The sequence below is a fragment of the Rhipicephalus sanguineus genome, chromosome 7 (assembly GCF_013339695.2).
Source record: "Rhipicephalus sanguineus isolate Rsan-2018 chromosome 7, BIME_Rsan_1.4, whole genome shotgun sequence".
Taxonomy (NCBI): domain Eukaryota; kingdom Metazoa; phylum Arthropoda; class Arachnida; order Ixodida; family Ixodidae; genus Rhipicephalus; species Rhipicephalus sanguineus.
The window spans coordinates 66241943-66314031 of NC_051182.1; the positions used below are offsets into that span (position 1 = coordinate 66241943).

The following is a 72089-nucleotide window of genomic DNA, read 5'->3' on the forward strand; positions in this document are numbered from 1 at the left end:
AGGGCAGAAAATAAACAGGAAAGAAAACGGCACCATTATAATAAACACACAATTACTTACGTCCGCTTTTATTTTTTCAGTAACATGCAGCATGTAGTGTGAAGTAGGTGCTGACAGCCACCCTTTTATTGGCCTATATTTTCTACGAATAAGGTCGAAAATTACAACGCATTCGCAAATGAAATACCGCATGCAGATTTCCACGTACGTTCGGCTACTGGCGTTATATCCCGAGACATGGCGCACAACTTGAAATTACCCAACACGCGCCACTCCGATTACACATGTCAACCAGCTGAACAGCAAGCAAGGGCGCAAACAAGGTATGCTTGAACTATCAGTCAAAGCGCGCAATCGGGCACTGTTTCCTCAGTGTCCAAGTAAATGCCGTTTTATACACAGTAACTGAGCGCATGCAACTGTTTCTCCAGCTCCGGACCTAGCAAATACATACGACGTCGCACGTAACACGAAACGAAACCGATAAAGCCACGAAGGGAGTTGGCGAGCACATGGCAACGATCGTCGCACATTTCATTCACAGTTACGCCACTTACCACGCAGTCCATTCATAACCACCGATGACTCGAAATCACTTCCAATATCGTCTTGAAGAAACACACGCACATATTCAAATTCCACCGAGACCGGTCTCTCTTCAGCGCGCGCTAGCAATGCGCCGGACGGCCTAGAAGGGAAATGGCCACCGCCGCTCAATATTGCCCGCATGCAGTCTTCCTACACTCTGGAAATTTTCTTGTGATTCTAGGTAAGACATGTTTCCCACGAGTGCTTTAAGCATGAGGGAAGTACAGTACACGCTGGTATCTGTTTGAGTTTCCTTTCATTGAAGCGATGCGCTCGCACATGTGTATGTGCTGGGAGTGGTGGTCCCACTGCCGCTATCTTGCCAGTAGTTCAGACTGAGCCAGCAGCAGTGGCGGAATCAAAAGTTGGGGGGGGGGGGGGGGGGGGAGGGCATGATCGGATGGGCGACTGGGCGATCGCCCAAACCACCAACTCTCCCCCCCCCCCCCTGCATCTTGACAACAGTTTTTCGGCACGTTGAAGTTTTGAGGTCGCTGCTGCGACATTCGCTGTCCGCAGCGAGAAATGCATCCTTCTACCTTTCTGGTGGGTGTGAATCTCGCTAGCTAACCCTGAGGCCCCTTCATGCGTTTTTTGCCGGCTAGGTGAAGTAGCGCCAACTTGTCCTCCCCCTCTCCCTTTATACCGTTTCCCCGCCCAGCGGAAGCCGAAGTGCCGCCATGATGTTTCAGCTGCTTTTCCGGTTGATGCACACGCCCCAATGCCGCCCATGCCTTCGCGACGCAGAAACACCGAGCGAAAACTCACTCGGCGGCAGGCAGTTTAAGACGAACCTCAAAACAACAACACTTGCGAAACGGAGAAAGAAATATGTGTTTCCTCCCGTGTGCACATGCGTGTGCAGAAACAGGATGAAAGGAAAAAGTGGAAGGAAGTGGCTCAAGAACTTCCTTCCGGAAGTTCCAGAACCGAAAATGGGCGGCGGAAACGAAACAATGAATGGCGCTACTTAAAAAAGCGGCAGCAGACGCGATCGAGGGGCTTTAGCTAACCCCTGCCTTTTTGGAAGAGAGCTAATCGATTCCTACGGACATCCCATTCTGCGCCTTCAGACAGAACTGCAAGATGTTTGAACTGCGAAACTGCAAGACAGAACTGCAAATTCAACTAGCCCTAACCCCTACTCTGCTGAGAGGAGGTCGTTGGAATAAGCGTGGCATTACCATGGCAGCAAGGAAGCGGCCTTTCTTTAGCCAGAGACACGTGCTCCCTGCTATATATGTTAGGAGTCTGTACTTCTACGAGAACGATAGATGTGTCACGAGATGGGTTCATTGCCAGTTGATGTGGAAACCATTGAATATTTTTCAAACTCTGGCTTTTCGCCGTAACGTACTCTACAAGAGGGCAACACAGGTCACCACAAGTGGCTATATTAAACAAGGAAATTGGCGGAAGCGTCGCCGAGTAAGCCTCCGAGAGCAAGCGAGGGTCCTGCCACGACCGAACATGTTTCGTTCAGCGCTGGAGCCGAAGACGGAGCGGCCTCAGCTTCGTCCCTTCAGATAATTCGCAGAAAAGAGGATAAGCTTTGTGACTGAAGTGAAGCGAGCCAGGAAAGGGTCTTCACACTGATGGAACGCCCAGCACTTTCTTGGACTACGTCTCGAGGTGCATTGATCGGTCACCATGCGACTGGGAGAAACGTCGGCATTGTTGCATAGTCGCCGCCTTTAGAAAGAAGAAAATGACCGGCGCCATCGAAAAATCCGCCCGGCTGCTTGCGGCAGTGAAGCCTCAGAAAAACGATACTTCTCGGTACGGTGATATACTGGTTGTTTGGAGGACCCGACAGCCCGCCTCGCCCCTTCCCGCGGGTGGGACGGAGGTGGTCCGATACCTTTTTCCCCTCTGAGGCGTCGCGTTGAGACTGTTACTAGGGTGGCTACTGTTACCTTATTAGAGAAACGAGGTGAAGGATATTTTGCCTAGCAAGTGGCCTAGGGACACCGAAATAATAATAATAATAATAATAATAATAATAATAATAATAATAATAATAATAATAATAATAATAATAATAATAATAATAATAATAATGCCTTTTATTTCTTCAATTACAGCAGTACATGTGGCTAGGCCTGCCAAAGCCAATTGGTGGCTTGAGTGGCACAGCCTGGCAGACAGCGAAACAAACCGAACGCGTTACAAGGTTGTAGTACATGGCATAAGAGCGATGATAGGACAAAAAACAACGTGCACATTAAATTAGAAGCAACAGGTCATACATGCGATAGTTATTAGCAATATATAACAATTACAGAAATTGAGTGAACAAAAAAACATGAATACAGCGAAAGTTTCTTAAGCAAAGTTCCACGCTAGATGATTGTTCAGTAGCATGCTTGCAAATGAGTGCACATGAAATAACACCAGACATGACATGCATTAAAATTATCGACAGATACGCCGTAGCAGTTTTTTTAATTTGTATTTTGTTTTTATGCGAAAAATGCTGGGGGGGGGGGGGTAGCACATTGAAATAAGTTGGAATATAATGGGCTCGTATTCTAGTTCCATACCTTGTTGAACACCGCGGTCTCCAGTAACGGACTTTGGGCCTTAAAGAACGGGAAGTGACATATGGAACAAGGAATTCTTTGGACCAGAAATGTTTTATGACAGCCGTTTGAATTAAGAGATCATTGAAGTTCGGCATTAACAGCACTTTGAAAATGTCTCTCTCCGAGTTCATGTTCAAGTCATAAGAAATCTTTTTTAAGATCGAACGTAATATTCTGTTTAATCTATTGTGCCATCGAACAGCACAGTGCCCGTAAATGGTTATTCCATAACGCAGTATACTGTAGCCTAAAGCCTGTGTTATCATTTTACGTACTGAAAACGGCATGTAGTATCTTATATTATATAGTAGACAAGACACAGCGCGAAGTCTTTTGCAAACGTAGGCAAGATGACTATTCCAGGAAAGGTCGCTATCAATGTATAAGCCAAGGTACTTCACAACAAATGAATACTGTAATGGCCTACGAGAGCAGGATGAACAATTCTAACAATGCAAAATGAAAGGATAGTCAAGGGTTCCTTTCTTCAACAGATTGTGGAAGCAGATTAAATTAGTTTTAGACACATTTATATTAATAAGGTTGTCACGAAACCAATCCATGGCTTTAGTGGCAGCTGACTGCAGAAGAGTAATCGCCTCATAGAAGTTGTTAGCAGACGTCAAGATCACCGTGTCGTCGGCGTATTGATATAGAGAAACCGGTATCGCGCTGTGAAGGTCATTTGCAAATACATTGAATAGCAACGGACTAAGAATCGATCCTTGTGGAACGCCGGTATTGATGGCTTGGAACGCGCTACGAGATTGCCCAACGGATACTAGTTGACGCCTGTCTTGGAGGAAATTTGCCAACAAAGGCCAGAAAGCACGCCTAAATCCTAATTGAAAACGTTTATCCGATAACAAGGTATGATAGACACTGTCGAAAGCCTTGCTGCATGCAGTCAAGAAGGAGCGCACAGGCAACCTTGTTGTTATCGAACGCTGCGTTCAACTGATCAGAGAAGTCTTCCAAAAGCATCTGAGTGTTTTTCCCCTCCCGAAAACCATACTGACAGGGCGATAAAATGTTGTGGCGGTCGAGAAAGCTTGTCATCGTTAACAACAAATGTTTTTCTAGTATTTGCGCTATATAAGGCTGAATTGATATCGGACGATAGTTCTCAATTTTATCACGCGTACCGTTTTTGTGTAAAGGTATAACTATTGCTGTTTTCAAGTTTACAGGAATTTCTCCACTAGAATTAATGCGATTAAGTAGTGCTAGCAGAACTTCATGGGTGTATTCAAATGTATGGCGCAAGTCATTAATAGAAATACCCTCGATACCAGCAGATTTGTTACACTTTCAACTGAAAATGAGAGATCGTAAGTCATCTTGTGAGATAGAAGGCAGATAAGCCGATTCTCTAACACTGTGACCTAAAGTGCACGGGCCTACCTGGGAATTTGTGTTTTTAATTGTTCGGGAGAAAAAACTGTTACATTTGTCAGCAATCTCCTGTGCGCTGTTGGCTTGACTCGAAAAAAAGTTATTCAAAATATGGACGCGAGTGTTAACGCCTCTAAAGGTGTTAATTAACGCCCATGTTTTTTTACTGCTGTTACTGGCATTCTTAAATTTAGCTCGGAAATGAGTTCGTTTAGCCCAGCGAATCATAGCATTAACCCTATTTCTGCTTTGCTTAAATTTGGCCCGCAAGTCTGAACAGTTAGGATAACGCTTACATTGTGTCCAAAGCAAGTCCTTTTCTTTTATTGCCGCGAGTAAATGCGTTGACATCCATTTATTATCTAAGTTACGTTGTTTAATATGTATCGTTCGCGTAGCACTTTTAAACTTATGAACGCTTCTACGACTTTATCGTAGAGATCAACAGGAGCCATTATTGACAAAAAGAATTCCAGTCATAATGAGCTACCAGTCTATCAATCTTTTTTTTGATCTAGCCCCGATATTGGCTTATTTGTATTGGTTGGTATCGTCGTCGTATGTGGACAGCTGATTGAGCCGCAAACAAAGTAATGGTTAGCTAGCTTCGTTTGTACTATTGCGGTTTTTGTGAGCAGGTTCTGCGCACGCACGAAAACGTGGTCAATGCACGACCTGACGAGCCTGTTAGCCAAAAATTCCTCACGAGTCGCTTGATTTATTCGGCTCTCTAAGCCCCATTTTGAAAGGCTGTCTAGATAATCAGCAACGAGGCCTGCAGTGGGATGCAAAAGGTCAATGCTGACGTCGCCTATGATGCATACATGCTCTTCTAGCTATAAGTATGATAGCGTGGACTCAAGTTCGGTTAAGAAAAGCCGCGCATTGAAATTGGGAGGCCCATGCACCGATAAGAGAGTCACCGAAAAAGAGGGCGTGTTCAATCGCAGTGCTAACACTTCGGCTTGCGAAAAGGAAAACGATAACTCTGAAGCTGCCCATATGTTGCTTATAAAAACTGCGATGCCTCCTCCTTTTCTTGGTGGGCGTGTGTACGAAAAGGACTGGTGACCCGGCAGAGCAAACTGGGAAAAATGTTCGGATGGAATGTTGATTTCTGTAAGGACGAAAGCATCGAAAGTTGGGCGAGATGAAGAAGTGATGGCACAGAACGATTCCAATGTTTCCGAAGACTACGAATATTGACATGTGCTACTTTAAAGCAGCCAGATGAGGCATCGGAGAGGAATTTAGCTGCATTCGTAAAGTCGGTGCAGGTGATATTTTCCATATCCGCCATGTCTACGCAAGCTTATCCAAGTCAGACAGTTTTTCGATCCGAATGGTGGGTGCCCCTTCAACTTTTCTTGCCAGCACCTTTCCATCTCTCGTCCACACGAAGTTATAACCTTTTTCTTTTCCTTTCGAGCGGACCATTCAGAAAGCTCTCGGTTCATCCATGTCAAGTTTTCGTTAATGAACAAACGAGGAAACTTATCGGATCGGGCAAGATCACGAAGGCCATTACGAGCTCGCAGCCATTTTTCTTTTACTGAAGCGTTCTGTACTTGCACAAGAATGGGCGGGCTGGGACTAGATTTATCGTGGGTTGGCAAACGATGTACCTTGCATATTTCAGCTTCTTGAAAGTTTGCTAGGTTCAAACGTCCAGCTAAGTCACTAATGTAGGACTTCAGGTTTTCCCCTGATTGAAAAGGGAGACCATGAATTTCAAAGTTACAACGGCTACCATATTGTTCTAGTTCATTTATTTGCACCGTCGTTCTATCAAGAACTTCAGCTTGACGGGCAGCTGTAAAGGAAACAGATTCCACCGGAGCTTTTAGATGAGATACTTCAGCTTGATTACAAGTCATAGTAGAGAACATGGAATTATATTTTTCCGACAGGAAGTCAATAGACGTTTGAATTTCTGTCACCGTGCCCGCCATCTTTTCACAGGTTTCCTTGTAAGAGAGCAGTTCCTCAACTTTCGACACAAGCATCTCAACAGTGCTAGTCAGCTGGTCCAATTTGGTATTAACAGTAGAAAACTGTGGAACAAGTGAGCCCTCGCTATCACCCGTACCCATACCAGACTTACACGTCTGACACGCCCACGTTTCACGCTTAACCGTAGACATTTTGATATAAGCACTGTCTGTTATCGCGGAACAGTTTTTCCCTAGGTGAAAGCTTGCTTTACAGCTCGAGCACACCAGGAATTTGCCTTTGACGGGCTTGGTACATGATGAACACAAGGCAGGCATTGCAGTGCAGTCAGCGGCAAGAACCAAATTACTATGTGCAAGGTGAAGTTTAAAGACCCACCTGCCAAGAATGGAGCAAACGTTTCAGTGACACTGGCCGGCTTTGCCGCTGACTGCAATGCAGGGCCAGGAACGCAGGCTTTTTGTACGTTGCTAGTGGCACGCAGCGACCGACACCAAGCGGAACAGGCTGCAGTGATGCGGATCCATGAGCGGGCGTGGCCAGATATTCGGGGGCCGCATGCATCGAAGAGCGTCTATAATGTCAATGATTGACATAAACCACGATAAACACCAAGGCTTGTCGCTGCGTCCTTCTTGTGATATCTGCCAAGAATGAAGCAAACGTTTCAGTGACACTGGCCGGCTTTGCGGCTGACTGGCTTTAATACCCCTGTCACACGGCAATTCTACGAGCGTTGGACAGAAGCCGCAAGGGACCCATTAGGCTCTGCTGCACCTGCGTCTGCATGCAAGGTTTCTCGTGTAATCACGCTAAGAACATCCTCAGTCGTAGGTGTGATTATAAAAAGCACAATTTAATCACGTCGAAACATAACGAAATGTTTCGGGTGTTATCACAAGAACGTTTGCGTGCAAGCACGTTGACAGTAATGTTGACAGGAGTGCTGGCAAAACTGTACGCTTGTTTTGGTACGCGTTTTCTCTACGTGCACCGATTTTCAAACACAGTGCAAGCTATCGTCGAGCTCTTTGAACTTGCACTACCGCATAGATCACGTTGTTCTTACAATTCTCAACTTTCAGCGACTATAGGGGGCTCCACAAGAAATCCAATATGGTGGTCGATCCGGTGATCGCCTGCACGCACGGAGTCATCGGGTCATGTGTTGTCGCTGGTTGCTGCTGCTTGGCGGTTAGGATAATTTTCTACGGCATTGAACTTCCCACGCCGGAAGTAGCTCACGCTTGAGCGCGTAAACTGCGAGACACGCGGCACGATTTTACATCCGATTTGACGTCCTATGCGCTGGTGCAGCAACCAGAATGGTGGTGTTTCGTCGTACTGGGTCGCCGGATCGGGCGTCTGGCGTGCGTCAAACTCGGTAGATTTTTCTCATCCGCCCGGTCAGGCGATGAGAGCAGCACGGGAGACAGGCAACGTCGTGCCGCTGGTCGGTTCCTTACCGCTCCGATCCCCATGTCCGAGGATGCCGAGGTATTTACCGGTATCGCCGCTATTGGCGGCATGAAAAAGATGTGCTACAATTATTTTATTATGCAAACTAATTCATATTTCAATAATGCCGTGCTTCCCGTGTGGCTCGTATCTAAAGCAGCGGCGGTTTCCACGCCACTGGCGAGATCGGGAACCACGATGCGAAGGCATTAGCTGCGATGCGATCGCACGTAAACAGACGCACTGCAAGCCATCTCACCCAAACGGCTTGCTTCGCTTCTAATTTTGCTCTTCATGTTGAGGGTGTCGAGAAAACTGATTGCGCATGTCAACGCCTGACATAAGAGCACAATCTGAATCGTGTTGTCAAAATTTGAGCACTCTACCGCGTGCTCGCGCTCGATCGCCCACGGCAGCGGCGTATGCCCAGCCGTCGTTCACCGGTGTCAGTTGCGGCGAGCTGTCGTGATGTGCTTTTCGCTTGCGAAGGCATAGTTTTATTCACCGACGTCTTGTAAATCAAGGGAAGAAACAATAGCACTCGCCTATTGTCTCCCAGGATTAACTACCGTGCTAGTACAGCACGTAAGGTGTCGCGACGCATGTTCACGCGGGTTCAATTCCCGGCAACGTCGGTCAAACTTTGGTGTGGGCGAAATGCAAAAGAATACCTGTGTGCTTAGATTTACGAGGACATTAAGGAACCCCAGGTGGTCGAAATTAATCTGGAACTCCTCCCCACCGCATGTCTCATAATATTATCGTGGTTTTGGCACCTAAGGTCCGAGCAATTCAGTTACGTCTGAAGTCAGCCTGTTTGAAATGCACAATGCAAACCATCATTACCTGTGTGACAAGCTCCTATATGCGCATGTGGATAGCCCATTATGACCTTTTCTGTCACTTGTCCAAAGAAGCACTAAGCAGGTTTACGACGCCTTTAACGGTATACGGCTTGAGCATTGTCGAACGCAGCACCACGCGATTCCTCCTGTACTGTTTACCCAATATTGGAGCGCAAAGGTTCCACGATGTTGCACCAACAAAATCCATCCTAATTCAGTGGCCACACGCAGAAGAAGTCGCAACACACAACGACAACGAAGCACACTCTAAGAAAAAAGAGAGTCAAAAGAGGGTCATGGAACCGTGACTCTCTTTGGGTGTCCATCTGACCCCTTTTGGAAGGTACAGGCAGAGAAAAAGAGTTCGCATTTGGGAAGGAGTCACTGGACCCTCCTGAAGCGCGTTTCGATTGGCTTCGGTATACAGAAGAGCCGCCGTATACGCCATACATATCGCACGCTCGCCCTTTGGCGCCGTTGTGGCGCCTTGCTCGGCGACGCACACGGGGTTGGTGCCGGGGTGGCGCGCCGCTCTCCTCTCTCAGTCGCCTCAGTCTCAGTCTCCTGGTCTATTGGAATGCGTTGCGTGGTTGCGTCGTTGCGTTGGTTGCGCGTCTTCGGTGGTGTTGGCGCCGGCTCCGTGCACGAAGTGACGCTTGGAGGGCGGAATATTCATGGAGCTGCGGTCACCGACAACGGGCGCAAGTTAACGGTGAATGTACTGCTTTCGCAGGTACTAATTATACAGCTTTCGCTGGGCGTCTGCAGCAGCTCTGCGGAATCTGCCAGCCATTTCCAACAGTAGCCTGTATCGGCGGGGCTGTTGCGGATGCCCAACTAAAGCTGTCAGTTAACGAGTTGCCACCGTTATGCGCGTTGCTGTACAAGCTCCCATAAAGTGAGCGATGCAAACAATAATCGAGGGTCATTTCTTGCTGATCGCACGTCGTGTCTGCACTACTGAAGGTGCAAGGTGTCGTTTTGAGATGCACTTTAGTCTACTTCATAATAACATTTCCATCGACCTTGAGTGTGCAGCGTGCTTCCACACGTGGGAACGTGAAAAAAAAAGCCTATGTACAGAACGCTCAGACGCACTTTATGTAATGGTTTTTGTTGGCTTAAAGACGGTAGTTTGAGGTGCAGATATAGTACGGTGGCTTCCAGAATGTACGCGGTAGTCATTCAAGTTGGACACGCCTCGCCGGTAAAGTGAAAAAGCTCTAGACTTTCGACGGCGCGCGTTGTTGCGGCCGCCGGCGTGCACTCTTTTCCCACGTTTCTGTTTGCTGTTTTCGTGGTTTGCATACACTGCGATGACGTTGGGCGCTATAACAGAATCGAGTGAGTGTACGTGATTGGGGGAGTTATGTGCGCTAATTCTAGCATATGACATGTCTGATCTCGACGTAGACGGCGTACGCACGCGCTGGGTGTCGTTCGGGCCCTAGTACTCGCATCTGTTTATCTGAGTATTTAAGGATGGGTTACGTTTGTAAAACATGCGGTCAATAACCGCTCACGGCATGCCCGTGGCTGCCGGAGGATGTGCTTTGTTGTTTTGTTGTTAGCCTTTATTATGTCTGTGTGAACCACTTATTGTGTAGGTTTTGCAAACCTTTACTGCAATTTCATTTTCTCATCATAATATCACGTTCTGCTTTTCAGATACCGTTTTTCATGGTGCTCACGCTGGACAGGAGCGACAACCTAGCAAGCCACAAGTCTGATGCCTCAAGCCGTCACCACTTTTTGATTTATTCTTAATCACAAGGAATAAATATGGAAACATGATGGCTATTTCTGCTGTTCATTTAGCACATATGACACTGTGCACATCGCAGTTACACATTTTAGTTGGCTATACTCATAGAAGCATGTAAATGAGGAATATCCAAACTTTTTAATTGGAAATCACAGACCATCTTTTCGCGCTTTCTATATAACTTTGCTGGAAAATACGTGTTGTTTCGACGAGTTTTATTAAAATATTGCTAAAACTGAACTATTCTTTTTTACAGTCGCTGGGCAGAACGGCAAGTGTTATTCGACTTGCTTAAAATGAATACTCCACTATTTTCAACAGTAGTCGCGCAAAAGTAGAGCAAGGATCAAATGAGTAGCTTAAAATACTTGTGGAGTCGCTAGATGCTTCGGTGTGGGTCCCTTGACCCCCCTAGGAGCGTTACCGGCAAGAGTCGTCTGACTCCCTATAAGTGGTAACGTGATCCTCCCGATGAGAGCCTTTGCACTCTTCCTAGAGGGTCAGGGGACTCTCCTAGAGCGAGCCGACCCTGACCCACTAAGAGAGGCACCGTGACTATTTAAAGAGAGTCCTATACGTGGCAAGTCAGAACTCTCCGAAAAGAGTCACGCATACTCTTTTTTTTCTTAGAGTGCACAGCTCGCACGTTGTCGCATTGCAGCTTCGGTGTGGCCAGGTTTTTGAGTGCCATTTCATAGACGATGCGAAATGCCGTTTTCCACAAAATGTCCGAAATGACACCAGTACTTCAAATACAGGATAGTCAATGCTAATGCAATACAAAGTGGCAATCTCCCTTATGACGCAGAGTGCCAAGAAATTCTTTTTATGACTCTTTGGTTCCGTGCGTCGCTATTATGTCATAGAGCGGCTGAGTACCCCTGGTGCCTTATCTAATATGACTCAACTATCCCGACAGGCAGCATATTTGCGCTTCTGAATGCTATAAAAATTGAGCAAAAATGTAACAAAAGCGTACTACCTCATGCGGAATGTCCTGCCACAGTGGTCTGGTGGTTATGGCGCTTGACTGCTGACCCGAAGCTCGCGGGATCGAATCCCGCCCGCGGCGGCTGCATTTTCGATGGAGGCGGAAATGTTTAAGGCCCGTGTACTTGGATTCAGTGTTGTAGGCGTTACTGAAAAAAAGTAACTAAATACGTTACTCGTTACACTATAAAAAAGGAACGCGTTACCGCCCTACGTTACCTACAAAAAAATGAAACGCGTTACCATTACCGTTACTGAAAAAAAGTAACGGACGTTACCTCTGCCGTTACTCCGCAATCGTCAATTTTAATCGACGTGTCTTTGCTGCAGAAACCCAAAATAACAATAATTTAAATATGAAATTTATGTTTCACGTAAAACTTCTAATCCAAACAACAAATATACCCAAAATGCTGATTTAACGAATTACTTGCACAAATGTACCAGACGTTAGCAATGGTATAGTGGCTTAAAGTTGCCTTTAGAGTTACGTGTGATGGCTTCTGAGTCTGACACATGGTGAAGTCATTTTTGTGAATGTGACATTATACAGAATATGAGATTCAATCAGCAACGCTATTCGCAAAGAAAGCATCAGTGAAATCTCAAGAAATTTACAATAATTCTGATGGTGTGCTTCTGCTAGCAAAATAGATGCGCGAATTTTGTAGTAGTAAAGAAATGCTTAAATGGGCTAGTCACGTAAAAAAAAATATCTGTGCATAAACATTTTTTGTTCACTTTAACCTGTAAAATTACCGCAAAAATTTCGAGCGTTTATGTGAGGGTGTTCAAGATCAGACTCACTCACTCAGGAGTTCAATAACCAGAAACTTTGCTGCAGTTGCAGATGAAAAAAGCAAAATTTATTTTTAAAAACAAGTTGATAAGCCTTATCCACTTTGTAGCTACTATAAAATGTCGCATATTTAGACATTTTTCAAAAACAGTTTCCTTAGCTCTACAAGTTTCAAACAATGTTACTTTACTCTTTGTTGCGCATACATTTCATACACAAAATATCTTCTTTGTAACGATAACATTTGTGTTTTACAACGTCGTGAACTTTCGAGAACGACAGGTAATGAAATTGGTCCCTCCGGATTGAATATGTTTGATATTTTTTCCCTCGTAAATTATGCAGTCAATAAGGAAATTAAGTTCCTTTTCGAGCTACTGGCATGGGACATGCATAAAATATAAAATACTGAATCAAATCTAAAATATCTATTTTTGGATCCGTGTCGATCTCTCGTGGAATCACCCGTTTGCATAAACCACGATTAGTACACTAACTTCGGTAATGTCTGCCGTGTAGCTACCTGCAAACGTGGTTAGCCGTAACCGTAGTTAGTTAATCGCGGTTAAGGCTGTTCGTGTAACAGCGGTATTAAGGTAGTCAGTAAAAAAAAAGATTTTTTTTTGGCGTTAGCAGAAAAAATTCTACTTTTCCCGTCCCGCTCGCATTCTTTTTCACGGTTTTTCTTCCAGCCGGGGGTCACGCCAATTCTCCACAATAAGGCAGACTCTGGATCGGCAGCGCACCTGTAGAGCGGTTGACATTACCGGCTGTCGCCTGGATGGGCCAGAATTCCACAGAAAGCTGCTTAAGTCGACGACGCGGGAGTTGTCGAATTCGATGCGGTGGTCGTTTACCATGCTATGCTCAGCGAGTGTACTCCTTTGCCACGCGAACTTGCGGACATCGTTTTTATGTGGTCGCAGCCTCTCGGGGGAGTTCTTCGTTTCCCCCACGTAAAACATTTCACGATCAGCACGTGGTATGGAGTAAACCAGCCCTTGCTCTTTCTCTTCGGACGGCCTGTCTTTTGGGCACGAAAAGGCGCAGGTGCCAGCAATCCATCTGCTACATCCACTTCCACGAGAAGCATGTCCGTACCGTTTCTCAAGGCGAATTATGCGGCTTTCATCAAGCTTTGTGTGGCGATGGCCCAAACCTCCACACAAGGAGTCGGCGCGTCTTAAGAAATTGGTCCCCACAATTTCCACAAAAAAAGCGATACCGCTCGCGCCTTCTTCGTCAATGCCTGGCAGGCCGACAGCAGTCCGACGCTGCGACGAAAGAATTTGTCGGGGCGAGCTCTGAGAAAACGGCACCCCCAGGATGAAAAAGTAACGAGTAACGTGACACCACACGTTACCGAAAAATGTTAACGTAAGTACGTTACCCGTTACAGTTTCTAAATTGTAACGAGTACGTTACTAAGTTACCGAAAAAAGAAACGCGTTACCGGTAGCGCCGTTACTTGTAACGCGTTACCGCCAACAATGCTTGGATTTAGGTGCACGTTGAAGAACACCAGGTGGTCGAAATTTCCGGAGCCCTCCACTACGGCGTCTTTCATAATCATATCGTCGTTTTGGGACGTTAAACCCCAGATATTTTTATCATGCAGAATACTCTTCAAATGATGGGAGAAATGACAGGTTGCTTTCTATTTACGCAGATCCATGTAGCCACTTTAAATTATTCGCGTCTTCCTTTGTGACATTGTCAGTGAAATACATACATTGTACTCAATCATCTGTACAAACAGTGTACACATTCATAAAACGAGTTAGAGTCAAGTTCTGTGTGACGAGTTTGTGATCGTTAATAATTTTTGTGTTTCTTTCGACTTGCTGAACTATATGTCCTCTTATTATTTGCAAAGTTCAGTTGTGAATTTTAATTGCTTCTGCAGATTGCCACTTCCACAGTGCATGGAGGTCGTCCTCGTTCCTGTACGAAATGTATCAATAAAAACGCAAACCTTTCAACCTTTTCTTGTGTCGAGTTTTGGCTGAATGAGAAATCAGCCCCCCCAACAAGCCAACAAAGTTAACAAATGATTGCGCCAGGAAGTCTCTTGATAGGCTCTTACATCCATGTGGATTATAGTGCAACGCAGCCACAAGTTAGGAATTTAAAAGCGATTACTTCCACGAAATGAAGAAACGTAACATTTTAATACCGAACACGCAGTTTACGGTCTGCTTTGCTTTGTAATAGTTCTCATTGTGCTTGCTTGCACTGCTATGCACGGGCTATGTCCCAAGATGCCTTAAGAAATGGATAGAGGCTTGTCAGTTAAACGCGGCAGTAAAACAGGGCTTCGAAAACACCCCACGCTTCAGGAAGGTCTGCTCCACAATTTGGCCAATGTTGTCGCGTAGCAAGCGGCCTTGCAAGAGCACACGTTCAAGTTGCATGTGAATTGGGAACGGAGGGCTTCCGCGGCAACGCTCCCCCTCCCAGCTGCGCACCCTCCCCCTCTTACCTTCTGACCTCATCGGTGACGTCATCAAAGCATTTGTTTGGTTTGTGAATTATTTTCAGTAGGATACCCGGCAGCCGCCAGTAGAAGAAGCAGCGCTGCCGCCGCGTATCGGCATGCGACCGAGCATTCTATGGGAGGTATTGGGAGTTTCCGCCCCCTCATTAAACTCTTCCACTTTTGCCCAGAAAAAAATGACACTCAGTGTAATGATATAGGTGGACACAGTCGTAGGTCGTCGAATAATGTAATGAGCGTCAACGCGCGTCGGTACTTACTCATGTGGCATCGAAGATTCTAGCCTTATCTTTGGTGGGCGCGTTAGTTCCAGAATAACCTCTAGCGTTCGCGTTGCGCGCCCAATCTTATCGGAACCATCTAAAGCAATCGGGAATGCTCGACATGCTGGTGCGGCATGGGCAAGGCAGTGGTTACACATTTAAGAGGTCGGTTACATGAAAATAGAAAAAAAGAGCGCGCGTGGCAGTATGGTGGGCCATTGGTTCGAACGTCTCTACTAAGTCAAGCTTCACCTTTCTTAGGTTTAAGTGTCTCATTTTTAAAGTAATTATGGCGCGAAAGAAAGAACATACACACACGAAAACACGAACAGGCGCTCGTGCTCGTCTGTTCGTGCTTTCTTCTTGCATGGGTGTTACAGATTTTTCGCGCTAAATTTAGCTAAACAGTGGTAGAACATGTGGCTCAGCGGACTGTTTTTGTGAAGTGTCCCACTTTTTGCAGGCGAGGTCTTTTAAATAGTAGTATTTAGAAGGGCGAATAATGAAAAAAAAATATTGCATGTCGTATGTTCCCTTTGAAAGCGAGCGGTTAATGAACTTGCATTATTCAATAGTACTCGAGGGCGAAACTTTCTTAATTTTATGTGACCGCTTGTCAGTATTGATATTTGCTTCATACTGTTACGGTCAGAGTGCTGTGAGACTGTGTATGAATTCGCATACTGTCGGTCGAACGACAGTGACAGGACCAATGCCCGTCTTACATATCTACACACACGCGTTGCCATTATAAACAGCAGAGCGGTTTACGCCAGCCATCCGTAGTAATCCGCGAACAGGACACTATCATCATCATTAACCGACACACGCTCTCTCCTTTCTCTTCTTCATCTCCTGCTTTACATCCACAACAGTTCGTCCGGCGCGGTATGGAATAACTCTGATGGGTGAGAGAACTAGTACGGAGAGAGTGAAATATTGAGAGAAAGAGAGAAAGAAAGAAATTCATTGCGGAAAAAAATTCTTGACGAGGTGGGATTCAAACCCGCATACCCACAATCCGAAGGCGAGCGTCGTAACCACTGGGCTATCCATGCATTTTAGCAGAGCATCGCATAGCCTTGTGTAGTATAGTATAGCAAGAGGGTGGGAAAGGGAAGTGACGGAGAGATTAGATATTCGAGGGTGAGGAGGAGGGGAGAGAGTAAAGCATATATAGCATCGAAAGAAAGAAAAATAGAGAGATAGAAAGGGAAGAAAACAAGAAATAGAAAGAAAGACAGAAAGAGAGAGACTCGAGGAAAGAGAGAGAAATATACAAACAAAAAGACAAACAAAGATAGAACGAAGGAGAAATACAAAGAAATTTATAGAGAGACAAAGAAGGAAAGAGAAATACACAGAGGCAAGGACGACACAAAAAAATCAGAGAGAATAGAGAAAAAGAAGAAAGGACATGAAGAAAGAAACAGAAAAATAAAGAGAAACAAAGGAGGCCGCGCCCAGTTCCTGACTCGCTTCTTCCTTGGCACCACTAGTGCGAAGCCGACTTAATATTTTTCGCCTGCTAAACTGCGCGCGCGTGTGCGAGCGTTGCTGAAGTACCTGACACTTAACATCATTTCTAGAAGCATCGCGAAAAGTGTACAGGTGCTATGCAAATTGTGGTTGGGAAAAGGAAGCTGCGTAATAAGCCCTTGGGCAGCACGGTGCTGCTTGTACGTGCAGGCGGTTAGGTAATACACTCGCACGCAATTAGCAAAAGTCGTTTGAAGTTCTTGACGAAACAAGCGGGGAGGACAAATAAGGAAACGATGTCGTCGCAACGCGTAGGTAGGTTGGCAGAGAAATGGAGGATTGAACATAGGCGTGCGCAGGGTTCCCCATAAGGGTGGGGGCAAAGGTTCCTCGCAGCCCCCCGCGCTTATGAAATCAATGTACGAGGCAGATTTTGCGCCCCCCCCCCCCCTCTAAGGTGACTAAGGGGGAAAATGTATGAGGCAGAATTTGCGCCCCCTCTTAAGTGATTAGGGGGGGAGGTGGCCGACCCCCCTGCCCCCCTGTGCGCACGATTATGGGCTTGAATGAAGAAGTAAATATCCGAATGAGGTAGCGAAGTAATAGACTGCACAATCCAGACGTATAAAACCTGATTATAGCAAGCAGGTTGCAGGCGACTATTGTCGCCGCACTGTGTCAGAGAGGATGTAACACTATCATCACCGCATTCTCTGAAATATTGGGAAGCTTTTCTTTGAGAAACGCGGCGAGTGCGCTCGTCGCTCCTATTTTGAAAGTGGCGCGCAGCTTACATTCAGCGCCCGACAAGTGCGCGCCGCATGAGCCAACGTAAGCCGCCGGCGTCCTTCTCTCGCCCCAAAGGCTCAACGTATCGCTTTCACGTCGGTTGGTTGTTTACAGCCCGCTATGGCGCACCACGGTATGGTTGGTTGCGCAATCTTCAAGCGGCCGATCAACAGGCGCTCAAGGTACAAAGCCCTGCGCGTTAAGTGGTCGAGTATCGAAAGAGGTTTTCTTTTGTTTTTACTTTCGTTAAATACGCGTGGCGCAACCATTTCAGGTTCTCACTGGCGGAAGAAACTTTGTATTGACCGCAAGGACACGCGCGCATCACCGAACAGTGGCCGGGTGCCAAAAGAACAAAGCCACCAAGCGGCCGCTCGGGCAGCCGCCGGTGATTTTGCAACAGCTTACACGCACGTGAGCTCATCTCGCCGCCGATGAACAACGCAAGACGTGAAATGTAACATAGTCATTTGCCATAGATCGGCGACGAGACGCGGCTCGAGGTCCGCATGCGCACAAGAACGACAGGTAGGCCCGTATTCTTCTCAAACTTTATTCACACGATGGGTCCAGTCATGGAAGATAATATTTTCCGATCAACTCTCTCTTTCTCGTAGTAAAAGCACAAAAAAAAAAACGGACGACGGAAAGGAAGGACGCCGCAGGCGCCGCCTTCGTTTCCTTCGATCGTGTGTCTCTGAGCACCTGTTTCACCTGTATGAAAACATACCACCTATCCCAAATATCCGTAATCTTGTAGTACGAGTCTCCTTTCTGTCGCGTCTCGTTTCCGCTTCATTTAGTGTGACACACGCTGTGTTCACTACGTTATAAATAGACGACGTCACTGGCCTGTGCTTAATATCATGTCCGTAACGTCCTGTATAAAATAGTGTAAATGATTTTTTACTGCTCTTAGCGTTCAGTATGCAGCGTCAGCTTGTCAATCAAGAAAAGAACTTAGGCATAATTTCCTTTAAAATTTAAACAAAGAAATCTGGCACTTTATGTAACGAAGCCACGATCTGATCACGAGGCACTCTGTAGGCAGTGGGTATCTTCCGGAACAATTTTGACGATCTGAGGTTCTTGGGAGTGTGCTCACGTATCTACGTAATCGCGTGGTTTTTCACTTCGCCTCGTTCGAAATGTCGCCGCCCTGGCCGAAATTCGAGTGCGTGGCCTCGTGCTTACCTGCGTAGGACCACAGAGACTAAGAAACCCGTGTGGCTAGGTGGCATCTAGAGTAGAAAACACGAGGTAAACTGCAACCAGTTACTAGGCCACATTAATTTCATTGCAAATCTTGAAGTAATTATTTTTGATGCGTCGTAATTTATTACTTTAAGAAATTAAGGCAGCTTCGCAATAGCGGTGTCGCAACTGCAAGAAGTGCGGAGCTGGGGGCCTGCCTTCTTTCTCTTAATTTTTCTTTCTTTCTTCCTCTTTTTCTTTCTCTTTGTTTTTCTTCTGTCTTTCTTTTTTGCTTCGTTTATTATAATTTCTGTCTTTTGCTTTCTATTTCTTTCATTTTCTCTCTCTTTCTGTCTTTCTTTTTCTTTCTTCCCTTTCTTTCTCTCCATCTCCCTCTCTCTTTTTCCATCTTTTTTTTTCTTTCTATCTTGCAACCTCTTTTTTCTGTATCTTTTCCGTGTCTTTGGTTGGGAGTTGCTTTTACGAAGGCATATACAACGTTAATCGGAATGACTGACAGCGCGGCATGCGATGTATGCGGCACCGAAGAAAACATCGAACACTTGCTGTGCCACTGCCCTCGTTTTGCCTTGTAGAGAAAGGTACTTTCCAACGCACTGCGGCGACTTAACGATCGGCCAATTTCCGTGCAGGTGCTACAGTAGCACCGTCCACATCTGTCGACGGCCCACAAGACAGTGACAGCACTATTGTGCTTTTTGAGAACGACGGGCTTGTGCGAACGCCTCTGGTTTGTGGTGCAATCCCGCACGCTGCAGTGAATTCACTGCATCTCTTCTCTCTTTCAGAGATGATCGTCTTTTTTGGGGAACTTAAACGCAGAAATTTTGGACTGTCTGTCTGTCTGTCACACGATTCAGCCACCCGGCCAAAGTCTAAGCACTTGCTGAACGCCGAGCCATTTTGAACTGGTAGCTGCGTTCGTATTTGTGAACACGGTCGATCAAAAATCAACCATTACGCATATCTTAGGCGCAACATCAATACGTAAGTATTAGGTGGTGTGTTCCTTTACTTGAAAATACTTAGATACGTAATTCTGAAGACCCTAGTGTTTCTTAGGCTGCGCTGAAACGGCGCAGAAACGGCCGGCAGAAGACTTTCGTCTTTCCACGACATTTGCAGCGTGCACGCAGATACGCAGCCAATTTTTTCTCTCCTCCCTCCTCTCTATTTCGCGTCTTTCTATTGCCCTTCCCTGATCCCCCAGTGCAGGGTAGCTAACCGGAAGTGTTTCTGGTTAACCTCCCTGCCCTCTCTTTTTCTGTTTTCCTTCCTTCCTTCCGTGTCTGCTTCTTCCTATACCTTTATCTCTATTTCATTCTCTATCTTTCTCTCTTTTTCTGTCTTTCTTCTCCTTCTCTCTAATTCTCTCCTTATCTCCCTTTATATCTCTTTATCTCTCTCGCTTGCTCTGTACTGTGTCACTGCGGCGGCACGGAGCAGGCTATCTGAAGCAGCATATGAAAAAGATTAGCTACAAGCTGAACGTTTGGAGTATAAAAGATTTGGATAACGCCTTGTTCATGAGCTTTGTGCCACAAGAAACTCTCTCCCTCTTGGAAATTGCTTCAGCCTCTTCAAACAGGCCGTCGTAAAATGTACAAATGCATCTGCGTCTGTCAAAAAGTTTGTTCTTGAGCAAAATGCTTTTGCGGAGCTAAACTTGGTCATTTACTTAACAGAAATATCTCCTCTAAAAATGGCGGTAAAGGGAAACGTCATCTTCACACGTCCTACACCAGGCTCAAGAAGGCGGAGATCATTGGTACCGTCTCCAGGACACTTCCTGCGCGGACCTAGTCTTCCTTCAATGCTGTCTCGCGTGCTGTGTGCATTAGGGCTGAAGGAAATGTTGCATGCGAAAACCCGACTCGAGTGTGCAACTAGGCGAACTTTTAGGGGCGAAGCTCCTTAAGGCGGCACCCGTTCGTCCCTCGTAGTTGTCGTAGTCGTAGTGCGTAACCAGTCGTAAAGCTAGTACCAGATCTTGACCTCCAAGGTTGTGCTGGTGGGAGATTTTTCTTGTGCGTTGTTGAACAATAAAAAATTCGCAGCGTGCGCGTTAACTAAAAGCCGAATTCTTCTGTCTCTCATTCCCCATTAGCAGCCATTGGCATGTTCCAGTAGGAAACGTTAGTAGAAGTAGAAGTGTAAGTGTTAGGTAAAAGCCGACTTCTTCTGTCTCTCATTCCCATTAGCAGCCATTGTTTACCTCCAAGGTAGTGCCTGGTGAGATTTCTCCTCTGCGTGATTAAGCAATAAAAATTTTGTTCAAAACGCCGTTGATTGATGAAATAAACCAACGAAAGACGCCAGATGTTTTCTAAAAGCAAAACGAAAGAACGCCAGATGTTTCTAAAGCAAAACGAAAAGACGCCTGCTGCTTAACGAAAGACGCCAGATGTTTTCTAAAGCAATGGTTTTCTAAACAATGAAAATTCACAGCGTACATGTAAAATTAAAGTGAGCTGCAAGTCGTCATAACTCGTCGAACCTTTAGTATAAACGCGCCCGATCTCACGTCGGTGATGATGTACTGGGCAGAATTCACGGAAGATTCACGGTTTACCGATGAACCTCCGGAGCTTCGCCCACTCATAATCATTCACTCCGTGGATATGCTGTGATTTTTTTTTCCATAATTGATTTCGCCGTTATTAATACTACGATGACTACAAACAAGCATAAGTGCAAACTCGCACTTTAAAGAAAGCAACACTTCGTCTTTTTTTCTGTCAATTTGATGCTTCGTAAGCACGAGAGAACATATTTAAGACCTAAAAATCATGAGAGTGGCAACAATAGCTACATGCTCGCTCATTTAAGTGGTTGCGCGGGAACGTCAATTTGAGCATTTTGGCGGCTTTGTAACTACGACCTCACAAAAATAATACCACATGTTTTTACTGATTCAGTTAGAGCAGGCACTGGGCTTTATTTCTGGGGAGATTAAAGAAAATCGAAGATGGCTTTTTTTTATTGCATTTCAAGGTATTGCAATTTTATAGACTTACCTCCACTTATGCATTTTCGGTTTGCGTTTGACATCATTCTTGGCAATCTTATATAACACAATTGTTAAACTAATGTGTAGCAACACTCTGGGAAACTTTCGAAATTATTAGTATTATAGACGCGAAGCGAAAAAATCTGAAACTAGGCCTGCGTTGTTGACCAATTCCATATTTGCGGTTTTATTATAAAATACAAGCAACAAAACTGCAAGATAACAATATTTGGTAAACATCATTACTCGTATGCCGAAAAAAATTTGGAGACTCACAGCTACAATATTTATCTTGTAGGACCTCGTCAAAATCCCATTTTCGCGCAATTCGCAAAAAGCAGTTCTGCGGACTGGACACTTCCGGATTTTTTTTACTAAGGCAAATTTTTTTTCGGAAAACGAAGAATGGTTTTGTGGCCCTGGGGATTCGAACCGCAAGATATATTTTTTGCAGCGAAACTGAAGGGGGTCCGCGGACATGCACAGACGTTCTTATCTGAGCACAGCCTGGTGGCAGCGACGACGCATCCCGCATATCGCCTCACACATTTTCTCTGCGTGCGCAGCTATCTCACCCTGCTGCCTATCAACATTCCCACGTGGAAGGCAAGCCTGATTACCCTGGTCAACGGCTTCCTGTAAGCTCTTCAGGTGTCGTCGGCTTCGTCGGCTGGCCGCAAGTCCGCCAGGTGTCGTCAACCTCGCGCAGCACCGCTCATAACAAGCAGGACCACCACCGAGACTTCACTGGTGGCAGTGACGACGCATCCGTCATATCGCCTCACGCATTTTCTCTGTATGTGCAGGTTAGTCTTGTAAAACTTTGCGCACCGTTTTGCTTGTTCGCTGTCGTTGCCGCCAGCTTTTTTTTCTATTGTACAATTGTTCACGTGGTTGTTTGGTTACCATTTTTTGCAATATGCCGTCAAACGCAGAGCTTGCCAAGCGATTAGATGCAGTTGAGGCTAAATTAGAAAATGAAAGCAGCAAACTCACTGACGACATTCTCGGCAAATTTTTCCTAACGCTTCAGTCCTCTGTTCTTGATGCTGTAGAGATGAAGGAACAAGTGTAAAACTTGTAAACAAGTATGAGTGTCTTAATTGACATCATTGAAAAACTGCGCGATGAAAACCTGAAGCTTACAGCTGATAACAAAAAGCTCATGTCAGAGAACAAAGCACTGTCGGGAAGGGTCGCCGAGCTCGAACAATACTCTAGAAAGAACGATGTTGAGGTTAGGGGTGTTTTCTGCACCCAAGGGCAGGATTGGATCGCAGTTATGGAAACCATTGGCACTAAAATTGCGTGCCTGGTAACGGCGGCTGATTTCGATGTCGCTCACTAAGTCCCCACTAAAGTTCAAGACAGGAAAAATATCATAGCTATAGGTTCTGTTCGCGAACAAAAAAGGATGAATTCGTCAGTAAGGCACACAACGCTAAGCTTCACCTGAGTGACATTGGTGTGAAAGCTTCTGTTGACAGCGCGGTCTATGTGAATGAGCACTTGACGCCGCGAAACAAGGCGCACTTCTCGAAGGCACTGGCTTTGAAAAAACAACACAAATGACAGTTTCTGTTGATCCGCAACTGCCAAATCAAGACCAGGAAAGCTGAGAAAACCAGTGTGTATCGCATAGCCGAGGAATGGGACCTAACGGTCATTAGCTGAAATCCACTTTCGATTTGTGCCTGCCTTATTCTCATCCTTCCATGATGGCTTCATAAAACCTACAGAAAGAGCGAGTTAAATGACTTTTTTTTTTCAGAATAGTAATCGTTCTCTTATCCAGTTCAATGCGCGAAGCCTCCGTAAATATTACGATGACTTTCATAACCTGCTTTCTACCCTTTCTTTTACTTTTTCAGTCATTGCTGTCTCAGAAACCTGGCTTAGCGAAGCTGATAAGAACTTGTACTGTTTCCCTTCACACAAATCTGAATATGTCCACCGCGAGTTAAGTAATCATGGGGGAGCTGCTATCTACATCTTGTCTGATATCCCGTATAAACGTAGACACGACCCCACGCTAAATATGCAGAATTGCGAATCACTTTGGTTGGAATTCTATCATAACTTTCTGAAAATAGATAACAGAAATTTCATTTTTGATTGTGTTTACCGATCACTTTCTTCCTCTGGATGTGACATTTGCGTTTCCTTTGAAAAAATGATGAAAAGTTATCTACAGAGAATAAAAATGTTATAATTATGGGGAATATAAACTTAAACTTATTGGATTCATCTAAGGACTCTGTCAGTTATTCATCCTGTTTTCATAGTTTTAATTACCAATGCCTTATTAACGTCCCCACTCGTTCTGTATCCGGTGGTTCCAGCACTCTGATCGATCATGTATTGCCTGTCGGATCTTTTCTGTCCACCTGATGTAGGAGTACTTAAAACAGATATTACCGTCCACTTCCCCGTATTTCTGCGCACTACATCTGCCCACTATTCATATTCCAACTGTTACACCAAACTCGTTTTTGATAAAAAGGCATCTTTAGAAACCGTTTCCAATACTGACTGGTCTTCCGTTCTTGATACTAATGATCCGCACGTAGCTTATTCACGAGTTATAATAAAATTGTCCTCACGTTATCACTCCTGCTCCCAGGTGCACAAACGCAAAATAAACTGGCCTCTCCTCAAAACGCTTGAGTCACTGATAATCTCCTTAAAGTGATGCGTACACGCGAAAACTTAAACAAAAACAAAAAGACAGCCATTCAATATAAACCTACGTGCGGTATAAGAAATTTTCCAACTCACTTTCTGCTCGACTTAAAGAAGCTAAACCCAAGTATTACGTGGAAAATATACTTAAACGTGATCCTTATAAAAGACAAAAATGGGATATAGTGAATTCGTTTTTGAATAGGAAACAAGCAGCCAACACCACAGCAGGAATATCCCACGATGTTAATACTTATCTTACGCCACTTACGATTGCAGGTGCCTTTGGTAATTTTTTCTTTCCTGGTATTCATCCGCATGCCCAGAAAAACTTATACGCCTCAAAACGCTTTTCACAATCATTCTGTATGTTTTCAACTACTCCTGATGAGGTGGCATCACTAACTGACAATTTAAAAGTAACCAGTGCTGACTGGATAGCGTTCATCCTGGCCACGTTAAATTAATTTGTAAACCAGTATTGTTTGTCTTGTGTCACATTATCAACCTCATCTTTAAAACAGGAATCTTCCCTCGTGAACTCAGACGTGGTAGAATGACTCCTGTTTTTAAGAAAGGAGATCGCTCATTAGTATCTAATTATGGACAGGTCTGTGTTTGACCCTTTTTCAGCAAGGTCACCGAGAAAATACTTGAAAAGCGATTGATAAAATAGGTAAACAAATTTATTATACTTTCACCTGACCAAGCTGGATTTAGATCTGGTTACTCTACTGACCTAGCAGGTATATCTCTTACTGACTAACTAAGGAAAGCCATTGATGACGGTAAATTTGCAGATTCCATATTCGTAGACTTTTCCCGGGCATTTGACACCGTTGACCATGGCATTCTTAATAGTAAACTAGACTCAGCTGGTATAACTGTTCCTCCGTTTCTACTACTACTACTACGCGACTACTTACGTGACAGGTATGAGGTTGTTAGTGTATGTAATGCTTATTCTAAACATAAAATGACTAATTTAGGTGTACCACAGGGGTCAGTTTTGCGCCTCTTACTATTTTTACGTTATATAATTGACCTGCCTAATTGTCTTAACATTTATAAGTGCATATTATATGCTGATGACAACATGATCATTCATTCTAACGAACATCTATCAGTAGCAATAACCCAGCTTAACAGTGACCTTCGTAACTTGTTAGGACGGTAAAAATAATAGACTTACTATTAATCCCTCTAGAATTCAATTTCTTCTGTTTTTATCACAAAATAAATCACCACAGTGCATACCGCCCCTTTTCATTGATAACTACTCATTATCAGCAAGTGAAGAATCTGTATACCTGGGCGTAAATAACGACCGCAACTTGAAATTTCAAAACCATGTAACACATTTTTTTAAACAAGTTATCACATGGAATGGCATCCTCATCAGGGCACGCCCATTTTTTTTTTCACGACTGTTACTACCCTCCCTTTATTTCGAGTGTGTACACTCCCACATTAATTACTGCATAACATACTGGAGTAACACGTACCCTTATCACCTAAAACCGCTAAAAATCATTCAGAACCGGGCAATTAAATTAAATCACGTCTAATCCACCCACATACAATGCTAAACAGTTACTTCAAGAAAACAAGATTCGTGATGTTGCCGTCCTTGTAAAATACAATCTCGCCACGCTTCTTTTCAAAATAATTAATGAAGAAATTTCATTGTCATTTTTTTCTTCATCATCTTTATTTAATACTAACCCAACTCTTTTCGCGCTGCATAACAACTTCATTCTGCCCAAAGTACGAACTAATTATGCGAAACAAACAGTTCACTTTGCAGCCATATCATTATGGAACACATTACCATTTGTAATAAAAATCCAAAAAGCCCATAAATTTCGCCATGAATTGAAAAAGTTCTTGTTATGTGACTTTCATTCTTCTGCATGCTTGTTTTTCGACTTGTCATTCCCTCCTCGAACTGTTGTTTTACTTTTTTCTCTTTTTATGTTATTTACACTTGTAGTTCATATTACGGATGACGCATAGTTAATGATAACATCGTCTTTTCGTTGTATCTGTATCTCATTAGTATTTAATTTTGTAATCTTATTATTTTTGCTACTGTCGTTGCCAATCAAATATTTATGCTTATATTGCATGGGAGATCCCATTTCAGTTTACACTACGGGACCTCCTTCTGTATATCCTTATCTTGTACATTGTGCTATTAATGAATAAAGTTTGATTGATTGATTGATTGATTGATTGATTGATTGATTGATTGATTGATTGATTGATTGATTGATTGATTGATTGATTGATTGATTGATTGATCGATCGATCGATCGATTGATTGATATATTTTGCCTTCTCTTCGCCGCGAGGAGCAATGTTAATTCTCCGTGCACTTCTTTTCCTCCTGCAGCAGCTTATCTGCTTTTCCAACTTCGCGTTTTGTTAGTATCCACGTTGCCAATGCTGATCCCATATTTGTAGGTGAATAAAATAGCAAACAACCATGTAACAAATGGACGACTGGTATTTATTATCACATAACACATAATTTAAGAACGAATCTCACAGTCAATGAAAGTGCACGAGCAGGGGGAACATAATTCAAGTGTTATAATCACGCCGACCTAATGCTTAAGCTGCATGGAAGTTGGACCAAGGAAGGATAATCTGACACGTATACCATGACACTGTTATAAAATCTCTGGTCTTCATTGATACTGACAGGATGACCGCATTTTATTAATACTCGCGGTTGAAGCATCATTACTGTAGGGCATGCTAACTCCAAGTCGCCTCGAATATGCGAATGTTTTTTTAGCTCCCTCGTGAAATGAGCGAGATTTGAGAAAAACGCCTATTTTCATTATTTATTTTTGGTAAGAACGCCTACTTCACCAAACTTTCGGGGGAGGGGGCCCCTAGGACCCCCCTCCCCCTCCCCTGGCTACGGGCCTGGCGTAAACGTATATAGCCAAATGTACGAATGGGTTTCGGTGCGGCCATATCGGGATGTTAACCCTGCCGTTTTGTATATTTACCAACTGAACGAAAGGTCACTACGGCAGATGCATGCGCATGAAAACGGGCGGGTTGGTGCATTCGACGTTTCCTGGCCTTATCAATTCACGTCACGAGATACAACAATTAGAAAACGTGCATTGAAAAGCCCCAGGTGGCGGCGTACATGTGTGTTACGAAAGCTCGTCTATATAGTACACAGCCAGTGCACTTGTTTGTAAGCGTGCAAGTATCTAAAGTTTTGTAAGGGAATCAACTCTACAGCACGGGCGGCAGCAAATGGGGCGCCATCTATGTAGCGCTGCACGCGATGTTACCGAGGTTACGCGGGAACGCGTTGCTGCCTTGGCCGCATTTTGGCACAGTGCGAAAGCAGAGGCACGGCGTGTTCGTACAGGGTGCAGCCGGACTGCAGTCAGCGGTAATTATTCGAGCGTGATTTCCTTTTCTCACTTTCACTATATCGCCTTCGTAAATAGTTATACGAGGGGCTGTCGCTAATATATATCCCGCGAGTTGTTTGTGCGTAATTTCAAAAGCGTATACAAGCAAGTGTTTTTTTTTTTCAGTCAAAGCTGTAGATTTCTCGTTAGCGAGAATTTTTTGTGAGCACGTGTTCCCGCGCTAACCTGATATGTTGGCGAGCCCGACTGCGACAACGAAAGTGACAGTCACAAACTATTCTGTGGCTGTTAAACACGCCATATTCGGCTGCTCTCATTCATTAAATATGTGGCAGCGTCGTTCTCTCCAGGCTCGTTGCGCAGATGTTTTACTTATTGGTGTTGCATTTCGTTCCATGCCTGTCCAAATGTGGCCGTTGCAGCTGGAAATGGAACTCGCGACCTCGCTTTGTCACTTAATTGGCGTTTTGTTTTTGTGCGAAATCTCCGCAATTCTCAGTCCCTAAACCAGACAGAATGATTGTTGCGCAGCAGAGTGGTGATGCTCGGTGAAGGCAATATAACTTGTATAACTTGCTTATGTTACGTCGTAAGGTGCCAGATAGAGATAGAAAAATTGTTTTTCACAGAGCGACAATAAATATCGAGTGGTTGATAACTCTAACATCCACTAAAACCTCTGCTGATGTTTTGAGCTGCTTTTTTAGAGCCATCTTGACTTGAGTTCTTTTATATAGTGAATAAAACGCACACAAAGACCATCGATCAAGGGCACATGTCCCGTTCGTCAACCAAAAAATATACTCTTTCACACTTCATCAACACAAGGGTTTCTTCGGTCCCGTGGGCATTTGTATTGCGGCGACTCCAATGGCGTCGGCAGAATGAGGAAATATTCGAATTAATTTATGTCGAATTAACAAAGACAAGTGATTTTTGAACTTGGTCCAGAAATGCCTCAAATAATCGAAGTGATCATATTATACAGGTGATTTCTTCGTTGTATGGAAAAAAACACTCACTTTCATTTATGCGAGCAGCTCTTCCATTCTTTTATTTTTGAATGTTTTTATCCTGTTTTCACGCGCCTAGTAACTTAGAGTCGTCATTGAGGGAACCAACAACGCGCTTTTGATGGAACCCTTAAAAAATATAAGCGAAACAGGGCTATGTTCGTCAATTGTTTGCGTGCTCCATGTTTTTCTTGCCTTCGACGCCAGATTTTTGTTAAGGTTATGAAATTCCTATTGCATGTAGGTTTAGTGTACTTGCCGGAAGCTACGTGCATGAAAAACTAGAACGCAACCTAATATTTTCTTACGTGCCTGGACGATTTCGAACACGTTAACAATTCTCCTTTCTGTCTTGCTCCTCTACTTTGATCCTTCGCTTAAGAGCGTAAAATAATAAATCCACGATTGAAAATTCTTTTTTGGGAGCCACTGAAAAGGCCAATAGTTTATCCTCTCGAGCTCACCCATAGAGAGCTTTAAGGTTTTTTTCCCCTATTCCGAGTCTCGCAGGATTACTTGTCTTTGGGCTCCCGTTGAATTTCTAGGCTTAATCAACAAGCATCCATGCTTGAACATTATTTCTTGAACGATCACACTGATCTCAAACAGGCACGCGCCTCACAGTTTCACCGAAGTTCAGTGTTTCCCAGAAGGTAGACAGAAGCTCATAGGGCCAAACAACGAAACGTTCCTTTCCTTCGACCGCGCCCTCACCTTACGTGAGGCCTCCTTACAGCCAAGTACCGACGGAAAAAGCAAGCGTACTCTGAAAGCTCCCTTCACCCGTCCTCGCGGGAGGAATGGTTGCCGCGCGCCTGCGTTAGAGATTATCGAATATAAGCTTTGCTCACAAGCGTTCACTCTGTAAAAAAAAGTTGGATCACCACATCACTTCCAAATTGAAGTGTTAATGTATAGACGCGTGTACGCTTTCTTCCAGCTGCGATTACTGAATCTGAAAAGCCACCGAAGTCGAGCGCAAAACGTGGTGCTTCTAGCAACACTGAAACGCCCGCCTCTTTAAAGGAGTACTGACATGAATTTTAAAATTTTTCGGATTGTTGCTCTAAATGAAAGCACGGGTGTCGATAACCCTAAAAAGAGTGTCTTGGTGCCTGGGGATGCATTACATATATTTTTAATACCGCTTCTTTCAACCAGCACTTTCGGTTTCGGTTTCGAGAGGGCGGCTTCGTAGTGACGTGTCAAGTCGGCCCGTGACGTCACGGGCAGACAGCAACCCACGAAATATGCACCTGCTGTCCTTTGCTGTCAGGCGAACGTGGTTCATGATGAGTGAACTGTCGTCCAGTGCCTCCGACACCGATTTCTGTGATTTAGGCTGCATGCAGGACCCAGATTTCGCAAACCAAGTGAGCCGACTTGAAACGTCATAGGGCTCTGCATGCGGTGAAGCTGCCTTGCAGATGCTGGGAGATGAAAAACTTTAAAAATCAAACTTAAATATTTATACGTGTTTCCCGGATGCGGTGTGGGGAGAGCGTTAACACTACATGCTAAGGAAACCAAAAACGTCCGTTTTGTTGCACTTCAAAATCGTGTCAGTACTCCTTTAAACGCTGTCAGTCTAAACGCGCTTCCCCGTGCACGCATGCTCGCGTCTCCCCGCAGAGGTGGGGTGGGAGGGTTGCCTCGGAAGCAAGCATCACGTGGGCTCATCACGTGGGCTAGCTGCGAGGTGAAGCGCTCGTTCAGGGCCAGGAGCGGACCTAAGGGCGCACGAAGGTAGCCCCAAAGCAACCTTAAGCTGAGGAAGCGCTAAGGAAGCCTTCACCGAGGGCTCCTCAGTGAGGAAGCTTTCAGAGTGACATAAGGCGGCCTCGCCAAATTGAAGGCTTCCTTACTGAGGAAAGGAACGTTTCGTTGTTTGGCCCATAGTGTACGTCGAGGCGCGCAGAGGAACCCACAGATGCAGCAGCAAACAAAAGCTGTATTCTTTAGCGGATAGTGAAATAGCCAGGAATCCTTCCCTTCCGGAGTTTTAAAATCCGGCGAGTGAAATTTCTCTTGGTCCTCATACTTTCGGTAAGCAGCTTCCATACTTCATCAATTGCCATTCGTTTTTGTTTTCGCTGAATCGCACGGTTCCCATTGCTTTCGTTTACTTGTAGGGACATGTTTACTCAAGCGACATTCTATATTAGAAGTTACTGCTAATTGGTCGTCATGCTGTAAGGGAGAAAGAAATGGAAGGTATCACGATAATTGCTGAGAATGTGATAGCGGTGCAGTAAATTGTCCCTGCCGGTTTTCATTATTTGTTTCTCTTTTTCATAAATTTATATGACAACTATTGTCACGTTACTGAATATGGATGAAAATTATTTTATAAGTATGCCTCTCAATGCAAACAACCTTGGGTCCATGCTCACAAAATTGGTACTTAAATAACATCCGTGTTCGATCGTTTTCGCACCGGACGGCCCGTCATAACGCCTATTCCACTGCATGATGGGTACTCGAAAAAAATTCCTTACCAGAATATTAGAAGTATCACATACTCAATGTATTATATTTATACATTTTCAAAATGTTCTCTTTCTTTTTGCTGTCTACTTGTGGACAACCAAAGCTTATAAAGCAAGCTCTGTTCCCGTAACATACCGGATTGGCCGGAAAAGAATCGACATTAAGGATGACAGGTTAGCTTAATATGGCTTTAGGCAAAGGTGATACATTTACGTAAATGCAAGTGCGACATCTATGAAACCAGCTCCGACCCGTTTGGTCAATTGGTGGCGTAGAATTCGGACAATCAGCTCCGCCACTACTGGCAGTACGAAAAACCAAAGAAGCCATGTCGTTTCAATATTGTCAGGATGGCAAGCAACATTTTTTCTTTACTTTTATTGCCATCTTCTTTATAACAGATGGTTGGTGAACGTGAATTAAGTTATATACGATAATGCTTCGCTGGCTAGAGATACAGCACTCGCTGCTAACGTCTTCGGCTGAAGCAGATAAGGGAAGATATGATGGCCTTCTTCGAGTAATACGACCTACGCTTATAGTAGGAGAGCAAGGAAAGTGTATTTCTCATCGCCCTTTTCCGTCATCGTGTGCGTTTAGTGAGCGAGGAAGCCCACGCAGTGGCGAAACTCTTCCTCACAGCCGCCTTGGCTGTGAGGAAGAGTCGATTAGATTCGACGTCTTTTTTTCTTGTTTATGAAGATATAAATACCACAAGTGTCGGACAAACTGCAAGGTTGCTTCCCTAGCCTTGTATTTTTGTCTGTTTGTGCAGAAACTGGTATGCGAAAAAGAGAGTATTTGCGCGTGCTTTGAGAAAATGAGTAAATGGCATGAACATATAAGCTCTTCTTGGTCAAGGCTGGACGGCGCCTGCTTTAAACAAGGACCAGTGTTTATCAACGGCGCGTTATGCGCGATTTTAGGCTATTCTCATCCTCCACCGCTCCCGGCTACCTGACGCCGTTGATAACGTGGGTGGACTAATGTGCTGACCACCGGCTAAACCCGAAAAGCACAAAGGGTGTCAGTATCGGAAGAGACTGCACATTACCGGAATTTGATCCGGCGACCTTCGGGTGAGCAGGCAGTTGAGCACCTCAACCACTAGACCGCCGTGGCGGGTGCCAAAGAACCTTGTGCTTAGATTTAGGTGTACGTTAAGGAATCCCAATGTAACATGATAGATAGGTGGGCTAGTTGGTATCGCATTATCATATAAAACTTTGAGCTCAAATAAACGACACAGGACGAGGAAAGGAAACACACACCACAAGCGCTCCAGAACCCCAGGTGGAAAAAAAATTTATGTGCCCTCCGCTACGACGTGCCTCAAAATCAAATCATGGTTTTGGCGCATAAAATGCCGCATATAATTATAAGCAGTTGCGGTATACATGGAGCAGCCTTGGTCCTGCTGCTGTTGCACAGGCGACCTGGTTCCCGGGCGAACACCTGAAGAAGATCAGTTACGCAAAACACCTTGCAGCCGTTGAATAGCGCGTCTCATCTTTATACAGCCTAGTAAATCGATGTGTTGATTTGCACAATGCGATTTCTTATTTCATGGATCTCAGAATGTTTCTATTTCTTCAATACATCATGAAACTCAACCAGCACTGCACTCTACACTGAATGCATCTAGGAGGACGTACTGCTCTTCTCTTAAGTGCGGAGCACTTTAGGAGCCCGGCCTGTCGTATGCTGTCGTCGCTTGGCGTAACGGAGGCAAAGCCACGTATAAAGAAAGAAAAAAAGAGGAAGCAAGCGAGAAACAGAAAGAGAGAGAAAGGGAGGTAAAATATAGGAAGAAAAATAGAAAGAGAAACAAATAGATAAAGGCAGAGGAAGAAATACATAGAAATAAAGAGAGAAAAAAAAACACAGAAAAAACGGAAAAACAAGAAAAGAAAGAGAGGATGAAGGAAAGAGAAAACCGTAGAGAAACAAAGAAGGCTGCCCAGCTCCGCACTTCCTTCAGGCTTGGCACCCTGTAGTACGAAGCTGCCTTAATTTTGCTATCATTAATTTCAATGTTATGATGTGCGAGATGCAATCCCATCGTGCCAAATATGGTATCCATGCATCAAATCATGAGAGGGGATGTTTTCTTGCTGGACAGACTGTGCAGAACGTTTTATATCACTTAATTTCAGACAATATTGAACAGGAGTTTTTCTGAAATATTCCATTTCGAATAGGCTCCAAGATATTCTTCTTCGAACGTCCGGTGCGCCACGGTGGTGTAGCGGTTACGGTGATCGGCTAAGGACACGAAGGTCGCGGGTGCGACTTCGACCGCTGGGGTCACATTTTGGTGGAGGCGACATGCCAGAGACCCGTGTACTGTGCGATGTCAGTGCATGTTAAAGAACACCAGGTAATCGAAATATCCGGAGCCCTTGACTACGGCGTCTCTCGTAATCATATCGTGGTTTTGGCACGTAAAACGCCAGGTATTATTATTCTTATTATTCGAACTTCGGGATAAATTTTGACTTTAACTCGTTCCCAGCATGATTTGCAATACAAGGAAACATGGGAAGGAGAGAGCTCGTCGAAGGGACGCAATAATAATTATAATTGTTGAGGTTTCACGTCTCAAAGTCGCGATGTTGTGACGCGCACTTATTTTTTTATTTTCATGTAACGGACCCGTTACACGTGCACCCACTCCCTTGCGCGCGCCGCGCCGGCACGTCAAACATTCCCGATTACTTTACATCGTTCTTATAAGCCTGAACGCGCAACGTGAACTTTTTATTCTGGAACTAACGCGGCCACCAACGGTAAGGCTGGAATCTTCGATGTCACTATATAAATGCCGACGCGCCTTACTCAACGGCCGACGACGATTCTCGGCGCTATCAGTGTGCAGCGTGAATTGCTTGTACCTTGACTTTTTACTTTCGGGGCACAAGGTCGTCCAATAAAGAATCCGTATTTCCCAGTTTTGCTGCAGCCTTCTTCGGCGTCGCAACCACGTGACAATATGATTATGAAGGACACCGTATTGAAGGGTTCCGGAAAATATGGACCACCTGGTCTTTAATGTGCACCTAAATCTAAGTTCACTTGTCTCAAGAATTCCGCCTCCATCGAAATGAGGCCGCCGCGTACGGGATTCGACCACGCGACCTCCGGGTCGTCGAAGGGACGCACACGCTTACCATGAAACACAGCGCTCATAAGATGGCCGTGTTGATAAGTACGCCTACTGTAGGTATATTCACCAATTTCCATTATTATTTAGGCAAGAAAATCGATCTTTGTTTACAATCTGCCAACGGGCACATTTCCTCCACCTACTGACAAAACTTTCCAATGTGTCATACGCTGGGCACGATACATGATCGGAATTTAAGAGGATTTGAGAGCAGTGATGGCTGCAGTTCTTCTCGACACGTTTAAGTAAAAGAGCAGTGTGCAGCGCGTCAAAGATAGACGTTGCTGTGTCCAACCAGTTCGTCATTTGGTTCAGAGTTGCGAACCGGTTCTGGAACCGTTATAAGTTTTTACCACTGCGAACAGAAACTGGGTCGAATTGAAATGGAGCCCGTTCAAACCGAAGTTGTATTTCTTTCGCTTTTAGACCCTTGGTTTCAACCATGTTTAACTAACTGCAGGAAGCTATAGCTTGTATCCACAGTCATGGCTCTGAACTTCACTATTATCACATTATCAAAGTCGGGCAACAATATTGCTAGGTGTGCGCTGCCGCGATGCTTGCAAAAAGCTACGACGCCTGGATTTATGTATTACTCAATGCGTTTATCGATGTGCACTGCTTTCAGGTATTTTTTATTGCCTCTTCATAGATTACAAATCTTTGTTGTTCGTTTTGAAATCGATGTTACAAAAAGATAGAATAAAAGCGAAACGCTCGTTCGCAGGTCATCTTGCGAGCTTTACTGCACGGATCCTTTTGGGTCCAGGTAATTTAAAACAACAGAAGGAAGCTCACTTGCCGTTTGCCGTCGTCGCTGCTAAACTAAAACACGAGGTGCATGTTAGTGTGTGTTGAAATGTACCGATGTTTGTTATGCTTTTTATATTTGTGCTTGTGTTCATATGGAAAAGGTTGTGAAGATAAAATGGAATGTAGGTTGGGAATATTACACTTTTTGAGTTTTTGCATTGTCAGTACCGAGCTGTTTTCTTACGTGGCGCCAGTATGAACATAAATGTGCAGTTATAACTTAGCGTCTGGGCCATGTGCATTTTTTTACTGGAGTGGGGTGGGGAGATGTTCCTAATACTTTATGGCGTCAATCAATCAGGCAGCCTAGTTGGTTGACGTTCATCGTAAATGCTTTTTAAGTGCACCAAAAAATACGGACAAAGAAGAGGGAAAAGGACTGGTCATGCGCAGACTCACAACTTTTATCTTAATGCTGTTTAGCGAACAGCTTTTGTGGATCAGCGCGATATTATGGCCACATTTCCCTGCTTTCAGAGTTCCTCTCTTGTGATTGTCTCTTTTTTTATATGTCGAATGTGGAAGAACTATCAGAAATAAGCTATTCAGCTTAGGGATGCCACCTGAGCTCTCGCATATTACTATTATTATGGAATTTTTTAACTATGGAATCTTTATCTTTCTTTTTTTTTTTACTACAGCATAGTGATACCTTGCCATTTGCGTGAGTCCTTGCTATCTAGTGCTAGCAAAACTGTTTTCCTTAGCTACGCGTTGCAGTTTTCAGTGCAATAATATACTGATTTTATAATTTCGAAGCGATGAATACATAGCATTTATGACGGTTTTATTTTTAGTATATGCACTAGCCGAAAATTGAAGGGTGCCCATCAGTACAGCTCCGATTTATTTTCTTTCTTTCTTTTTTCTTTTTGCTAAAGTACCTCGTATGAAAGGCGGAAAGCACTTCAAACCACTTAAGTTGCTGCGACAAAAAACGACTACGGCAAACACAGTGGACATATGTTTGGGTGTGAGAGAGCTCGAAACACACAAATGATGGATTTCAATGGTTCATGTTTAGAATGGCCAGAGAAAATACACAGGAGGGAAACCCTCTTATTTCTTTAGCATGAAAGGGCCGCATTCAGAAAGATTATGTTTCCTCTGTGTTAATTTACACTAGCTGGCTGCCCACGCTAATGGTATGTCGAGCATTAGGTTTGTCTTGACAAACTCTGGCCTAAAGGTTTTTTTGTGACGCATAATCTTGTTTTAACAGCCTCACATTCTATATTATTATCGCTAAGTTCTTCTTTTTTCCGTAATCCCAAATATATATCTCTGCTTACTATTAGATACTATTTGATAGAAAGCGAAAAGCGTGTTAGCAGCTGGTAGAATGCGGCTATGAAATGCTATCTCCTCAAGTATGCTCATGCAAAGTGAGAATTAACGAATAACACGATACAATAAGAGCTATCTCATTTGTCTGTCGTTGACTGCGATAAAACATTCATTATTGACTATAGGGAGCGTTACACCGATCTTGAATCCACTATGGATTTTCATAATGAGAAATTATGTAGCTCTTCATAACTTACCAATTACACTTGATAGACCTGCAGCCGTTATGCGATACTTATATGTTATTCTCACCAACTTGGCTTGGAGCTGGTAGCTTTGTACGGCATCGTTTGTCGAGTATAGAATGAGACAACCAACAGTATACAGCGCGTCCACGAGAGGCGCGTTCCTCTCCCTCACACTGTTTCACTTTGCAGCTGTTTTCGGGGAAGCCAGTGAGTAGACCGAGAATTATAGATCGTAAATGTCTAGCTTATTTCACTCAGTATAGTTGAAAGTTGAGCGAGTTGGTGACCGTTCATTTAAACGTGTGAAGCAGCGCACGGAGACAAGATACAAAGGGAAAAAACGAATCGACAGGACAACCGCTGTACTCGCAACGAGATTGCAGCGGGTGTCCTGTCGATTCCTTTTTTTTCTTCTTTCGTGTCTTGTCTCCGTGCGCTAATTCACAGGCAAAAATATTTTTAATTGATCGATCGATCGATTGATTGATTGATTGATTGATTGATTGATTGATTGATTGATTGATTGATTGATTGATTGATTGATTGATTGATTGATTGATTGATTGATTGATTGATTGATTTGCGTAAGGCAAAAAACAACAATGCTACTGTTGAAGACGCTAAGCGAAATAATTATAGGATATTCACAATGTGGGTTTCTCTAGTGAGATTTCAAAACTCTGTAACCGAGCTTTTTCTTTTTTTTCTATTCCTAAATAAAATGCGTCCTCCGTTAAAGGCCCCCTCACCAGGTCTGACTATGTTGAGCTGACGAGCGCAATCCATACACTGGGCGTTCACGATCACGTTTGCCATAATTTGCAACACTACGCGTCGTGGTAATAGATCAAATTTCAAGCTGAACGCCGCTTGCCCTTCGTCTCGCGGGCGCGCACCCCAAGAAGGAGGGGATGACGTACGAAAAGGAAGGGCCCTACGTAGTTGTCAGTGCTTTGACGTCGCACCTCTACGTTTACGTCTGTGCTCTGACGTCGCCCACAGTAGCAGGTGACAGCGCGATAATTACTTTACGCGATATGTGTATCTTGTGTAACTTGTTTCTTGAATATATGAATGAAAAATGAGAGAGAGAACAAGGCACTGAAACAGAATGTGTGCGTACTTTTTTTTTTTACTGCGAATCGCAGCGAGATGCGGGACTAATCTGCCTCCGTTTCGCGTGCATTCGTGTTCTCGCGATTTGCGGGTGGAGCAGACGAAAGCCCTCAGAACGAAACTGTGCAATTTTCTGTTCTGTTCTAGCGCTCATTAGGCTCATTCATCCTCCTGCGTCTACCTAAATGTTCATGCGGTACTGACCCTTGATACCGCTAGTCCCGTGCACGTACAGATGTCGCAGCTTCATTACCCGTCCCTCATAAACAGGCAGCACACCAGAGAGAACGCCTGCACAACGCTGAAAGTATAAAGTCAAGAGGACGACGGACACCACAGAGAAGTGGCGCACTTTCTCGTGTAAACTTCTTCAGGTGTTTTTCACCGAAAAAGCTCATAAACTGAACTGCCTGTCGAGGGCTATTTGACAGGGGCGCACACCTGGTAGAAACTTGTGGGCCAGTTTTTACAGCGACAGTTGCGCTCCTTGAATTTGCAGGACCCTTACAGTGTTGCGAACTCATCTGGTGCAGCTGAAGTGCAGTCGTTGTGTGTGCCACTTCTCTCTTGTGTCCGTCGTCTTGATTGGTTTATTCATTCAGCGGTATGTACCAACTGGCCCAAACTTCGACCTTGCCGACACAACGCCGCTCGCGTGCTCGGGCTGGCTCGGGCCCGTGAAGCGCTCGTGACCTTGCATGTGCATGACGTGCTGACGCGTATGCGTTATGTGATCCTCCGGCTCCGATGCCAAAAGAGGGCAGAGAAGGGATTTGGCTTCCGAAGGCTACACGAGGCGAGTGGCAAGTGTTTCAAGCTCGCCTCCTCTCATCGCGGTTTCGCGTCGCTACAAATTATTTTTTTCAGCTCGTAATGAACCGATTTGAAAAATTATTTCGGTAATGCTCTTCATTCGGGTCACAAAAAATTCCAGCGTCTAACAAAAATTTGCTATGTAGCCTGATGAGGGGCCGTTTAAAGCGACAAATATGTTTTCTCGTGCTCAGAATGTTGGCTCAGAACTTTGGCTTATATTACAAGCAGACATGCGTGCGAGCTCTAGACAGTGAACATAACAGGAGGCATAGTCTATTGTGTATCACTAACTCTGGACCCCTGGGGCTTGTGACGCTCTTACAAGCGCTTACAAGGAAGGAAGGAAAGAAGGAAGGATCGAAGGAGGGAAGGAAGGAAGGAAGGAAGGAAGGAAGGAAGGAAGGAAGGAAGGAAGGAAGGAAGGAAGGAAGGGAACAAAGAGGGGGATGGCAGAGACATTAGCCTGAACCATATACGGTTGGCTACCCCACGCTGAGGGAATGGGAAAAGAGGATAGAAAGATGAGAAGGAGAGGACGGATGAAAAGAAGGAATTGAGCAATAAATGCGCTGACGCGTATGTGTCAGATGCACTAAAATAGTCAAAGGCGCACAGGTCCGTCGTCCTAAGGAGGCAAAAAAGTGCCTTCACTGCCATGTGGGCCGACGAGTGATGGAGACGGGGCTCCGGCAGCACCTGCACAGAAAGCGGCCGATCCTCCAAATGTCGCAACGCGTCGGAGAGTGTTATCTTTCAGGTAGAAATCGAGGGCACTGGCATCGCAAATGGCCAATGTTCTGTGAAAGCGCATGTGAGCAGGGTACACACAATATGGCAGATGCATGCGGTGCGATACATCTAGCAAGCGCACCAGATGTTTACCTCAAAATTTCCGCAGCCTTTGAATGGCCCTATTATCTAACTTTAGAAGTGACTCCGCTGCAAAGAATGAGAAGCTAACGACACCAAACTATGTCCTATTTTTCAGTAAATGGACCCAGGAGCTTGGAGTGTTTTGGAATCACTGCTCGCAATATTGGTCGTAGCTGTCGTGTCCTGGGTATTACAAAGGCGTTGGCAGCACGGCCTTTTCAAGCGATATGGAATACCAGGGCCTGAGACGAGTGGTCTGTTCTTTGGACACTGGAAAGACCTCAGAAGGGACACTCTTAAGGTTAGTGGAATGCGAGATTTTAGCCTGCTTATAGACCCTGTGAAATGCGTACAATTGCTTTCGCTCAGCTTTCCAGTGATATTTTATCATAGCGTCGCAAGTCGTTCGAATAACGGCTTTCCTGAACGTTCTTATGCATTGCGGTCTTCGACAGTACTGATATTCTACTCTGAACGTTTTGTTTTCAAGCTATCCATTAATTAACCATCACGCTATGGTCTGCTTGTCTACTGGTTAGATTAGATGATAGAGCGACCGCTCCGCAAGGGCGTTCGTGTCGGCCCGTCCTGGATGACAGCAAATAGTTCAACAGCTAGGGATTTTCCCGAAAAATCAATATGAACTTCATTTATAATTTTGTGTTAGAAAAGGGTGGTTAAATTTTTTTAGCTATGTCATGACATCCCCCTTCTCCCCCTTGCAGGATTCTCCATAACTGATTTGGAACACTCCATGACGACGTCATTGATGACCTAACATGCCCGAGGGCTATCGCTGCGTCGATATCGCAGACGCAAGAAAAAATAATAATAGAAAGACATTCATAAAGTGTTCCATGGGGGTGGTCTACTCGATTCCACTATCCTGCAGTAAAGTGTGCGGAGGGCAAACAGAGAGATACTTCAGTGACAAGTTAAAGGATCATGTGCAAAAAGAAAAACGAAATATAAGAAGAAGAGCACACGTATATGCGCATCTCGTCGCACACGCTGCAACTGCTGGGTGCGGACCACAATTTTTTGATCTGTAGGAACTCGAAGAATGCGCATGATTAACAGCACGGGTAGCATTTCAAGCCTTGTTTATCTAAAGAACAAGGAGCACAGGGTTACCGTAACTTCCATACCCTTGCTAACGGAAATCTCAAGTTACGCAACTTTTTATTCTGTGTTACTTGCTTTTATGTTTTCACCCGCCACGGTGGTCTAGTGGTTATGGTGCTCGACTGCTGACCCGCAGGTCGCTGGATCGAATCCCGGCCGCGGCGGCCGCATTTTCGATGGAGGCGAAAATGCCTGATGCCGGTGTACTTAGATTTAGGTGCACGTTAAAGAACACCAGATGGTCAAAATTGCCGCAGCCCTCCACTACGGCGTCTCTCATAATTAAATCGTGGTTTTTGGACGTTAAACCCCAACAGTTATCATATTATTGTGCTTTTATGTTCGGCGGTCTTGTTGGTGATTGCACATGCGTACCATTGTGTGAATACGCGCTCCATTTCTGCCGAATGAGTAGTCGGTAGTGAGCGCTGCGTGTCTGTGAGGGAGGTGGGTGTGTGTTCACTGTCTTCATGGTCGGCGTGAAACAGCCAGTACAAGTTTGCGTCAAATAACTTTGCTATGCTTGCTACTGTATGCCTGGGATTTGCGTGAATGTCCAGACAGCAATGTGCCCAGAATAACGTCTGTCAGTGTAAACATGCGTTCGGGTTGAAGTGAGGTTTCCAAGTCGTAGTTTGGTAATGACGGTTACAATACGCTATATTGCAGGTGATGGACGAATGGATCCAGAAATATGGTCCTCTCGTGGGAATATATTGCGGCGAGGTACCATGTGTTTTGCTTAGTGACCTGGATGCGATCAAAGAATGCCTTGTAAAGCGGTCGCATGAGTTCCGTGACCGCGTGCCTCTGCTAATCAATGCGGAGCCCCTCAAGAGCAGCCTTCTGGGAATAAAAGGTGATCGTGTGTGTGTGCTTGTGTGTGTTTATAAGTAGAAGCAGAGCTTTTGTGTTCATATTTCGATATCAGAAAATCTGTGATAATATCTGCGCCTTTGGCAGAAAGTCACCAGGGAACCTGTTTTATGCACTGGCTAACACTATTCACTGACGGATCTCGCTTAACGAGCGATTAGGGTTGTCTCCGTCTACTAGGTATAACTATCGTTTTGGTTGCCAACAGGAAGCTTCTGCATGATCGATCGCGATAGTAGTAGTTGATGTATGACAACAAGAAATGGCACATCTAAATAACGAAACAAAAAATGTCACAGCGCGCAGTTGAAGATGGAGCCACTACGATAAAGAACATTTCCTTACATTCAGCGTCCAGGTGCGCTGAAATATTCTGGCAATCACGCACACATATGTATGTCTATTGCATCAATGCATTTTAATTTTCTGGATTAATCCGTAAATCCAGTACTTATTTTGCGTAAGAGCAGTGTCAAAGCCGCGATTTTCGTCATTCATGACTTCGTTCACAATCCAACCACGACTCAAGACCCCATGTCATAAGCCGAAACGTGCTATGAACCCATCCCTCATTACGTATTGGCGCCACTAACGGCTCCCGGCGCGCTTCACAATAGTGTTTTTCTCTCTTTTATGTCGGAAAAGTCTCCCGAAACCGATCGTTCTTCCCTCATAATGTATATCAAGCGAGTTTTACGGCATACGAACCACGGCTGAAGCCCTTCATCTTCAACAGCTTCCACTATGTTTGAGTTTTGCGATACGCGCGCACCATGCCCGAAGTCGAAAAGAACCTACTGAGTGCCGCATCCGCTGTGGATGATGCCGTGGTCGCTAAAGGCACGATCATAGCGTCCACGCATTTCGGAAGGCACGCGTGCTGCCTACGTCCAAAGTAGAAACGAAACTGCTGAGCATCGCATCTGCTCCTGCAAAAACCTTGCTCCCTAATGCAAAATCATGGATGGCGACTACGCAATTACGTAGACAAGCGACGAAAACGATACTACTGTTTGCCGCAGCTCTAACCCCAGTCGCTATCGGCGCGGCCACGCAGCTCGCGTGCGCGGAGTAAAATGGAAAATGAAACACATTTGCGCAGCCTCTGAAGCCTTGGACACCAACAATGCGTCTGTCGTAAGATAGTGGATGGAGACCACGCCTTTCGGAAAGCCTGCGACTCTTTCGGTTATCGCGAACGCAGTTTTCGCTCGTTGGCGTTGCAGATTTGTGGCGCTTCGTAGTAGGCGCGCTCCGGAGATCGTCCGAACTAACCGGATTCCGGAAAAATATGGCCGAATTAACGAGAGTTTGATGCGAGTAAACAGTACATCTTCTTGCCGGGACCGGAGAATACGTTCGAATCATTCGATGTTGCGAATTAAAGGTGGTGAAATTAACGAGCTTTTACTGTGCTGGTAATTGTTTATTGCTTGTGTTACGCATATTATAATAGGGTAGAAAACATGTACAAATGACTGGAAGGCTTGGGGCATGGCGAATGTCTCTCCAGCTATCGAAAATCGCGAGCCGTAGTGTGTTTGTGCCTGCGCCATTTTAAACAAATTGGACGTTAAGAGTACTACGACTTAGTCAAAAGTTGAACAGTATTCCGTCAAGCTTACATTGTTCTATGAGCACCTTTGCGAACTTGACTGGTGTCGTTTCTCTTGATCTCTAACTTACCATTTGATCATCATTTCATATTCGTCTCAGGTGAAGAATGGAAGATGGTACGGAGTGTTTTGAACCCAACCTTCTCGAATGCGAAAATGCGGATGATATCACGTATCATCGATGACTGCACTAACACTACAGTGCAGATCGTAGACCAACGAATTGCCTCGAGCGCGGGGGATGTGGATATCTCCGCTATGGCTCAAGGGCTCACCATGGACACTATCGCGAAATCAGTGCTTGGTTGGAAGGTACGTGTGCAGATGTCTGGAAAAATGATGTCCTGTGCGGCATATTGTTTGGTCAGGTGCTCCTACTGAAGCTTCTCTCTTTACGGCGTGCACGTGCTCAATAGTATGAAAGCCGAATAGGCTTGACATGGTGCATTTACAGCCCACACTCACTGGTTTAATAGCTCACGGCAAACTTGGCTAGGTAATTGTAAAAGCATTCTTATAGGTTACTTCATTCTGGTCTACGATCCCATTAAAGGTAATAGAAAAATTACCCACGATTACATTATTCTCTAATGCTAAATATGACGCGGCTCTGCGCTTGTATTCATCTCACAATATTTTGAGCCAAATAATTTGAGAAAGACATCTTTGTGCCAGCGGGAAAAAAAAATTCCCACAAGAGACCAATGACGAAAGCGGCAGAATCGTGATAAGCGGTCATTTTGTTACCTAAAATGTCCATAACAAGCAACAGGCACCACTCATATTTTAAAGCGAAGGAGTTCGGCAGAAAACACGCCATCCTAAAGGCCAAAATGTGAATGCTAGGCGCAGTTTTGGTGCTCCAGTCGTCTATGACTTGTGCGAATCTTCTTTCGGTGGGCCTATAGGTATACAGCTGCGAAAAACTATTTTCTACAGATACTTTTTCTCGAAGACCAACCCTATATATAAATATGGCCGAATTAACGACAGTTTGATGCCATTAAACAGTACATCTTCTTGCCGGGACTGGAGAACACGTTCGAATCATTCTATTTACGAATTAACGGTGGTGAAATTAACGAGCTTTTACTGTGCTGTTAAGTTGTTTATTGCTTGTGTCACGCATATTATATAAATGCATATAAATATTTGTAGTTTAACCGTTGAATGTTGTTTTATACATTTTCAACACTATACAGGGACAGTACGAAGTGAAAGGTAGAGAGGATGCGTGAACGCACGTTATCTGAAGTAGCATGCCTCTTCGTCTAAACTTTTAATGCATGTCCTAGCTTCGCCGATATGCGCGGAGCGCACAGCCATCTGGTGGCATCGGAAGAAACCGCAATTGCAAGCCAATTGGCTGCGCTCTGATGGGCGGACGCGCAAGCGCCGTGGTACGCCAGGCGTCTTTCGCTGTGCTCCTCGGCTCTGTTACGGCGAAGGAGAGGGAGAGGCGAGGTACGAGGCAGCGCAGGAACAGGCACCCGAGAGCTTCGCTTTAAAAAGTGCTGTAATGTAACCGGTAGTGCTCTCTGCCTTAGCATTATGTTAATCAAGCGAACTGTGCAACGAGCCACATCTCGAAGCTGTAGGCCATGAATGAAATCATATAATTCAATTGTTCACGATTAGGTGCGAAACATTTCGCTAAAGTTATTTTGTTATCCACATTGCCACACGTAAACTTGAAGGGCCCCTGCAATGCTTTTCTGAGTAATTGAATAGCCTCACTATTACTGCATGACGCTTCACGAATTTCATGCAGCAAAATTTTTTATAGTCCCTCAAGCAAAAGCGGAGATAGAGGGATTTTTCGCACGCTTGAAAAGCTTTCTCTCTCCTTTCGTACCAGTGAACGCGGTGAAAGCTACGCAGGGAGGGGGATGACAAGGGGGCAAGAAGATGCGTCCTTTCGTCAGCAGGCGTCATGACCTTCAGCCCTTTCTTTATTTTCTTCGAACGCATGGCTTACTTTCAGTTTGATCGCAAGCGTGCGCGGGGGTTACGTAACGGCTTCCAGCGGCGGCCAGGGTAACTATGCAGCTCATGATGCTCAAACCATCCAATGGCTGTGGACTTTGGGTATATTGACGTGAACAGCGCGTGGGATACACAAGGACGAAGAAACGACGAGGACTAGCGCTGACTTCCAACTGAAATTTATTAACACAAACATAGAAAAACGAGAACAAGTAGGCACACGTGATCACCGCTCATTTGAATTGCGCATGACGGCAGGCATGGAGAGGGAACCAAGAAACAAACAGAATTAATAAGCAAAAACCACAAAACCGCGAATGGACGTCAGGAGAAGCAAACGGAGTATGTCTAGGTTATCTGGCCGGATGAACTTAGGTAATCTATTTCTTTGTCAGTGAGGGCGATTGAAGGTTTGCTGATGCAATTTCCTTTAGCGATAGCTGCAGCTTCAATGATGATGAGCGTGCTGTCCTGACGATGCCTAGCTAGAATCTGTGTGTTATCAAATGCTGGAGCGCACCCGCATTGTGAACAGTGCATTGCAAGAAAACCTTCCGTCCCTCTGCGTACCTTTTGGTTATGCTCCTGCAAACGTACATTAAGGCACCTGCCCGTCTGGCCGATATAAGTCTGTCCGCATGAGAGTGGAATGCTATAAACAACGCTACTAGAGCAGTCAACGAATTTGTTCTTGTGGTTAATTTTGCATGCGCTTTCATCCCGTTTTAGAGGGTTGGTCCTGACACTCAGCTCGGACAGCTTGTGCGGTGCCGAAAATACGACTGAGATACCCGCCTTTTCACCTATCTTTTGCGGGTGCGCTCCAGCATTTGATAACACACAGATTTTAGCTAGGCATCGTCAGGACAGCACGCGCATAATCATTGAAGCTGCAGCCATCGCTAAAGGCAATTGTATCAGCAAACCTTCAATCGCCCTCACTGAAAAAGAAATAGATTACCTAAGTTCATCCGGCCAGATAACCTAGACATACTCCGTTTGCTTCTCCTGACGTCCATTCGCGGTTTTGTGGTTTTTGCTTATTAATTGTTTGTTTCTTGGTTCCCTCTCCATGCCTGCCGTCATGCGCAATTCAAATGAGGGGTGATCACGTGTGCCTACTTGTTCTCGTTTTTCTATGTTTGTGTTAATAAATTTCAGTTGGAAGTCAGCGCTAGTCCTCGTCTGTTCCTCGTCCTTTGTGTATTACACGCGCTGTTCACGTCAATATGGAATACCAACTAGCCCGGTCACACACCTTGCTTCAGTTTGGGTATATGACGCAGTAATTTGCATATATGGCATCACTTGTAGAGAAAAGAGGGATAAATTTCTAGCTGACTTTGAGAATTATTTGTGAATTCGAGACCACGTGCTACGCTAGAATAATAGGCTCGCGTGTTCTCGGAAGCCTCCACAACCGATCAGCAGCGTTTTCTGATCATGCTCAAAAAGTGTTGCAGGGCCCCTTTAATGCAAAGCGTTGATAAAGGAATGCCACACGTATAACTGTAATTCTCGACTTTTAAGACCAGCAAATTGAAGGTTTATACTTTTAATTAAAATTATCACCTAGCGCAATTCTTCCACGTTGAGCGCAACGCATATTATAGCGAGAGCAATTACATGGACACTCTCAGTGGGCTTTTGCCGTCGTCATCACCGTCATGTTCCGTATGTATTTATGTATGTATATATAAATAATAGCCGCAAAGAAAATAATCTAGAAATAAATGATTCTTATGAACGCTACCGTGATTCGAACCTGTGGCCCTTCGTTCAGGAGCACGCCGCGTTAGACAATTTTGCCACGCGCATTTTGCTCTCTAGAACACTAACGGCGATCTATTTATATACACCATTTGCCGCTGGCGGTACGCAGATCTCGGAGGCGTTTCAGCGTGCTCACTATGACCCGCGCAATGAAGCAAAGGGCGCGCTTTAAAGCAACGCTTATAGATCTTGTTTCAACTGCGCTTGTGACGCGCACTGCAAAGTGGCCAATTCCTGTACCCACTCGCGATCTGGAAGACCGAGTAAGCAATGCTTAAAACGCCACCACGCGGCAAGAGGCGCAGAAGGGTCACTGCACGCGCCACATTTTTCAAGAAAAAAAATATGTAAGAGTGTGGGGTTGTGCAAAGAAGGTTGGGTTGGGCACAGTCGACACTTGCAGCGCGCTACTTAAATATAACGAGCTGACAACTTTGTCTGTTGTTAGTTCGCGCTCATCCTACGTATACCTCTGCGTTATTTTCGAGCGTCCGTCTTTGTGTTTGAGCAGCGTGCTGCAAGCGTCGAGCTGTGACATTTGTTAGTTCGCGCTCGTCCAGTTTGTGTTCTTTTCGTGCGTCCTTTGCACTTTAGCGGGGCCCTGCAAGAATTGAGTTGCTTGCCGTTCTTCGTGTGACATTCTAACTTGTTGCTATCGCATTCATTGCTTCGCCCTTGCGGTGAAACTGTGACTTTTTTTGTTTTTGTCCCGACCACTGTGCTTATTAGGTGTCAACAAAACTGCAAAAGCGCGCACAAAATGTGCCGCTGTTGCTCTTGTAGTTGTATGATTTAATTCGTCACGTGCGCTGCAGGCATATTATTTTTCTCTGGCAGTACTTAGTTGTCACTTTTAGCGAAAACAAATCCTAAGGGTTTTTATTAAAGGGACCCTGGAACGATTTTGACAATTTTGTATAAACGCGTTGAGCCGATCTTCTCCAGTTCAGCGCGCTAGTCCATTCGTTGATTCTCGGCAGCCGGGGAGGCACTGAAAACGTTTTACAGCAGGTAGTGCTCTTCGTTTTCAAAACAAGTAAACACTAGAGACCGCCGTAATCAGGCATCGTGTCTGATTGGGGTGCACTGTGAAAAAAAAAAGGAACAGGAGAGAGAGAGAGTCAGAGAGAGAGGGGGGTGACCCTCGTTCCTTTCAGGAAGAAATGGAGATGTTTGGCTTTCAATGCAAGGTAAATGTAAATGGTAGCGAAGCTTCCATAGAAGCCCATACGTTCAGAAAATGGCTGCTCACCAGCTGCTCATGGGGCTTAGCGCCATCTGTGTGAGGAGGGAACACTTCCGGCGGAACAAAAAATAAAGCGGATGTGACGCAATATCCGGTAACAAAGTGACGTCATTTTGTTGGCACTAGCGCGAAATTTGATCTCAAAATATTTTTCTTAGGCCCCTTATCGCTAAGGGCTCGCGCTACGGCGACCCGGCAAGCCCTTTGCGAACGCGCTTGAAGCCAACGCTATAGATAAACTAATATCGACCCGTGACTAAACAGCGGTGTTTAAGTGTACCGTCGTGCAATTCGCCTTGGTTTTACCAGGAAACTTTATTCTTTGAGCTTTTATTCTGCGTTCGTGTCATCTTCCACAGCGTGAATAAAGTAGGAAGCAGCGTACCTCTCATGTTTGCAGCGTTGCTTATTTGCTTCGCACGTGCGCAGGGCACTTAAAGAGCGCATTGCATGTGTGCTTCAGTTCTAACGAGAAGAAATGACGCCTGGTCACGCCAAAATAATGATATTTCAGTTTTATTCAATGGTCACAATAACGCAATTTAGCGCACCCTACAGAATGAGCAACAAATGTCATAAGTACAAAAAGTGCGCACACTACGTGCACTATGTTTTGCCTTTTGTTCCAATAAATTAACCTTACGTGTAACGTATCAAGACATGCGAATTGTAGTGATTGTAGCATGACAGTTAACTTAGCGATCTGCTCACCGATAATAGGAAAAAAATGTGGTTGATCCCTCTGATATAGGAATCGGTATAGAACACGAAAGTGAAACAGTTGGCACATAAGAGGAAGTTTTTGAAAGACTCGCGACCGGGATACATTGTCCGGAGACACTGCATTGCACGCGCCGGAGCATCGCGCAAATCACACGTGAACCACAGGCGTTCGCAAACCGTGCAGGCGAAACCGAACGGATTGTCACTAAATCGTTTGGTCCACTCGCGGTCCTCTGCAGCAAAGGGTGCATGATTTGCGGGTCGTGGACCATCCTGTGGGTGTGCTGGGCATCCTGCGTCGTATTGTCGAGCGGCGTCCCGCTGGCGGGTCGCTTCGGCGAAGGTACGATCATTTCGGTCTTGGTTCGGTGCGTGTATGGCAGCCAGTTGGGTCGCGATACGGTCAACTTCTGGAAAGCGAGAGGCAGAGTTCTCAGCTTGAGCCGTGAACGCGCGAAGGCCTCCTGCTCCCCCCTGGCGTGCCCATCGCTGCACCAAACTCACTTGCGCGACGTTAGCTCGCCGACGTCGTTGTCTTTCGACGGCGCTTAATGCCGCAGTTCTCGTAGTCGGTGCCATCACACTCGTATCAGTAGACAGCGGAGAAACACCGTTTGTGCATATGGAAGCTGCATTACGCTGCACACGCTAGCACAATGCGAAAGACCAAGCACGTAACTGACACACTAATACAACGCGAAAGACAAAGCACGTAACTGAATCGTCACCGAGTCAAATCAGCGCGTATAGCGCGTCGCAATTGCAGCCTCCGCAATCAACTTCAGAAACATTTTCAGAGCTAATTGCGGAGGCCACGCTCCTGTGCTGAGTAGGGCGAACACCACCTAGGTGGCGTTGGTAGTGCTTCTTGATGCCAGCCTCCCTTCGAATGCTGGCGTCGAGGCGTCGTAGTGCTGAGACCACCGAAGCGTTCACTGTCGGTGCGCGTTAGTGTCATAATGCAGTACTTCTCTTTTCTGCTCGTAGGCGGCGGCACCGCCCCGAGCAAGAGCGCGGGTACACGGAGGAGTGTTAGATATATAACGCGCGTCTGTGTAGCTCTCTGCAAATGCGTTTGTGGCGCAATGGGTTAAACGCTCGGCGTTCTATCGTCGCGGACCGAGAGGTCGTGGGTTCGATTCTCAAATTTACCATGTTTGTGAAACTTTTCCTTCTGGTTTTTTTCTTTGCATTATGTTCGTGTACATTTTAAGAACGTCATATCCGTGACGGAAATACGTCAGTGAAGTCTTGGTGGACCCCGGCATAAAACACTTTCGTGTTAATATAGTAGGCACCGCGTGTTCACGAAGGAAACCGGGCAGCAGGAATGCTGATCCATGAAAATCCAGCAAGCACACTACTCCGAACCGTTGCCCCGGTGTCTTATCTAGAAGAGAGGGCTCGCCAGGCGTACGCGTGTTGCTATTGCATCCTTGGAACACCACATCGTTAGCGCGAGTACCGAGGAAAGCGTTCGGCGTGAAATGTTAGCCGCCTCCTGCCGTTGTCCGTTGTACACCGTAGCCAACACGTTCACCAACGATGAAACGCACCTCGCAACTTCGCGCACACCAAAATCAAATTCTCACCACAATAAGTCACAGAACGCATGCAAGTGCGAAACACCAGAACACCTGAGGGGGCGTGTCACCGCAGACGAACTTACGAGCGCGCCTTTCCATGCACCGCAAGGGCTGCACTGAATGACAATGACGTGCGCCTCTCTTCAGGGGGCGCTAAGAAAAAGGTTTTTCGTAAGAATTAAACACTGTCGTACATTCTTGGCACATTGCACCTACATAATATTGTTCGGGAAATAAATGTAATTTGTAAAACATAAACATTGCTTTACGTTTGAATAAAACTTGGTTTTTCGCTATTAATGTTTGTTCCCTCCAAACATAGTCGCGCTTCAATCGCAGCACCCATAACTCCCCTTGCTGGTGTCGTTGGCAATAGGTTCTGAACCGTTTTTCGCCCGAAGCTTCGCGACCTATATGAATCGACCTTGTTCAATGCGCTAAAGTTTCTTCGTTCTACCATAGGGGAATATTACTGTGCAGTCGAAAACAAGACAGCTGACGCCGGCCTAGCGCAGCGAGCAACGCAATTAAACCTACAGACTGCATCGTTTCTCAATTGATTAAAAGTATGCGTCTCTGGTAATCACCGGAAACGGCCCCGCTCAGCTGAATATGAAATGGAGCCCCAACTTGCACGTTTCGCTTGGTCAGCGACACGGCGTTTACTTTGGACGAGCCGGAGCACTGCAACAGAATTCTTACCACATGACTGCATCTATGGATCGCTGTCTTTATTTCAGGAAGGATCACAGGGTACAGCGGCGTTATCCGGGAGCTTACGGGCCGTCGGCATTTGCAACACATCTTTTCCTCTAAATCCGTTATAATAGCTTTATGTCGTGCAGAATCGTTCCCCTATTTGCGAATGCCGCAAGAGGGCGCGACGGGTAAAGCTTGTGGGAAGGAGGAAGTCGCCGCTTTGAAGAAACAACGGTCCGCGTTGCTCTGTTCTCGCTCCGTTTTCTTTCGTATTTCTATAGAGTGCGTTTAAAAAAAGCTTCCGCTCCTGCTCCGCGCTTACATCAGCGATCACAAAAATTTTACGTCAGGTAATTACAATGACGTCACAATGGATTAGTTTTTCATATTAGTGCCGCTAATAGTAACTTTATCAGTGTTTCACCCTGCTGCTGGTTCGATACGATACATTTTTTTATAGAAGTTCTTAGATCTGGGCAAGTTGGTGCGACATCTCGGTGCGAGTGAAGTAAATACGAAGACACGAGAACAAAGTCCCGTGTGTGTGTGCTCCTTGTGTCATGTTATTTTGTGCCGTACAACTTGCAAATTTGTTGGTAGTGAGAAGGTTTTAAGGTTAGAGTTAACTATATCCCACTAATGTGCGAACACTTGATACAAGGTTCCTACGTTAGTGATAAGGGAGTAGCATGTCTCACAGCGCGCTCCAAAGCGGCGTACTTGCTTTGACATCCCTGTAGTTAAAGAGGTCCTTGGCTATATTCTGACGCGGCAATTGCAATAGCGAAGACGAACAGGTGTGAAAGTGGGCGTACTCTGACTATCTACTTTTGTTCAAGTGGTGCCGCCTTTCCGACCTTCCAACTATACGCAAAACTATTGCACATACCTTCGCTGGGCAAGGCTTGAAAGCTTGTACGGCTAACATTGAACACAATTTGCGGCTGATCCTCAACCCACTTCTTTTCTATGCAGTGCGAGTATCAGCGAAATCCAGAGGACCCCTTCCTCACGAGTTTAAGGGAGACTATGATAGGCGCAGACAATCCCATCACGGACGTCACCATGGCTCTTCCTGCCGTACGGTGGTTCCTCGCGCCGATCCTTCCGCACACGCACTACGGAAAGATGTTCATCTGCGTTACCGAGAGCGTGCGTGAAGTGATCAAAGCGCGACGGCTTCTGGAGGACGAAAATCGGGAAAAGGAATCTCGCGCAGTGGATATGCTTCAGCTCATGCTGGACGCGCGGCACAAAAGCAACGCTAAGAACGACAACAGTTGCAGCGACCGCCTGTCCATGACAGACCAGCACGTGGTGTCCAACTGTTTTATCGCTTTGGGTGGTGGCTTTGAGACGACGTCGCTTACACTGGCGTTGCTCCTGGACGAGCTCGCTAGGAACCCGGAAGAGCAGCAGAAACTGTACGCAGAGCTTTCATCGGCGTTACCGGGTGACGTAACCCCGGAGGTCCTGTTCGACAAGTTGCAGGATCTCAAGAGGCTCGAGATGGTAATCAATGAAGGTTTGCGCAAGTACCCGCCGCTGGTGTTCTTCACCGCAAGAATGTGTTACCCGGACACCGAGCTCGCTGGAAAGATCATACCGGGAGGGACGCGCGTGATAGTGCCAACGTGGAATATTCACCGGAATCCAGATCTTTGGCCGAACCCGGATAGGTTCAACCCGGAGCGGTTCTCAGAAGGCTGGGAGAAAGAGAAGCATCCCGCCTCCTACGTACCATTTGGAATGGGACCACGCGAGTGCATTGGAAAGAAGTTCGCGCTGTTGGAACTCAAGATGGCAATTTTTAAACTGGTGCGACGATATGAGTTTAGCCTCAGCCCTCAAAGTGCAAGCGCTCTCAAATTTGAAGTTCCCTTGATATCTATCAACCCCGTTAAGAATATTGTGCTTCACGTTAAACGTAGGTGCACTTAGCGCCTCACAGGTATCTCCCATCTTCTATTATGCCGCGTGATCCTGGAAAAAGCCACTTCAAATAAATTTTTCGGGTTTGCAATCGCGCAGGCATTTGTAAGCCGAACGCGCCTGGCAATAATCAAATAGTTTATTTAAATGTCGGTGACTTAGCAACTGGAAATTGCCACAATGCTAAAAAGCAACCCCTGGACCTATTTCTCTGCAGACGCCACTTACCTGCAGTTCTTTCTTTGTTTCCACTTTCACGTAAAAAAAAAAAACAATAATCAGAGGAAAGTATCTAAAAAAGCTGCATTGCCCACAGAGACGGGGTTTGGCACACACGACGACGTAGCGGCATTCAGGTGATAACACTCGCAGTTTATCTTGCAAGCACGTCCACTGAAGGCAGCCTATTAGCGCTATAAGCGTCTTCAGTGCCCCCGTCAACACCGGCAAGTCAATCTTCTATGTTCTGGTAGTGACCAATCATCTCTCTAACGTGGCACATTCACTGCAGGATCTCTGCGGAACTGCAGTGAGCAAAGGCGCAAAGCGGGTGAATTATTGTTTTACAGCCGCCGTAATATACGGGTATACAACGCCACTCAAGAGAGGGCAGATCTCATCCATTCTGCTTGTGGCAATTACAGTGCTGTACGGCTTGTTTGCTTGGTCGTCCATGTTGTCTGTGCGTATATTGTGAGTGAACCGTGTAAATAAAGTATCTTTGTTCCCCCTGCTTGCAATTATTTTACGACAGCTTTCCAATTAAATGAAATGATCATGTTTTATGCCTTGACGTGCAGCTTAAAGAGCTCCTAAACAACCTCTGAAAGTAGTAAAAGTGAGCTCGTTATTCTGTCCTGGCGTTTGCCGTCTTTTCGGCACAATAAGTGATGTTAGCAGTGTGTCCACGTCACGTCATGAGGAAAGAAGCGATCGATCGGTCCATATACGTGAGATATCAGTTGTGAATCCTCTCCTACCCTGCTCTGTTGTGCACTTCCTCAACCGCTTTGCCTTGTCTCGGATGTCTATCGTGCGTGATCAACTAATTTCATTTCCTTTTGTGCGTTTTCGACTGCGCGCGCGGAAATAACAGCGTGTAGCAGAAAAACAGGAAATCCTGATAGGCTAAACGATAAGAGTTGACACTGCTCACGTATTTTATGAAGAACAAAGTGCAAGAGGAGATGGCGGCCGTAGGAAGGGCAGAGGAGGCGAGAAATTAACCACTATTTCGTCTTTGAACTTGGAGTGGTTAGAGGCCCTTCAATGAACTTTTAAGTGCGGATCCCATTAGGGGCCTGGCCTGCCGTCCATCCATGCATCTCATGTGGTGTGGTCGCGCTCTCTGTAAAGCGCTCAATACAGGCCGTAACAAGGCTAGCAAAGCTGAAATCTGGGTTAAAAGGAACGAACAAGGTCTTGAATAATACAATTGAGAAAAATAGCCGGAATGTAATCGCAAGAATTAATTAAAAATTGCTAAAAACGTTTTAGAAACCTGAGACTGACTCAGGGGCCGCGCAAGAGAGGGCGCCACCGCCTTGCCGAGCGAGCGAACGCCCCTTCCCCTACGCTTCGCCGGCACTGTCGATACAGCGCAGTAAATAGTGGGACACATGTCACACCGAGTTCGTGAATGTCCCTAACATTAGTCTGTTCATTCTAAAAGACAGGGCGTGTAAACACCGACACAAGAAAGAACCATGCACCATAAACGCCTACTAACAACTGCAAAGGCGCACAACAGCACAAAAGAAAGAAAGCGCGAATATTCTACTCGTGTCGGGGAAACCCTACATGCTTACCTTAAACATTGGCGTCATCGACGCTTTGTTAAAACGGAGCAGTGGGGGCTCTACGAACGGGAATCCCTGAGTGCCCGTGCTACGCACTTCCTCAAATTTCACAGTAGTGGAGTTGCCATACGTTTTTCTTTTTCATTTTTTAAAATGTGTCGTCTCGGACTTGCATTGAAACGCGTTTCATCGTCTGAATGCGGAGTAAAACCAGTCCGTGCACGTAAGCAGTTTTTTTTTTTTTTTTTTTTTTTTGTGGGACTGGCACCTCCATCTACACTACTTTTCAACTCTTCGGAATTGTATGTCTATACACCGTTTCATACATTAGGTGCAACGTTGTGGAAGTTATGCAGGAAGAATTTGTTTCTGGGCTAGTTGGTACATAACTGTGATTGAAGATTTAGACGCCCAAGTACGACCAGGAGAAAGGCGAAGCACAAGAAAACGCTCTTTTCTTGTGCTTCGTCTTTCTCCTGGGGGTGCGTAGGCGTCCGAAATTTTCCTCAAAGCTATGGCATAATTTCGGTCATCAAAATGTGTCAATCCTCGCATCTTGCGCTTGCATTCCGACGTCGTAAACGCGGCCTCCGTGATTGGCTCCGAGTAAGCGCTACCGAAAAATAATAGCGGAGTTCATGATATGAAGACAAAGAGACGCTTGGAGTTCCTGAACATTCTGTATACAATCATATATATAACGGGGTTCGTTTATTTCTAGGGGACAAAGCGTCGTCATTGATTACTCAATCTCGAAACGAACAAATACGACACACCTTACGGGTGGTAAAGTCGTTCAATTTTTTCTCGAACGCATATACTCCAATAAGTATCGCTAGCTTCCATAGCGTTGTACCTGATGTATGGAACCGAGTATAAGGATGCTGCAGCGCACTTCCACATTCATATGTACGACCGGTGGCGTACCAACTCGTTCGCGAGTGGGGGGAGGGGGGGCTGGCGTCGCTCGCTCACTTTGTCCGCAGTATATATATATATATATATATATATATATATATATATATATATATATATATATATATATATATATATATATATATATATATATGATTTGAGGTGATTTTTTATATTCATAGAGCTGATCAGATCACTTGCTTTTGAAAAGTGTTTGTTTTAAATCAAGGAAGAATCTGCACAAACAGATTGTGCAAGCTGGGACGCTCTATACCGCGACAACACAGCAGTGTTTAATAACATTTTGCAAATATTACCATGAAGTTTAAAATGTACATCCAAATTTAACCTGATCATCTGTGCATTGCATCAGCAAACTTCCCTGTCTTAGTTTAGCGCTGTAGATACGATGAGTATGAAGAACCTGCTATGACTCTTGTACCTTAAATTCTCACTTATTAAACAAAATATGTGAATGACAAAGCAAGGTACCTCGCAGAAGTCTTCAGGATAAGCTAAGTGCCAATTTTTTTTTACTCTTAGAGCCCTCTAATATATAGTCTTTCTTAAGAAGAAGACCAAGTTCAGTGGATTAATATTTAAGCAAACCACATTGAGTTGGTAGTGTATAGTTATAAGATTATAAATGACTACGAATTTATATACTAGGTGTCGTTCCTTGCTCTCCAACTTTTCCCAGCTTGGGTGGGGTGGGGGGGACGGAAAAGTGGTGAAGTGGCCCTTTACTCCTCCCCTCCGGTTCCTCCAAGTGAATAACCTGCGTAAACTGTGTGAGCTCAAATTTTCCTTGAAAAAATGTGGGCCATTATAACGTTAAACTACCCCGCATTGTGTCCTTCCGGATAGGTCGTCAGATGTTGATGATTGATCGAAATTTTTCTGGGTCATCGTCACAGCACCAGCTCGTAAAACAACGCCACAGATGACGCCTGATCGACCACGTGATTACCAGGTACGCATGACTGGGAAAAGATCTAATAATAATGAACTATTTTCAATATGGTGTATTGTTCGTCATTAGTTCTTCGCTATTCGTCAAAAATTTTCCATGCGCCATAAAATCGCTCCCTTGTTACGCGACGTGACAGGTCTGCGAAAATTCGCGGCGTTATAATGACGTGTGCACAATAAGCAGCGCATTACTGTGCTGAACAATAACTCATTTCTTTTAGAATAGCCAGAGTGTGTCTCTTTCTGAACGTAATATAAGAAGGCTGCCCGCCAATCACATTGGTGCGGCTGCTTATAGCAGCGGGCGAGATGGATTCATATATGTATAATAAGTACTTTCAGTTGTAGTATAACGATGTTGAGCTGTTTTTGCGCGTGTACAACTCTCTGTGAACTCATCGTTGCTGACAAAGAGGTAGAGAGGGAAATAAACATTATCAGAAACAGACACGATCCTTTGCAGGTAGGCAGTCTTCTTTCCCCAGAAAACCGTGGACGCTGATCATCTCCCTGGTGAGGTACATCAAGTAACGGGGCAAACTTGAAAGTTTGGCTTCTCAATGCGCTCGAGTCCACTGCATTGTTACAAGCCGACACGATCGCCGCAGGCTACCATATGGTAAGCCAAGTGAAGCAGGCTAATGGGAGACTAAAGTGGGAATGTATTTTAGCTGTCCTGGCTAGGCACAACTAAAATACTGGACACTTCGGCACACTCATCAACTCACAGCAGCTTGAATATCGAGCAGTGGCGATGCTATTCGTTTTCAAAGAAAGAAACTGAACTTCCTGAAAAAAAAAAAACGCCAGGCCTGCGCGGAAAGCGCAGCACAGTCACAGCGAAAGCTGGAATAGCGGAATTTCCAGAGCCCGTTATAAACTCTCTTATGGCTACCAATACAAGTACGCTAGCAAGGTGCCCACTACGCCGTAAATCACAATATTTGTGAAATTGAGAAGCACCTACAACGCCATTATTCGTCATTCTGCCCAGAAGCGAGGTACCAGCTAAAGGCATTATGTGCACTTTGTTTATGTGACGACTGATGACGATGAAGAATTGTGGCTCAGCCCTTTGTAATGGGTGGGAGGCTTTAAACGACTCACCAGTTACGTAATTCGCATTGTGTGACTCCCGGTCGCTATTTCACTCTCCCACGATGCAATATAACGTTGACATGAGAAAGAGAGACAGAGAGAGGGGGGAAGAATTTTATTGAGACCCTTAGGAAATGGATCATGGGCTTATGGGCTTCCTTGGCAACCAATGCAAGTGTACTTGCGAGGAACCCACTACGCTATAAATCATCACAATTTCTCTGAAGTGGGGAAGCAGCCACTATGCCTTTTTTCGTCATTCAACGGAGAGCCGTGGTACCCGCTAAAACATGTAAGGCATTATGCGCACTTTGTTTTTCGTCATTCAACGGAGAGCCGTCGTACCCGCTAAAAACATGTAAGGCAGTATGCGCACTTTGTTGGTGTTGTGCCTGATGACGATGAAGAACTTTTGCAGAGCCCTTTGTAATGGGTTGGAAGCATCCAACAGCCCACTCGTAGCGCAATTCGCATTGTGTGACGCCTGGTTACAGAATTCGCGTTGTGCGACGCTTGGTGCTTATTTTACTCTTCTACCACGCTATATTGCATATGCTAATGTGGTTTCTTCCCGACATGAAACCTGTATAGGACCTTTCTGCAAAGCACTTTCAAGCACCGGCATGGCTCAGAGGTTGAATACTGGGCTCCCACGCTGAGGCCCCAGGTTCGAACCTCGTTCCATCCTGGAATTTTTTTTCTTATTTCGTTTGTTTTCTTATTTCGAGCGATACTGGTTACGGACACCGGCGGCGGCGGCGGACAACTACGGCGCCAAAAACGGCCGGTGAAATGATCTCATAACAGCTTTCGCTGTAAAAAATGCGCGTGGTTCAGACGCTAAGTTACATTTCAATTACATATTCATACATATTCAATCACATATTCATGAATATGTAATTACATAATTACATAATCATGTTCAAACTGGCATCACGTAAGAAAGCAGCTCGGTACTGACAATGCAAAAACGCAGCAAGTGTAATATTCACAGCCTACATTACATTTTATTACAGAATTCGCGTTGTGTGATGCGTGGTTGTTATTTCACTCTTATACCACACTAAATTACATACGTTAATGTGGTTCCTTCCGGACATGAAGCCTGTATAGCGTCTTTTTGCAGGGCAGTTTCAAGCATCGGCATGGCGCCCCTTCTTGCGCCCCCCCGGTAGATACGGCTATGTGTACGACGCGCTTCGTTTGCGATGGTTGGAACAAGGAAAGGTATATCTGCACACTCTAGCAGGAACACTAGGAATCGCATGCATAACGCTTGTTTCTGCATGTACTGAGGAGGAAATTATTGGTACCTCTTGGCAACAAAGCAGGGTACGCAGACACGCGTGCAATCTCGCGAAAGCTATTCGCTTGGCAGCATGCTTGTTCCTTTCGGCGCACACGTTTTCAGAATGCAGTGGTCATAATTTGTACCCCAGGGTTCTTATTTCACAAAAAAAAAATATCGACATAAGGCAAATTCTCAAGAATGCGTTAGTTGACTACCGAGAGCTAGCTGCGCTGCATGGTGATGCTGTAGAGTTGACGGAGAATCAATTAGATTCGTGTAAAGTAAATGGTGGCCACAATATCCTGAGCGTTGTGAGAACCGCGCACAAGCGGCCGGCTATCTCGACACAGCGCCTCGTGCTGCGCAATGGCGGTGCGTGTGGCCCGCTTGGCCATTACAAAGGGGCAGCCTGCGGACTGCCAGGGCGGAATGATGTTCAAGAGCGAGAGCGTCCATTTTTTTCGGCTGCAAGTCCTTGAGGTTCCCTGCTCTGGTGCTATACAATCGTGCTCCCACGACTCATGACCGTTCGATGTTTTCGCTCTTACATCCCTTCGGCATGAGTTGTTAGTCTGTGTTAAATAAGTACTTCTTGCTCGTAGAGACCGTCGTTTTTGCTAATTTGACGACGGACGGGGCGCAGCGAGGCCATACCCACAGCCCTCCCCCCCCCCCCCCCCCCACGCGCACACACCCACAGCCAGTATAGTTACACTGAATTAGTGCACATAGTAATTTAAGTAGGCCTATACGCTTTTATCAACGTACTCCTTGTAAAATAGAAGGATAGACTGTTGGGCGAGCTGGTATTCCATTTTCTTCTCCCTCTGTCTACGTTTTTTGTGCAGTTTCCCCGAAAATGGAATACGAACTCGCCCCACAGTCTATTCTTCAAAAAAAGTACTCCTTATGTTTTGAAGAACTGAACTCGCTGATTATGCTTATTATATAGGGACGCGACCAATTCAAGAATCACGCTTAGAAGAAGATGCCGTGTGCGAAAAGCACTAACTGCTTAGTCTATTCAAGGTTTCTCAAGAAATGCGTCCGAATATCCTCAAAAACACTGCAAGTGCGATATATGCTGCCTTCATAATTTTTCTGTGGCGCAGACATGTTAATATGACTGCACTTATTAATCGTAGCAGTAACTAAGAACAATAGAATATTTAACTTTTTCATTAGTGGATAGAGACAGGCGATCGGGTCAAATGGGAGAATCGGAGCCCTATACAGCCCATGGCGCTTTGAGATTCAGCCCATGGCGCTTTGAGAAAACGCGGCCGCCGCTAACTTTAGCAGAACGATGAAATCCGAACAGTTTTACCGGCGACACAAAACGCTGAAGCGCGCAAGTGGTACTCTCTCCAACACGTCGACAATATCACGACCTACTGTACTCCTGACCTGCCCAGATAGCGGGGGTCCTATGGAAGCGCGCGTCCCCGCTCTCGTTCAACTGATCGCCGTAGGTGGTGCTACCTATAACCTGTTCGTCTGCTACTCTGCGACCGTTTGGACGGTGCTGGAGTAAGAACGCCTGTATTCTGTGACGAACTGCCAGCATTATGTGACTGTTTCTGCAAACTTAGACAGAGGGTCAAGTAAGCTATACAGTGTGGTTAAGTATTTACTGCACACTGGTTGACTAACTTGAGAAGCCGTAGACTTGCATAGTGTAGAACGGCTGTGTCGTTTGAATGTTAACAAAAAAATTCTAAATCACTTTCCGTATTTTATTTCCGAATTATTTTGCACTTATGCATAATAATTACACGATATGAGCGCTCTGCGCTGGCCAAACATCACCACGAGCGTTAAAGCTGACGTCAGCGAACAGGTGTTGACTAGCGCCACAACGCTCGTAGGTTACATCCCTAGCGGCAGGAGGTGTGAACTAGAACATGGGCGCGGGAGAGGGGACGTCTGGGCAGGTCAGGAGTACAGTAGGTCGTGGACAATATAGTCGTTATATTCAGCCATACATCGACTTCGCTTCCTGGCTGTGCGAGCTGCGCGTGCCATGAGAGCCCGTATGGCGCTTGTAGGTCAATGAATGTAGAACTAGCGCACCGCTATGGTTCTGGTGAACAGTTACGGGATTCTGGTTGTCTGCTATTTGCGCTTTGGTTTCGCTTTCGCCGGTGAACGTCGTCGAATTTCGTTGTTCTGCAATAAATATCAGAGGCCGCTTTTTCGAAATCTCAGCTTGGCCCTTGGCTCTTCGCAGGAAGGACTTCAATTCTCCTGTTTGACACGACCGCCTGTCTTCACTAGTTGAAAGCTAATTAATATAGTTTCTTTGATTGCTGTTGTTATGTGTGTCTCCAGTAATCTTGTCATTTCGGCCGCCACAGAAAAAGTATTTATGTAGACAGCGAGCTAAATTATGAAGGCAGCTAGCTAATACCCCTGTCACACGGGCACCCGCTAACTCCGTGTAACTCCCTCGTCGTTACGTTAACGGAGATGCGGTCCGTGTCACACGGTCTCCCTTACGCCAAGGAAGTTAAACGGGACGTTTCGCAAAGGGAGTTCGGCGATCTCCATTAGCGGCCGAATGGAGTACTCTCGCCCCCAGTAATCTGTAGTTACGGGAAAAACCGCAAACACAAAACAGCCGCAGTCAACACAATGATGAATTTTATTAATTTTGAAAGATATTTCACTGCCTAATCCATTCATAACGTGCGTTTAAAGAAAAGAAATACGCATATAAGTGCACATACTCTCTGCACCATGCCTCGAGAAAAATCGTCGTGCCGCCATTTTGAATAAGTGTCTCCGAGTCCGTGTGCATCGTCTTGTTTACGTCTGTGCATCTCGTTCCCTTCTTATTGCGCTGCCCTTCATTCTACTTCAACGCTACCAATAGTCATAACAGTGAGTGACGCGGGTTTTCTTCCTTCGTCGACGCCGGCACTCGCGCTGGCAGTACATGCGGACTGTTGTGGGAGCCATACGCAGCAAAGGCTTCGTGGACTGGACGTTAGACCTGTGCTCAACCGAAATTGGAAAGGACAACGTGATCTGGGTGGTAGCGCAACTTCAAAGAGCTCGGCGACAACTTGCAGCGTGTTTGACAATCGGTACGCATAGAAAAGACGCGTACCAAAACAAGCTTACAGTGTTGCCAGCACTCCTGTCAAAATTACTGCCAACATACTTGCAAGTACACGTTTATGTGATAAAGACAAAAAAAATTTGTATCGGTGTGATTAAGTTACACTTTTATAATCACACATACCATTGAGAATGTTTTCAGCGTGATTAGACGCGAAACCTTGCATGCAGACGTAGGTGCAGCAGCGCCTAATGGACCCCTTGCGGCTTCTGTCCGAAGCTCGTAAAACTGCCGTGTGACATGGGCACAACTCCATCTCCGTCGAACTCCCTCATGGAGTTTTACATTGATGGAGTTTAACGAAGTTCGGTGGTGGCCGTGTGACAGGGGTATAACACCGCATTTTTTTGGAAGATTTTCGAGCAGATTTCTTGAAACACATTGTATACTTTCTCCTTTATCAAAAAGTTGGCGAAGAGAAACATGGGTAGACAATTGAAGCAGACTAGCGTCCAGTTGACTGCCCTACACTGGTAATTAAGAAAGGAAATAAAGAAAGAGCAAGAGAGCGGGCACAATGCTCACACAAGACATGCAGCTAGAAGACATATACAAAAGGCACTCCAGGCAGGTGCACTTCGTGAACACAATTTAGTGGACGAAAAGTTTCTAGAGTCAGCAAGGGACTTTTACCTATGTATACAGGTAAACAAGGTGCGATTAGCAATTTCCTCGCATCTCCACAGTCGCACGTCGTATATAGGCCATTCCCACAAGGAAAGCACGGGTGTTTTGTTGGATAAGGAGTGAGTTTTTACTTACAGCTGTAATGTACAGTATACAGGGAGAGCAGCCAGCAATGTCCGACCGTCAAATAGCTCTAGAAAGTATTTCTTTCTCAACAAGCCAAAAGACTAAATTCTCATTTGGCTGCCTCTGTAGGCGGAGTGGGCAGTTTTCTCAGAGGTCTTTACTGAAAATACGACTATGACCTCGAAGCCATTAAGAATTGTTAACGTGCTATTTGTTCGCAGCGCGGTGGTAAATTTAGGCAGTCTTAAAGGGCAGTAGAAAAAAAAGCCAGTAATTTTAGGGTCCCTATTACACGGGCGAGCCAATACAAAAATATTGCGGTTATCAATAGTTCCGTTTAACATGCCTTTCCGTAATGGAAGCTACTCAGAGATAAATAACGCCGCGTCCTCCGAGCCATGAAATACAGATATGTTGGGCATAATTATGCAACACACTCCCAGAGGAAGACCTGCTTAAAACACGAATGGGACACCAATAAACTAAGGCACAAGTTTGCGTATCAACACCTTCAAGTTGATGACTTGAACAATAAATGCTATCTACACACCCACATCATGTTTTTATAGAGAAAACCAGTTCATTTGAATTAGGGTAAATTAAGGGCCAACTATAACTCTTTTTATAGTGTCAAAGTACTCTTGAAATGGTCAATTTTTATCAGTTCGTCTAGGTTAGTTCATTATTGCTGAAGAAAATAGAGGCTGAAGCTCTCCATTTTGCGTTCATGACGACTTCACTGACTTGGTCCATGAAGACTTCACTGACGTATCTCCGTCACTGATATACATCAGTAAAGTGCAGATGACAAAGAAAATGTTTTGGTAATTTGGATGACCTGAGAGTAGAACCCTTGACCTTTCGGTCCGCGACGATGGGAGTCAAGCGCTTTAACCATTGCGCCATCGACGCTCATTCATAAAGCTCTTTAAATCCACCCCTTATATCTTTCACATCTTCTTCCTTTCACAGTGACCTTGTTGGCGTGGGGTGGCGTCGCCGTCTCGGAGAGGGTAGAGTTACTGTATATGCTACCTTTAGGTAGCAGGTAGCAGAGTTGCGCATCTGTCTTCCAAACGCCGCTAGCAACCTTGCATTGGGAGAAGCTGATGCTCGGGCCAGTTTTTGTATTTTTCGACGCCGCCGCTGCATCGAACTAAATTAACACTAGTCATCGATAGTCAATGCTTATCTCCGGTCTTCGACACGCCAGACATATTAATCGGCGACACGGTTGGCATGTCGCCTGCAAAAACGGAGTGCGACTTCACCGCGTAGCTTTGGTTGCTAGCCAGACCTATGCGCAACTCTGCTACCTATAGGTAGCACATACAGTAACTCTAGGAGAGGGGAAGTGAAGTACTGCATCACGACACTAACGAGCACCGGCAGAACGCGCTTCAGTAGTCTCAGCACTAGAGCGTATCGATGCCAGCGTTCCTCCGTTCAACGCTGGCTACTAGGGGCCCTACTCCGCGCCGCGGAGGCTGGCTCCTCGATTTCCACTCCATTTCCTTCCAATACAGTCTCAGTAACTGCTTTTTTGCAGTGAGATATGCTAGACGGCGGTGGAACGCCTTCGCGCATTCAGAGCTCAAGCGAGGAGCTCAGCTTCTTGCGTGCATAGAGCGCTGTATGGTAATGTATGCATAAGCAGAAGTCTACGTTACCCAATTACCAAAACGCGCACACCATGCCGTTTCTCTCCTCAAACGACGACTCTTTCCATGAGCGTATATCGGGTATTCCTGCTTATTATGTGCTTGATGTTGCCATCGTTGCGCGGAATTCACCGTACGCTGTGTCCGGCTTCATGTTAACTACTTCAGATACCACAAATATCAATCTTGATGATTGGCGTTAGTCGTCGTGATGGAGATGTTCCACCGGGTCCCAACGCAGGTGCGCCCACATCAAACGGGGCTGTAGCCGCCAAACACCAGCAAACATTGTGCAAGCTCTCATATATTAATGTACAATGAACATCGAACTACCTTTGCCGGTCTTGTACTCTTTTGTCAGCTTGTTGACTTTCTTCTATAGACCAATCTATCTTGAGTCAATGCCTTCGCTGTCTTCTTCACCCAAACTTTCTTGTCATAACAATTACTACGCTGTGATGAAAATGTTGTGCAAATTCTTTCATGGTATCGCCAGCGCAGTGAGGCCGGGAATGCGCCCCGTACCTGAAGAGTGCGCAGTGGTGACGTCTGCAAATTTGGCGACCACGACGCCGACGCAGCTCGCTTCAGCGAGTCTCCAGAACAGCAGGAACTCAAGTACTCATCTGACTCGGACACGCTACATTTCTGCAGATAAACGGCGCGAAGACTCAAGGGCGAACCGTGGTCACAACAGGTGAGTAGGCCTCAATGTTTCGTGCTCCTGAGGTCGCTAGCCAAGTGTCTATACTAGAGATCCCAATGTCAGTTGCCAATGTCAGTCGCCTTATAGGACAAACTCTTCCCAACTTGTTGCATCGGATCATTCTGTATTTAAGTCATAGTTAGAGCCAATGCAGTTAGGGTGGTTCATTTCGGATAAGCGACACTTACACAATTTACTAACAGAGCGAGACCAGATGCTAATACAGTGATCGGCACTTGAGGTGCGCAGGATTTCACTTGGGATTGTGGCGGCTACCCATGCTGCTGGAGTCACCAGCGAAGGGGTTGTGAAGATACAAGTGGAGCACACTGGTGAATAGATTAGCAACCACATCCGTAGCGAATCTGCTAACATTCTGGGATTTCGAATAATGGGCAAGACCCAAATGCGTGTGCCAACCATCGACATGCGATGTCCTCTTAGGCGACTATCTTTTGATAACGTAATAATTTCGAGATATGAGCACCGGTCCACGGCTCTAGCATGCTTTCATTGTCATTGATTGGGCCACGTGGTGAAGTTCTTTCTATAGCAAGCTGTAAGTCGTCACTGTAGCCTCAGGCATAAGGACGGTTGCCAGTGTGAAGAGATTCTGTGGGGCCAGTCAGCGGGCCGCATTTCTCTCGACCCCAACTGCCCCACAAGATCAAGTAAAGCCACAAGGTGGCCGCTTCCCAAGAAACCCCTTCCCTCAAAATCAAATCAAGGTGAGCAGTCAGCACCATTGGTTAAGAACACAGACACTCTCCTCAAGTAAGGTTGCATAGAATGGCACCGGACGCAGCAACAAGCATGAGTAAGGCTGAGCGCCATTCTAAACGTTTCGAGCAAGCCCAGGCAGCCTCTACAGGGGCCTGGAGCAAGTTCCAGCCGCAAATAGAAAATTTCGTGTGACAGAAGTTAGATTCAATGCAACAACAGATCACATCATGGATAAAGACCTCCCAGAAATTTACGGATAAAGAGCGATCAACTCACCGCCACCAGGAAAGCCTCAAAAATCACATGGGCAATCACTGTCCAAGAAATCTTCCCTAACCACAGCAGAAAACACCTTGCAGCCTATCACAGCGACGCAACCGCGTATCGAAAAGAATGAGCTCCAGAAGACTTCTCCCACCCTCGAACAAGAACCACTCGTTACGAGAGATCGGGCACTGGACGCCATCATGAAGCTATCAAGAAACGGTACTCCCGCATGAAAGGAGTTAAGCGAGCCATGGCGCACCGGAATAAGGAGCCTAATCATGCGAAACAAAGAAGTAAACGAACGGGAAATCGAACAAATTCAAGCGACCGCATACGAATACAATGGGAACTGCCGCCGAGCCCGCAACCAAAGCAGACATAGAATGTAACTGCAGAAATATATGACACAATATCCAGGCATTAAAGTATAAAGTAGAATATTATTGACCTCTCATCATTCTCTAACAAGAAACGATCGAGGAGCATGGTTTCGCTGTGTAGTTAAGGGCGCTCGCCTACCCAACCATCAGTCATGCCTGCAGGAAGCACACAGACATTGCCCCTCTGTCGAGAGGGCAGGTGGCAGTATTATTCCACAGGTCATGTGCTGCATTACTCATGGCGACCGCACAAGCAAGAAACCGGCCCAGGGAGCTCGTGGCAGTCAAGCTCGCTCTGTCGGGCAAAGGCAGGCAGCTCTCATTGGTGGTAATAATAATACCTGTGGTTAAGATCCCAAAACCACAATATCATTATTAGGAACGCCGTATTGAAGGGCTCCGGAAATTTCGACCACCTGGGGTTCTTAACGTGCACCTAAATCAAAGTACACGGGCCTCAAACATTTCCGCCTGCATAGAACATGCAGCAGCCGCGGCCGGGATTAGATCCCGCGACCTTCGGGTCACCAGTCGAGCGTCCTAACCACGGCGGGACGCTCATTGGTGGTAGCTTCGGTCTACTAAACCGCCGTCTTTGAGGCTGCAGTTCTCCGGACGGATATTTATGAATACGGCAAATGCTGCAGGGAGCCAAGGGTACTGATATCCCCGTAGGCGGAGACTTGAACGTTAAATATGACCACTGGGATTATGCGACTGCCTATTCGAGAGAACGTTTCCGGGCTGATCAATGATCCAGTACCACTTCATATTTGCAACAGTCCCTACCAGGGCTGGGCTCTATGCGAAGCAGATTGATACCTAGACGAGCATAGCCATCGCCACTCCTAAACGACCCAAGCGCTGGGACAAAAACTCTATAGCACATGGGGCAGAGATACTTACACCATTATATGCACTATAAATGAGAAAATTTGTTAGCAGCGCGCACGTATTGGATCTTTAAACTGATCTCCAGTTACCTCATTCTGGATTTTGAAAAATCTGCGCCGAATTTTCTTTTGCAGTTGTCTGAGTGATGCATAAGCGTTCAATTTCATCCTGGGTAGCTGCCTTCCCCAGTGCGCTGTTTGCAGGAGGCATCAGCATGGCGCTTTCATATTCTTACTTGTGTTCGTCAGCGCCCTGGAATAATATAGTTTCGAGGCAATATTTACTAAACTGAACTCTGGCGCTGCGATCGTTCAGCCACCATGGGAATGATGGGTGGTACACGTATTAGACTAATCTTCGTGCTTGCGGCTGCGAACGCACTTGTGGTTTCGTTTATTGTTGTGTCTTCTCATTTTATTCGCATAGGAGAAATGATCGTTGTGAACTTCGTGACCCTATTTGAATTGGTGAGCCTACAAGGTCAAGGTGGTGAAGTGGAACTGCTGAACGTTTGCTGAACTTTGTCTTGCGACAAATTGGCTCCAAGTGAAACGGTGCCAAACGGAGGTGAAAGAACGATGCTTAAACAAATCCGTGTACTACTCATCATTCCCATTCTGGCTGAAGCGCCATGCGTTGCAGCTTCCATAGACACTAGCGCCAAAGTTCTCTCTAGTAAATATTTTATTCTATATGTCTGGAATGGCCCCCATGGTCAACGCATCCCGCGACAACAGCGACATGTGTCTGACATCAAATTTTCACAGAGTAGCAATTTTCTTAATGTGCACGATCCTTCATATCTGCATCCTATTTCGTTCTCCCGTGAGATTTTTTTCCCGAAGCCTTCAATTGAACGAAGCTTTCTATAGAAAGTTTTTCCCATTTACATTTGTCTTGCACCATCGGGGCGAATCATTCATGTTGGCCGGACATATTTATGTGCAGCAAGCATTATTGTGCATCCCAGTTGTTAAGACACTCTCATTCGGATAGTAGCGACAGGTATATTTTGTTATGTTCATTTGTATTTTGTTCTGTTCAGGAAGTTTTCGTTCTGCTAATTTCTTTTCTTATGGCGGTGATCCTCTTACGTCACAGAGAGATGGACAGCTTCTAATTTAGTCGGCACAACAACACTTATCCGTTTAAAATGTAGACTATTTAAGAGAACTACATGCTCTCTGTAAGATCTGTACGTGAAACCACGGCCTGTTTTTTATGTAGCGGCCATGGCAAAACGAAATGTGAAAGTTCGGGGTGTTCTACAGGCATACATATCGAACTCTACTTTGGTATGGCGGTATACTTTGTCACGGCCGCTACATTGTCCAACTACAAGTACGTTCGCTACGAACCAACGTTTCAACTGCGCATGAACCCGACGAGCTCCTCGAGCTGCCAGCATAAGTAATCTTTATAGCCACCGTTATTTCTCCGCGTATGCCGCGGATTTTCGTCTCCATAGTTATTAAAGATTGTATTTTCTCATAATATCAGACAATTGCTTTTAAGACAGGTTGCACGTGATTTATATCCTTTAGGCAAATATAGCCAAATAATTAGTCGCAAATACAGATATATACTTTGTTAAGATGTCATAACAGAGATCGTTGAGGCAAATGAAAGGTGGGACCAAGTTAGGTCAGAAACACAATTCTTATGCTTTTCCCGATCCGCCCTCGAGTTACTGGGCACGATAAGTTTAAAAAGCTCGAACACGTTGTAGCTCGCGGAGAGCGATCTTGTAAACCTAACGGTTAAAAAGCGACTTCCGGTGCGTGATTACGGAGCGCGCTCTACGCGCTGCAACCCGGAGACGGTGCACGAGAGCTCTCGCCTGCTATTGGCCTCGAGATCTTGGAGTGGCGCCCTCTCGCGTGTGACGTCAGAGCGGGGACTCCGCTCTCAACCGCGCTGCAGCAGCCGCTGCTCCTGTATGCGGATCGTCTGCGTCAGGCGGGAACTTTGTCGAACGAACAGCCTCGCGACGGTCAACTAACGCCTGCAACGAATGTTTTCGAGTGTAATCTTGAACTTGTTTTAGTTGCGGCCCAATCTACAGGGCCAAGAAATCCCCCGGATAGCCGACGAGTACGCCGTTGCCACCGACCGCATTGCTGGTAAGAAAGTGAAACTATGTGTGAGTGTTCTCGCTCATTATCTTGTTTCCGCCGTGCGACTAATTAGTTTGGGTGTTTCTTTCGATATTTCAGTAAGCGTGCCGGTCTCCAGCATCTACAAGTGTGCAGATAAAGCTTGTGAAAGGTCGCGGTGCCTCATCGAGTGCGAGGCGGTGTACGACGCAGGTCACGTTGTTGAATGCGCGGCCGAGGCCGTCAACGAAGATCGCATCACCCTCGCAGCTCTCGTCCTGCAAACAAGTGCGCAAGTGCCACCTTGTTGCACACCCCCCTGCCGATGCCCATGATCGCAGTTTGTCCCGTAATGTTGGTTCAGTGAGAACGATATTACGTCGTAGTTCATATTAACACCGCACAGGGCCGTCGCATGGGCATAGAATACAACAAATAGTTAATCGCTGTTATACCACGCACAAGGCCACAGAGATTAACGTGGCAAAGGCAAGCTGGGTCGAGTTTCATGCCATGCAGCCAAACGAAAAGCTTAAAGAGTTCCGCTTATAAAAAAGTGTCTGTACCGCCTCAGGTGAAAACTGTTAGAGAATGTGCACTAAACACCGGCAACAGGTTTCGCTTATGAATTTATTATAGGCAGTCCTGTTAGGTTTTGGCCGCTCATAAGTCGCAGGACGGCGCGGCACTGTACGTCGTACAAAGTTCCTTTCTCGGCTTTCTCTCTGCCTGGTCTCTGGCGGTGCAATTATCATTGGAAAGCAAACGGCTTCCTTTGAGCAGCTTGTCTACCCCCACGGCCGGCAGCGGTTGCGACGACCGTTCTCAGAGGTCGGCTTCGGGAAAAGCAGCCCGAACGTGTGGGAAAATGAGGAGGGCAAAGATCTCCTGCTCTATGCCGTCGCTCGAAGCGACAGTATGCTGACCCCAACAATGACCGGCATGCGCTTTCGGCGCGTCGACGGCAAAGCAGTGTTGAGTCGCATCAATGCACGGTTCGAATGCGTGGGAGGCAGGGACGCGCATACGCCTTTTCTTTCCTGGAACCGTTTAACGACTGGCACCACGGGTTCAACTCGATGTGTATGGGAAAATGGCGCGAATGCACCAGGGCTAAGGTACAGATGTATTTCGACCGTGAGAATCCCTGAGAGCGTGGGATAAGGAGAGGGAGAGCCATGATGGGAAAGAGTGCCAAAACACCTGTCTGCGCTGTAAGGCACTGTTGTCGAGATTAAGGACAGCCCAGTAGGGAGTGGCTTAATCTGAGGGTAAACAGATTGGGTAACAGAAGGTTGAGGCGGACCAGCAGTGGCCACCTCCCCTTTTCTTTGTTACCGCAAGGTACTTAAGACTGGACGGAATTCGTTTCCCTTCAGTCTAGGCTGTAATCACTCAACTGATCGATCAGTAAGACTCCGTGCGATGCAACTTTTGTCTGGGCCGTAACCACTTGGTGGTCGAACAGTGAGACTCGGTTCTTCGTATGTAGTAACAGTGTTCTAGGCTCTAACTTAAGAAAAGTTAAGTAGAAGAGTAAGACGCTGTTGATGTTATGTTATCATCAGTGTGCTTCGGCAAGATGTACATATGACTGTAAATATTTCGCTACAATATACCTTCAAGTTTTTATTACCTCCAACCTGCCTCCTGCTTCATCGACGTCGATCATCTTCTTGACGGGACATCAATCCACATCAAGGAGAAAACGAACAAAGGAAAAACATTACTAGTCCGCTAGGCGCGCGCTTGCCTTCATAAGTTAAATACGTAAGTACACCATCCAAATGCAGCCGTAGTCTCGGATATCCTGCGCCGCTCAGCTGAGCTCACGGGGCGCGCTTTCCTGCAAGGCGATTCGGAGGCCGCGTCGTCGGCTCCTTGTCTAGGGGCCTTCGGGGCAGATCGTGGGACGGCACCGCACCTGGTGTAAGTCGCCTATGCTTATAGCCTGCGTTAAATAAACGGCTTAAGTATTGGCGAGGCGCTTAAACGTGGTCACAAGCTTACCTAAGAGTGGCGCGTACGGTGGGTAGAAATCACTGTCCGCGAAGTGCTTGCTGCACACTGTCGATGAAGGCGTGGGGCGCTTTCCCATTCTGAGCTTGACTATCCACTTCTTCAGACTCGGCTCCTTAGGATACTTGTGGAAGCTAACGCCTTTTTCACGAGCGGACGAAGTACACTGAGGCACAGAGCAGTACTTTACCATTGAGTAGCACTCGCCGCGGATACAAGCGGCCGCAGTTCTAAGAAACAAAGAGCTGTAGTTCTAAATGAACGTTAGAAGCAGACCCACGGTTGTT

General features: G+C 45.7%; 1 protein-coding gene across 1 annotated transcript; it reads left to right on the plus strand.

Annotated features, from left to right (window-relative positions):
* The first annotated feature begins 22201 nt into the window (after window positions 1-22201).
* LOC119399479 (cytochrome P450 3A6) lies at window positions 22202-53804 on the plus strand. Its single transcript, XM_037666281.2, has 5 exons — window positions 22202-22437; window positions 39658-39843; window positions 41337-41526; window positions 43260-43471; window positions 52148-53804. The coding sequence occupies exons 2-5, from the start codon at window positions 39661-39663 to the stop codon at window positions 53111-53113; spliced, it is 1551 nt and encodes a 516-aa protein (XP_037522209.1). The 5' UTR covers window positions 22202-22437; window positions 39658-39660; the 3' UTR covers window positions 53114-53804.
* The last annotated feature ends 18285 nt before the right edge of the window (window positions 53805-72089 follow it).

Bases quoted from the DNA above. Each gene is read 5' to 3' on its own strand.
- LOC119399479 (XM_037666281.2), top strand. From the start codon at position 39,661: ATGGACCCAGGAGCTTGGAGTGTTTTGGAATCACTGCTCGCAATATTG. The intron at 41,527-43,259 runs GTGATCGTGTGT...TATTCGTCTCAG, and splicing joins CAGCCTTCTGGGAATAAAAG to GTGAAGAATGGAAGATGGTA. The intron at 43,472-52,147 runs GTACGTGTGCAG...TTTTCTATGCAG, and splicing joins AATCAGTGCTTGGTTGGAAG to TGCGAGTATCAGCGAAATCC.